Consider the following 72,089-nt stretch of genomic DNA (forward strand, 5'->3'; position numbering starts at 1 on the left):
TTGGAAGTCACAGTGTTTAATATGTTTAATCATGTTAATTTTTTTCATTCTAAATATCTATTTTTTTTCAATTTACTTTGTTGAATTCTATCCCATGAAACAAAAAAGGAATGGCAACAATTCTTTTGAACTTCAACTTAGTTACTATTCTATTGCTATGATCACACACCACAATCAAGGCAACTTATTTAGAAAAAAATTAGTTTGGCTTATGTAGTCTGAAGATTTCTCTGGTCCTCCAAGCCCCACAGTCCCATGGCCTGCTTATAGAATAATCAATCATTCAGAAGCTTATTATTATTTATAACAGCTTGGCTATTTGCTCAGGCTTATTACTGACTAGCTCTTACACTTGAATTAACCCACAATTCTTATCTATGTTTAGCCATGGGGCTTGGTACCTTTTCTCATTTTTGCCTTGTCGTCTTGCTTCCTCTGTGTCTGGCTGGTGACTCTTGACTCTGTTCTTCCTCTTCCCAGCATTCCTTGAGTCTACTTGCCCTGCCTATACTTCCTGCCTGACTACTAGCCAATCAGTGTTTTATTAAGCCAGTGTACAAAAGCATTATCCCACAGCAGGCTTATAGTTTTGAAGGATTAGATTCCATGATGACAGAGGGATGGATCTTTGATCCACAACCACAAGGCAGAGACAGCACTGAGAACCTCCAAAGCTTTTTGAAACTTCAAAACTTGTCCAATAAGGTCACAACTACTAACCCTTCTCACACAGTGCCAGCAACTGGGGACCAAGCATGCAAACATATGAATCTATGGAGGATGCCATCATTCATTTCACCACAAAGTCATTATTTAGACAACAATCTAAATCTCATCACGTGGTTGCCACAGATTAAGGAATGAGGTAGAGTTGGGGATGGGCACAGGGCGAGAAAGTTACCTGGTAAAAGGCAAAGATAAAAGAAGGGATGAATATTTTTGTTATATCCCATATGATAGGAGATGTAAAAACAAAGTAAATACTGCATCATAGCTAGAAATGTCTATCATAATTGTATATGAACATTTAAGACACAAATCAGTCTACATTTTAAAATTCTACTTAAGTTGCTTCATCTCCTCCTAAAATTTAATCGAACTTTCATATTACAGATGACAAGCCTTGGGCTGTTTAAGTTGTGCTTCTCTGAAACGACCAACTATGATAAGCTCGTTTGTATTTTCAGCTTGCTTGTAGTGCTCCACAGATGTGTCGGAATACATGTAATTTATCATGAAGCACAACAGTGTTTCTGATCAATGTGCTCATAATTCTGTGGCAATTTTAGATTGTGTCCCAACTATATGATTATGAAAAATTTACTTTTAAACTAAACATTTTTGTTTTATGCTTGGCCAGGGAAAGTATCTATCACATGTCTTGTAGTTACTTTAGTTTTCTTAGTTCTGTAGCTAGGATTTCAGGTGGTCTTCTTTGATCAAACCTGATTTTCCTTAACCTGGAATGAATCCATAGCCTCTTATTTCTTGTGGAAACAAAAGCATAACCTCTATCCCAAAGTAACATATCTTTGCACTTAAATGTTGAAGTCAAGATAATTTAAAAAATACATAGTTTGGTTTAATTTAATAGATCTCACAATCAAATGTCTTTCAGCAGTTATTATTCACCCATTAACAGTCAAAAAAATCTAAAGACAACACAATAAAATATAGAATCCACACTCTCTGTGTATTTCCCTTCTTTATGTGGCTTATCATGTATTTTTTACTACTCTATTCCATTTTTAAGGACTTTACTATTATTTTAAATCATTTTTTTAATCTATGACTGTTTCTACCCTTTCTCTTCTCTCTCCCAAGTTTATGCACATTTTTCAAACATACTATGACCCGTTTAGAGGCCTTTTTGTCTAAATCTGTCCTTACTGTGTATTTTTAACCCTTTTGTCTGTATGAGCTAAAACCCTAAATCCACCAGGCAGTGTGAAGCTGGAAGATGCCTCTCTGTACTGTGACCTCTGTGAGACTATGAGAATCTACCATGCTGAAGCTTGAGCCCCTGTAAAGGCATTAAAAGGACATGTCTCCACGTTGTTGGCCTCATGAGTGACATGAACTATGAAGCTGCTCCTGGTTCTGTTTTTGTGAGTCTAGAACCCCTTTTTAAGCTTTCTTAGGCATCATGTTAATATATGTGCCCCAAGTTTGGCTACCACATGTAAACAGCACTTTCTGTCCCAACTGCCCGGTCCCAAATAACCAACTCAGAGGCTGAATATAAATTATAAATGCATAGCTGATAACTCAGGTTTATTACTAACTAGCTCTTACATTTTAAGTTAACCCATACTACTTATTTACTACCATCAATGTGGAGATACCATTCTTAGCATAGCACATTCATCTTCTGCTCCATCTGTATCTGGCTGGTGATTCCTGACTCTGTCCTTCCTTTTCCCATCATCCTTAGTTTGGTTGCCCTGCCTATACTTTCTGCCTGGCTACTGGCCAATTGGAATTTTATTAAATCAATTCAAGTTGCAAACCTTTATAGTGTACAAGAGAACTGCTCCACAGAATGTGTAGAAGCAGATTGCTTATGTTTTATTTCAGGAATAGTCCTGCAAGCATATTCCCACAAACAGCTAATCGTGTCTCATATTTTTCAGTCTGAGCATTAGTATGCTTCCACAGAGAAGACACCTGTACAAAATGCATGCTGTGTCAAGCTGTACCCCTCAGAGTGCTTAGTCAGTTCTCTGGGTCTGCTCTGGATTATTTTTATGAACCCTTCTCCATATAACAGCTACAATATGCAGACAAATTCTGTCAGAACCTCCTCTGTTCTACACAGTCACTGTAGCCCAAAAGAATGCCTACCATCCCCTGGGAATCAGGTTACCTTGCTGCTTTCTAACCTTGGGTCCCAAAGAGCTAAAATGTAACATTGATCATCCTGAATTTTATCTTAGATGTGGATTAACATTTTGTTTCAGATTTAAGATCTTAAATTTTGGTAGTATTCTAATTATATATTGAATGATTCTTGATCTAATATTTTTGATTCTTCATAAATTTCTATGTTTTGTTTAATCAGAGTTCTAGTCTCTTTTACAGTTGTCACATTTTCATTCATAACTTATTCTGCTTGTCCATTTCCTCTGTGCTTTCTGCTTTGGAACTTGGATGACTCTTTCCTGTCAATTTTTTATACTGCTTCAATGTGCATTTTAAGAGTTTGGTTTTCATCCTTCAAGACAGCTGTCTTTTCAGTCCAGCACATTGTCTTTGAATCTCTCATGCTGTCTTTCCCTTGCATATTACTCTTCCTGTTTCCTACTCTTTTCTCACAGCTGCCTGATCTCCTTATAGCCCATTGTGGAGAATGAAGCTTTGCTAACATTTCCTAAGGCTTTGCTAGGTTGTTTCTTTCCAGGAAAAATAATTTTCTTTTGAACTCTAAGAGGATGTTTTTATTCTGTGTTGCATAACTTTTTCCTCCTGTGGTCATAGGCTTGTATATTTTTAAACTACTCTCTGCTTAGGGCTTACATTAGCACACATTTGCATGTGTATGATTCATAATTTTGCTTATAATTTTTTGATTTTAGTATATTTACCATATCATTGCAACCTTTACAAGGTGAGTGATATTTCATTTCTAGAACATCTTCTAGCATATATAATTTATGTAAACTAGAGTTGCTGTTAATAGGTGAAAGTAAATCTCTCCTGAGCATCCTTTCAAGTAAGTTTATTTAAACCAGTTGATTAAAAATCCCCCTTTTCTCTTTTCCCTTCCCTCCTCTCCCCTTCCCTCCACTCCCCTTTCCTCCTCCCTTCCCCCTTCCCTTCCTTCCTCTTCTCTCTGCTTCTCTGCCCTTCCTTCCCTTCTTTTATCTCCTCTCTCCTTTGCCTCCTCTTGCTGTTCCTTCTCTTTTTTCCCTTTACCTGTCCCCTTGCTTCCTTTTCTTTCTTTCCTATCACTTTCTTCTTTTCATTTATTTTTCTCTTCTTCACTTTCTTCTCCCATTTTCTTTTCCCATTTCTTTCTTTATTAGTCTCAGTTTTATAGTTTTACATCTTGGAAATTGCTGCTCAATAGGATTGTGATCTCTAATTTGCTGTGTAGTTTGACCGAGAATGACAATTTCCAAATGAATATAGAAAGGAGGACTCTGTTAATACTTAGAGAGGCGTCAGGAAGTATTCAGACCAACTCCAAAAGTGTGGGTGGGGAGGGATTCTGCTGTGCTACCTTTTGATCAAGAAGTTGGCTGTGGCCTGCTACCACTTCTTGCCTGCTGAACTTCAAGTAACTTTATCTTGTTTCACATGACAGACACAGAAAGCTGTCATAGTTCATTGAATTTGCCTAGGGAGCTGTGTAACGTTGACTCCTTTAATTTGCTCTAATTTCATCACTAAGTACAGCCCCTTGTGTTTAGCATTATCTAAAATTATTTTCTTCTCCTTGTGACTATCTAGAGGAACACAGAAATTTTACATTACTTAGATTACTGAGTACAAGTCACACTCCATTTCCACACTAGAATCCATATGTCAAGTTCTCAAAAAAGGCAAATATTATGTGGCCATCATATTAATGCTAAATCTGGTGTTTTTCAATAAAGTGAACAGCTGTGTGCCATAGATACAGCATAAAAGGTGTGTGGTACTTAATCATTAAACTGCATCTGTGCTTTAATCAATTGTTGTCATATATTTATTGAGTGTCTAGCAGGCAGTCTGAACAATCAAACCTCCATGATGGCATCATGCTATGAATTTAGAGTTTTCAAGTTTGATAGGCATTCATAAAGCAGCTGCATTTAAATTTGGCTTTCAGACTGTTACCTAGCTGGAGAAAATATAGCCTTTGTCAGTTTTAATCTATGCTAGGGAAGGACATCTAAATTAGAATCAAACAAAAAATGGTGTGCTCATTTCCTTTTCAATATTTCTTCCATTTAGCATATATTTCAGCACTCTAAGTCTGAAGGATACATAGCATGGCTCTGTGCTCTGTCTCTGTATTACCAATTCTGCATTGCTACAAACAGTCCAGTTTGCCCTCAGTTCTTTGGTGGCTGATTTTGGCACAAGGGCAACAACAGGTAAACAGGAATTTAGTGAAAACTGACAAACACAGTAGGTCTGAATCATAATGTGAAAGACCTTCGTAAGTATGGAGACTCTCCGAATGAACCAGATCTCTCAAAAGAAAGTCATCATACATTTTAGAGTTTGTTGAATTTCTAAAGCTAAAATGAGGATAACTCATAGCCATGAGCTGTTTGGCAGATATTTCATGGTCCGTATGTCAGGTTCTAGTATTTGTGAAACATTAAAACTTGCACTATCATACCTGAAAATTGATAGTCGCATTGTGCCCTTAGGTACTTTTGTTTTGTTTTTGTTTGCTTGTTTTGCTTTTGTGAGATAAACTCTCTCCATATAGTCATGGCTGTACTAGAACTCACTATGTAGACTAGGATGTCCTCAGTCTCACAGAGATCAATCTGTCTCTTCCTCTTGAGGGCCACGATTAAAGGTGTGGCATCATCATTCCCCGCCGACCTACACCCTAGGTCTCATGAACTTTCTCCCTTACTGTGCTGCCAATGCTATATAGACTACCATTTAGAATAGGTGGCTAGCAAACTAAGATCACAGCTAAAGTGTTAATATTTAGCTAGGAGATTTGAATTTATTAATACTAATTGGAAGTTAACAAAAAGGTAGAAGACTGAAAGCTGTTTTAATAAGGGTAGAAATTTGATAGATGATATTTGACTGGATATGTAAGTCTTTGAGATTTGTCAGAAAACATTCAAGAGTACTGTAAGTATTAGGTAATCTGGAGGTCCTGAGTGTTCAAATACTAAAATATAATAGCAAGATAATGATAATTTGCACAAAATACTTAAAGTTAAAAAGAAGACCATGATATACTGACATCTACATGATTAAATCTCAATGTAAAAGGTACAGTTTGATCTTCTTTCTTATTAATGGTCTTATTGAAGATAAAAAGCTGTGCAATTATTTTCTTAGGTAATCTGTTTAACACTGTTAAGACAATGGAGTCTATGTGCAACAGTCTGTTTGGCCAATGTACATATTAGCTATTTAAATCCTAAGTAAAAGAGCTCTTACTATTTGTAGCTTATAACATCTCAGGAAATCAAGGGTAGAATCTTATATTATGTATTATGTTCTCTAGGGAGAGTTTGCTTTCCATATGGAAACCAACAGTGTAAGCCTACTCCAGTGTTACAAAATTACTGATGTTTTCCCAAGAAACAACTTTCATACTCATTGTTTAAAATTTAATTTTTTGTTCAAAAGACAATGTGAAAGACACTTTAAAGAGACAGATAATGAGTGACCTACAGGCTAGACCAAGAAATAGAAGACAAATGCTTTTGCAACACTGAATTCATCATTATGATGGAAAGAATACACAATTTTAAGGTGTATTTGGACATATATCAGGATGGCTTGGTTGTGAACAATCAGCTTAAAATGTTTGGCTATTTTATTAGTGATTGGGTACAATAAAGCATTTGACAAAAAAAAGAATAACAGTAGTGTTACAGTTCTTAAAACTGACAGGGGCACATTTTCCTATAGGAAACAGAGCCTAAAGGCATCATATAACTCAGCTTTTGTTATATAACAGAGATCCACAGATATCAGTGGCTCACAACAATAAACATTTACAGCTACTCTTTCATAGTTTTATATGTCAGCTGAGGCAACTTGTCTTTAAACTAAAAATCTTCAGAGTTTGCTGTTGACTACCGATTGGGCCCTAATCTAACTATAAATCTTATTCACCGAGAACAGAATCTAGGAGGCACATTTTTCTCATGAGGATATACAAGCACACAAAAGACTCACCTGCTACTCCTCACAGCCTCACTTTAGTTCTTATGCTCACTTCTTCCTACATACCCTCCTTTGTCAAGGTTACCATCAATGGGATGAGGGGCTATCTTTTGCCATTCTAGTGGGACTGCAATGTGATACAGGAAAGGACATGATGTTATTGTGACTCAGGCAGGATTTAAGAGCTTGGAACATGGACCAATACTTCCATACAGAGACTGTGAGCCAACTGCAGCAAAACTAGACTTGACCAGACGATTGGCTAGTGTGATTACAGAAGAGACTTACCTTGACTTGAAGAGAAGAATGTAAGCTACATTCCCAATAAGAAAGGAGAAAGTTTTGCTGACTGACCTCATGTTAGGAACCTAGAGAATCTCTGTCTTAGATAGGGTTTCTGTTGCTGTAAAGAGACATAAAACAATGGCAACTCTTATAAAGGAAAAAAAATAATTGAGGTGGCTCACTTACAGTTTCAGAGGTTTAGTCCATTATCATCAAGGCAAGGAGGAGGCAGACATGGTGATGGCTACATCTTGATCAGAAGGCAACAGGAAGTGAACTCAGGCACAGGGCAGTAGTATCCAGAGCATATATTATATTGCAAAGCTGGCCTCCACAATGGCACACTTCCTTCAGCAAGACCACACCTCCCAGTAGTGCCACTCACTATGAGCTTTGGGAGCCAATTACATTCATACTACCAGATTCTTAAAGTCAGTGTAAAGCTCCAAGGGAGAGAAACTGAGTGTATGCTCAAGAGTAAGCAATGTGCCTTAAAGAAAAGAAATTAGAAATTGGAGTATATGACTCCAGAAATCAAATCTTATCAACTCTAAAATCCATACCCTCAATCATCTTATGACATTGCTAGGAGACATGCTATTGCCAAAAATAAACACGATGTGGGTTATAATATGATGGGGCCACTTTGTTATAACTCATCTTTGGATTCATTGATTCATTTTTTTCCCTATAATTCTATGAATTGACCATATCACACTAAAATTTAAGACCTAACTTATACAATGTTTTAACTAAATGATATTGTAAGACAAATGAGTTTATGAAAGTTCCCAAGCAAACTTAAGGTAACCCCCTCTTTTTAACATACTTTTATCGAAATCATTTAGAAATTAAAAAAAAAACACTTGTTTTCACATTTTCCTTACCTTATAATTGTTTGTATATCTCCTTTTTGTCTTGTTAGTTAATTTATAAGTTAAAAAAATAAAGAAGGTAGTAATATATGACAAGAAACTTTATTGGAAAAATTAATGCAAACATGACACTGACACATTTAGACATTTAAGGAATTGCTCAACATCCCTAATCATCAGGGAAATGCAAATCAAAACAACTCTGAGATACCACCTTACGCCTGTCAGAGTGGCTAAGATCAAAAACACTGAAGACACTTTATGCTGGAGAGGATGTGGAACTAGGGGAACTCTCCTCCACTGCTGGTGGGAGTGCAAGCTTGTACAACCACTTTGGAAATCAATATGGCGCTTTCTTAGAAAATTGGGAATCAATCTCCCCCAAGATCCAGATATACCACTCCTGGGCATATACCCAAGAAATGCTCAATCATACCACAAGAGCACTTGCTCAGCTATGTTCATATCAGCATTGTTTGTAATAGCCAAAACCTGGAAACAACCTAGATGCCCTTCAACTGAAGAATGGATAAATAAATTGTGGCACATATACACAACGGAATACTACTTGGCAGAGAAAAACAATGACATCATGAGGTTTGCAGGCAAGTGGATGGATCTAGAAAAAATCATCCTGAGTGAGGTAACCCAGACTCAGAAAGACAAATATGGTATGTATTCACTCATAGGAAGATGCTAGATGTGGAACAAGGATGACTGGACTGCTACTCACATCACCAGTGAGGCTACCTGGAAAACGGGACCCCAAAAAAAGACACGGAGAAATGGACGAGATCTACATGAACAGCCTGGTCATGAGTTGGAACAATGAAGGGCGACGGTCGAGGGAAAGAGAGTGGGAGATCCTAGCTGGATCAAGAAAAGAGAGGGAGAACAAGGAATAGGAAACCATGGTAAATGAAGACCACATGAGAAGGTGAGAAGGGGAGGAAGCAGAGAGCTAGGGAGGCCCACGGAGATCCAAAAAGATACCCCTGCAAAAGACTGCTGGCAATTGTCGTGAGACGGCAGGAACTGACCTACCCTGGTGATGGGATGGCCAGACACCCTGATAGTTGTGCCATAAACCCCATCCAAGGAAGGTCTGAGGAATCTGGATGCAGACATCCACGGCTGGGCCCCTGGTGGAGCACTGGGAGTCTAATTAGTGAGAAAGAAGAGGGTTTATATGAGCGAGAATTGTTGAAGCCAAGGTTGGATAAAGCACAGGGACAAATAACCAAATGAATGGAAGCACAGGATCTATGAACCAAAGGCTGAGGGGCCCCCAACTGGATCAGGCCCCCTGAATGCGTGAGACAGTCATTTGGCTTGATCTGTTTGGGAGGCAGCTGTGCATTGGTGCCGGGTCCTGGGCTCATTGCATGAGTTGGCTGTTTGAATCCTGGGACTTATGCAGGGACACTTGGCTTGGCCTGGGAGGGGGGGAATGGACCTGCCTGGACTGAGTCTACCAGGTCGACCCCGGTCCTCGGGGGAGACCTTGATCTGGAGGAGGTGGGAATGGGGGGTGGGCTTGGGAAAGGGGGGCGAGAGGGGGAGAACAGGGGAATCTGTGGCTATTATGTTGAACTGAATGGTGTTGTAAAATAAAAAAAAAAGAAAAAAGAAAAAAAAAGAAGGTAGTAATATATGACAAGAAAGTTTATTGGAAAAATTAATGCAAACACGACACTGACACATTTAGTTAAATTGAACTTATAATGGACTGTGATGTGTACATAAAACTAGCATATAAAAGTTAAAGAATGTTAATGAAACTTTCATTTTTACAAAATGGTTGGGAAGATTTTAAGAAAAATCAGTTTTGGCTTTTTGTACATTTGATCATAATTCCCAAAATAATCAATAATGTGTTGAACAAATTTATATCAGTCTTTATAAGATATGTTATACCTATGAAAAAGAAATGCAATTAAGATATATTGTATGGGAAAAGAATCTATTTTTAATAAAAGGGAAAAAAGCAATAAGATCATTTTGAAAGGCATGTCAAATTCTTTAATTGACATTCCATGAAGAAATCAACTTTTCTCAGATTTGTTTGTGAATTCTTATATTTGCTATTGTGCTCCTACAGCCTAGCACTGTGTAAAAAAAGATGTCTTGTTATTATTCTTTTATTTCTTTTCTCACTGAAGCTACCAACCAGCCATGGCTGTTTCCCAAGGATTAAAATATAATAGCACAGAGGAGGAGGCACATAGTAACAATTTCAAGATGATCACATTAATACAATAACTCTTTTCTACTTATTTTTTCTTTCCCATGTAAAATAAGGCATATTTGATAAGAAAAAAAATATTAAGAGTGAAAAGTAGAAAAAAAAGAAAAAAAATAGAAAACCACATGCCTTAGAAGTAAAATGTAATAAAATACATTCACTACCACATACAATATGTTGCCATTTACAAGAATGAGATGCAGAAATCAATGAATCTATACTTGACAACTTAATATTTTCAAGCATAGAGTCCCTAATTCCATGAAAAGTAAAAACACTAATACGTCAGAGCTATTTATGCTATATAAATTCTTATCTGGCTCAGAATTAAATGTTAGGTACAATCTAGAACATTTACATCCTCTTCCACTGATTAAAGATTAACATTTACATCCTTTTCCAGATTAAAGATTAACCCCTTTATATCTAATTATAAAGTTAAACATTTTAGAAGATTGAAAAAGATGAGTATTTTATTTACTATCAAGGTGTCAATAAGCATTGTATTGCAACATGATTAAACTCTAAAAGTTCTTGAAACTTATCTTCATTAGAACGTGAAGTTGTAGTTTGTAACTGTATTTGGTAACTGCAGTGGAAACAGTGTAGAATTTGAGTATGTTCAGAGGGGTATCTTTTAAAGTGGCTTTATTGAATTTATTAAAAATGTAGAAAACAGATGCTTTACTTTTGTGAGTTCTTTTTTGTTGTTGCTGTTTTTTCTGCAGCCAATCTATTCAGCAACACATCCTTTGTCTCTTTTGTATGGGGCATCATTAAGGTGAGTCTTATTTCAGAGCATCACATTTTTCTCCATCTGCAAATAATTTTTATAAGGTGTAAGATTATTTTTTCTCTTAAGAAAAGAAGAAATGCAGTCTCTTCAGCTATAAGCATTTAAAATTTACAGGAAATAATCAGTCTGTAAGAGGAGTCAACTTCTAATGCATCAATTGAAAGACAGGGAGAATTCATCATTTTAGGTTCAAACCATAGAGTAGTAAATACTTTAAATTTTTCATTTTTAACACTTATTCAGGTCAAATTTTTGGAAATTATTGAATACATGCATAGGTCTTAGGATATCCACTTTTGATAGGAAATTTTTTTCTTAAAAAAAAAAAAAAGATTAAAGGAGCACAATAGGATGAAACCAAGCTTTGCCTTTTAACAGCTATTCATTACATGATCATGGCATAGTTTCCAATCTTTTTGCTACAGTTTTATTATTTTACCCAAAAGTATTAAAATACTATTGCCCAAATGTGACCATAATTATAAATGAGGCTGCTGTGGATATTGCTGTATATAAATAAAACACTCATGGCCTGTGACCAGGCAGGAAGTAGGTTGCCAGACAGGAAGTAGGTGGGACAAGGAGAGAGGAGAATTCTGGGAAGCGGAAGGCTGAGGGGGGAGACACTGTAGCCACCACCAGGACAAGCAGCATGTAAAGACTCTGGTAAGCCACCAGCCACGTGGCAAGGTATAGATTTATAAAAATGGGTTAATTTAACATAAAAGAACAGTTAGCAAGAAGCCTGCAACGGCCATACAGTTTATAAGTGATATAAGCGTCTGAGTGATTATTTTATAAGTGGATTGTGGGACTGCGGGGCTTGGGGAACCTGGAGAGAAGCCCTCCAGCAACATGAGGCTTAAAGGAAATGGAGAATTAATTAATTTTCTTATCATCTGAGTAGGTTCTTTAGAAAAGGATGTTTGCCACCCATCACATTTTTTTTCTCATTCTTTTTCTTCCTTCCTTCTTTGGACTGCCTATGTACCATTCATATTGGTCTCAGATTTCCTAGTTTTTAGTACTATGAACCAGTGCCATCCTGTGGCTAATAAACTACCCTGTCTTGGGTATTACGTGACAGAAGCACAAAGTAGACTAGAGGACATTCATAGGCTAAATCTCTTACTTTCTATGTTTGACAAAATGAAAAAAACAATTAAATTGTCTGTATTTATCTCTTTGTAAGAGTAATTGCTAAACAATCATATTAATAAAAAAACCTGAAGCCAGATATTGGGGTGAAAACTGAGAGGTCAGAGGCATAGGACAAGCCATAGGCAACCTCAACTTACCAACTTCTCAACCTCCAGAGAGAGAGATACTTCTTGTATACCACATCTATGTACCTTTTTGTTCCTGTCCTCTTACTTCCTTTTTCTGTCCAGCTACATCACTTTCCTCTTTCTGCCCAGCTCTATGACTTCCTGTCTGTCTGTACAGACCTCCAGACCTCTAACTAGTTATCTAGTGCTGAGAATTAAAGGTGTGTGCCACCATGCCTGGCTCTGTTCCCAGTATGGCCTTGAACTAACAGAGATCTAGATGAATCTCTGCCTCCCACATGCCAGGATTAAGGGCATGTGCTACCACTGCCTGACCTCTATGTTAGTTTAATGTAGTGGTTGACTTTTTCCTCTGATCCTCACATAAACTTTATTGGTGTACACAAATAAAATATTAGCACATTTCCCCATTATTTTTGTCTAAAATAAAAAAGGGTAAAGCTAATATAAGAAAAACTATACAATTTAAGTACAATAACTATACATAATATATACAGGCAATAAAATACATCAACAATGTCTAGTCCATTTGCATTTGACAAATTCAGTGAAAATACTCCATTATTTGTCCTATTTTGGTGAGTCAAAAATGTACCTAGTTCACTTTCTATCCTAACTTGTATTACCAACCGAAAACTATTTTTTGATGCCTTTTAAACTCACACACTTTATACCTCTTAGTGAGTTTCTTTTCTCTTAACAAGGAAAACTATAACTATAACTATATAATCTTCAACTCCCTCAGAGACCCGAGAAGGAAATAATATTACCTACTAAAACAAGAAGTGCAAACAAGTGACTTCCAAAAAATGTGAGTTATGACAGAACCAGCTAGCTGCCTGGACAGTCACCCAAGGTTCCTCTACAATGTTGGGGCATCCATTCTTCAACCTATAGGCTTAGCATATCTGTAAAGTACACTCATCTGTGAAGCAGGAATTTATAAAGAGCTTTCCTACCTTGTCTTGGCAAGGATCAGCAGTCCTTTGTTTTGTGTCTCGCTTGTCCATTTTGGACAGCATACTGTCAGCAGTGAATGCAAAGGCATTTTCTTGCTTAGGGGCTAACTTTTGCCACAATGAAAGTAAATTCCATATGGAGTTTCTTCAATGCTCATCATGTTCTCTGAAGTAGATTGGTGCTGTCAGGTGCAGACATTTCTCATTGTCATTAAAAAAAAAAGAAAGAAAAAAACTATGTTATTAAAACATCTTAAAAGTCATATTCTGTAGATCTCTGAAGTGTTTGAAGATGACATGTCTTCCTAAAATATATCTCTGCTTGACCTTGGAAACATACCTAATATGACTACAGGTTTGTAAGGACTAATGACTAACTTTCATTTCTTTATATCCTAATTAGTTGATAATAGTAACTTTCAAGGACTAGCAAATTGCATTATATTGTTAAATGAACTGTATAGGCACAATACTTTGAACAAGATTAGAAATATATGTACAGTATTTTCTAACAAAATCAATCTCAAATTTGTATCAATATACAGAATTTATATACAATATACAAAAATCCAATCCAATGTTAAATATTTAAAACTAATAGTTGCTTTTTAAAGGAATTTCAATAATCTATCTTTCTATCTTATCATCCCTTTACTGCTGTGGATATTGCTCTCTATGCTGTGAATGTGTTGCTCTGATTGGTTAATAAATAAAGTACTGATTGGCTAGTAGCCAGGCAGGAAGTATAGGTGGGACAAAGAGAAGGGAGAATTCTGGGAACAGGAAGGCTGAGTCAGGAGTTGCCAGCCAGACACAAAGGAAACAAGATATGAAGGCCAAACTGGGAAAAGGTACCAAGCCACGTGGCTAAACATAAATAAGAATTATGGGTTAATTTAAGTGTAAGATCAAGCTAGCAAGAAGCTTGAGCCTTTAGGTCAAACAGTTTTAATTAATATAGCATCTGTGTGTTTATTTGGGTCTGAGCGGCTGGGGGCCCAGGCAGAACTGGGGAAATTTCCAGCTACACTTTACCTCTACCTTGACCTTACCTTCATTTTTCTATGCTCTAGAATGCTGCTTTTATCAGAGAGTAAGCTAAATAAATGTTTTCTGTTCTTATTGCTGCATTATACTGAAAAACAAAACAAAATTCTCATTATTTGAAGGTCATAGCATTTGTTTTGATATTTTATTGCAATTATTATCTACATAACTTATAAACTATTTAGATAACTTATTTAGGTTATATTTCTGTGATGCTATTTATAATCTGTTCTAATATCTCTGAGTTTTGTATCTGTGGATTAAAACTTCAAACTCTGGATCCATATATTTTACCACACAATTGAAATATCAACTTACTTACATATCTCTCATGTACAAGGTCAACACTAAAGTACAGATCAGCTACGTAAGTTTCCCTTTCTCTCAAAACATACACAGATATATGGATGTACATGTCTTATAGTCACAAACACACTTAAACAGCCAACTGTTTTAGTTTTTTGGGCTGAATATCAAAGCTCCCAAACTTCATGACTTGAATGTAGTGACGTATTTTCCTCATAAATCTGCAGTTTGATCAGGATTTGAAAATGATGGTTTTTCTCTATTGCCCTTATTGTCAGCTAGGATGACTACAAATGGAGAGGTCTGGAACCCTCTTAAAGCCTCTTGCTGTCACATCAAGTGGTTGATGCTGGCTTATTAGCCTGCACACCTACATTGTCCCTCCCTTGTAGTCTCAGCCTCCTAGAGTCTGATTACTTGCTTCCAGGTTGGAGCATCTGGTGAGTGAGACTGTCTTTGATGACAACCTCAGATGTTAGGCAGCATCCTTTTCATTGTATTCCATTGTTAGTGCAGTCACAACAACACAGTAGAGTGCGGAGGAAGAAAAGATGACGACATCTACATGAATGTGTGGAATAAAAATGTGAAATGTACTTGCTTTGAGGAAGTACAGTCTGCTGCAGCAAGCAATAAATAAGATCGAGTTTCTTTTCTAGTGATTACAGTTTCAGTAAATGCTACTATCACCCCCTTCTTGCTCAAACTACAAGCCAAGGGGGTCAGGCATTAGTTTATGCCTCCTTTCACTTAACACATCAGAAGTCAAGTTTCTCTTATCATTCATGTATCTTGAATCCCTTGCCTTCTCTCCATTTGCTTCATCCCTAATAAGCATAACTTGTTTTTTTTATTTTTCTTTTCTTCTAGATAGCACAACTGGCTAATTTTTTGAAATGTCTGTATAGTACATTCTCTAAATATATACCAGTTATGAAGAATGAACTAGCCTCACTTCTGCTTAAAACCTTCATACCTAGTAGGGAGGATTTGTCTAAATTTCCTTACATTAAGGCATGATTTGGAAAAAGAATACCTTTTATAATTGCAACAATGTCCCAAGTAATTATGATTGTTTTAAATGTCAGGAATTTATGTCCATTGTTTTGGGATTCTAAATGCTATGAATAAGAGGCAAGTTTTGATATGTATTTTTTACACTTAGAAATATATTTTTATTTATTGGCTTTTCTAAAAAGTTATACTATTACTTTTTCTGTGACTAATAATATGACCATAAGTTTTATTTTTTTTCTTCATTTCTCTAAGCATCATTTTGGATTGCACCCCAGAAGTCTATTTTAATCTACTGAATTCTTTCAGTATATAAGTTACATAAATATCTTTAAAGGGCACATACTACTTTCCCATTTCTTACCAATTCTACTGTGCTGCTTTGTAGATATAATAGTCTTATTAAATAAGAAACACAGAGCCAAATACAGAGTTAAAAGCCCAAGAGGTCAGAGCAGTAGCTAAGAACAGATGCTAAAAAAAAAAAACTTTTCTTACCCTTTGCTGCCACTTTCGTCCTTCCCCTGAGAAAGAGACCTACTTCTTGTGTATCTGTCTTTTTATTGACTTTCTGTTCTGCCTTCTCATTGGTTGTAAACCCAACAACATGACCTCCTCATCACTGCCTATCTATAGAAGGAGAAGACTCCAGGTCTTCTATGGTTGGTATTGAGATTAAAGGCATGTGTGTCCATGCTGGCTGTGTCCTTGAACACACAGAGATCTGCCTGTCGTGTGATCGGGATTAAAGGTGTGCGCCACCATCACCCAGCTTCTGCTATGGCTTGCTATTAGCTCTGATCCTCATGCAACTTTATTTATTAACATACAAATAAAATCACATTTCAGTACAAATAAAATATTACCATACTGCTTTATGTCCATACAAAAACAAATTCATTTTTATACCAGCTGAGGATAAAAATGGTAAAGTGTAAGTTAAAATATTACTATATTCTGCATTTTATTTTGTGATCAGTGTACACTTGCACAGTAAATCTAGCCTCTCCATATACTAGCCATAATCTGCAATACAAAGTTCATAATATACTTCAAATTTATGTTTATTTATACACACACTTCTTATACAAGAAATTTAACTTGTTACATTTTTTCTTTACCTTTTTCATATTTTATAAAACATTTGCATGAGGTACTAGGAAATATTATAATTTATTTTTTATAAAGGTTTTTTTTGCTAATGGCAGTCTTCCTTGTGATGGGTTTTATTTTTTTCTAGATTCTGAAGTACCATGCTCTCTCTATGCCTCTGGCATACACACATGTCTGCAAGTTATATGTGGGATTTCCTTGATCAAAGCCAGCACAGGAAAGCTAAATTGGCTCCGAAGACTATGTCCTTTCAACTCACATTTTTTCTAATAAAGCATTGGCTACTTTATAAATTTGTCTAGTACTTTGGTTTAATTGGGAAAAGTTTATTCTTAAGTTTTTGATAGATAATCTTTGAGGTGACCTCAAGATTTTTAAGACAACATAGGAAAAGAATAATTTTCATTTATATGAAATATGGTTCAATCAGTGTTTTTCCAAATTTCTTCCATAATTACTTTGATTAGGAATCATTATTTTTCTTATTGACTTGCATTTATAAATTATTTTAGTAAAATTTTGTATTTTGTAGAAACATTCTCTAAAAATTAAGAAAAATCAGAGAAGGCCCCCTTCATTGATTAAATAAGATGTTAGTTTACAGAACTCATTTACCTATGATGATATGCACGAAAACACTTCAAAGAAATTATTTAGATTTAGGTCATTTTATTAGCTCTCTGTTCAAATTATGGTGGGCTTAATTATTTGGAACAAAGCATTTTACTAGCTTACTTTCTGCTCCAGGAATCTAGTATAGACACAGCTGGGTCCTCTATTACAGAGGTTCTCTGAGGGCTGCAGTCTGGGTGTTTGCCCATGACTGTAATCTCACCTTAAGACTTGAGTCTTGTGTCTGCTTCTACTCTGAAGCCTTAACATTTTTTTTTAATTCCTTATAGTCTATTGCACTTTAGGTTATAATTACTAGCTGTCTTGACTGGGAAATATTCCCCCAGTGCATGCTATATAGACATTTCCAGCATGACCATTTATTCTGTCAAATGTGCAATGTCAAAATAGAGTAGACAATACTAGTTTGATGGAAATCACAATTTTACATTACTTTGAATTAAAAAAAAAAAACCCTTGTATTTTCTTTACATTTTGTGTGCAGGTACACAAGTGTGTGTGTGTGTATGTGTGCCCACGCACGCGCGCGCGCGCACACACACACACACACACACACACACACACACACGCACGCGCAGCTGTGAATGTGCCACGGTATACAAGTGGAAAATTGTATAAGTCCATCCTCTGCTTTGTCCATGTCAGTCCCAGAAACTGAACTCAATTGTCAGGCTTGGTGATAGATGCTTTTGCCTGCTGAAACAGATCATCAACTCAAAAGTGTGGGATTTCATTATTTTAAAAGCACAATGATATTTTCTGAATTAGTAACATGACTGTTATATTTAACAGTCATTAATAGTATTTGAAACCACATAGCCCAGTTATTGTCTTTACAGTTGTTAGGGTTATGTTAATTGTTATAAAAGGAAAAAAAAAGGCTATAGTCCACCCTATGAGAGGTAAGGAACTACATTGCTCTTCGTTTATGGCAGTAAGGAAACACCAAATATTCCTATTCCTTTTTTTTTTTCTGAAATAATATCCTTTTATTCTAGTCCCCTGTGGTATAAATAAAATCTCTCTGGGATGCAGGTCACTACTGCTGCAGAAATGTATGCGATCCTCCATGACCGAATCTCTTTTCTTCTTGAAATATAGGTCCTTAAAAAGATAGGTTTTGTAGTTTGCTGGTATATGCAGTATTTAGCTAACAGTCTGACTCTTTTTTGCTTTTTGTTTTTGAACTGATCAACCTGTGTGGTCAAGGCTAACCTCAAATTTATGGTGTTGCTCAGGCTGACCTCAATTTTGTGATTCTCCTACATGTGCCTCCTAAATGCTAAGATCATGCTATATAGTATTCTAAAGAGATTTTAAAAAGTTTATATTGATTTTAACAGAAACAATTAACCAGACAAATGCCAGTAATGCTCATCCTCATTTTTTTATGATATTACTATGTACTTGGGAAGTTTGATTGAAAAGTTAAGAAATCTAGGAAAGACTGAGTTTCCCAGAATAACATAAATAGTAAAATAATATTAAAGCTTACCTTCCCCATATTCTAATAGAAGTATTTTTTACTCAAAGAAAGGGCATGCATAGGAACACTAGATTCTGTTAGGATGTAGCTGTTAGCAATAAATGCATAGTTTAACTTCATTTTACGTAATAAAATTGTTTCAATCTGTTGGAAAAAGTCTTAGATTGTTTTAAAAACCTTAATTGTGAGTTCACATGACAATATATTTAGTTTTAATTAATTTGCTTTAAAAGTTGTCATTCACCAACTTTATGACATTAATAGGGCTGCTTTCATAAGTTAATGTTAATCTCCACCTACTGTAAATTTAACACTGAACTCTGATGAGGTGTTTATCCTCCTTATCCAATGTAAGCAATATAAAGAGTTTTAACTACATCTTACCCTCATGGAAACTAAACTTATGAAATATTTTCTTAGTCTTTCTATTGCTTTAGCATAATACAAGAAATTGGTTTATTTTGGCTCTCAGTTATGGAACTCAAAGCAGGGCACTGGAGCTGTCTCAGCTTTGAGTGAGACTCTAGGTTGCTACAACTCACAGGAGAAAGTCTAAGGATACCAAGTATGTGTAGACAGCAGGAATCAAGCTAATGTGACACTATACAACAGCTTGCATGCATAATAACAATCCATGTTTGCAGAAACAACATCAATTACTTTATGAAGATGCCCCTTTCATGATTCAGAGCCTCCCTACAGGAAACCATTTCTCAATGCTGTCATGTTAAGGAATTTAACTTCTAAAAGGTTGTGATGGGGAAAAACATATTCTAACTATAGCAGATAATTTTCTAATTATTTAAGGCTATTCTGTTATTTTAATAGGGCCAGGTGTTTTCCAATAATAGAATTATGATTACCTCTACTTATTATTATTTATTTTTAACATAAAAAGTTCAATAAGGAAAGTATATGGAAAAGAATAATTTCTCTAGTCCTTCCTTTCCTCTCTCTCACTGTCTCTCCATCAATCCCTTTTTTCATATTTTAACAATATTTTCCCTAATACATTAAATTTTAATCAATTTCAGTGAAAACATTGCTATTTCTATCCTTAATATTGATAGGTTTGTTTGTTAGTCCCCTTTCAGCATCCACTGAATGCTAGCAAATAACAGTTTCATTGTTGAAGTTTTAAAGTTTCACACTAAAGTATCAAAAGAGAAGCATAACCACGCATACATGGTTCAACATGGTAGACATACATTGTTCTAGAAATAGTTAATTTGACTCTGAAAGCCCACCCAAGAATTTTTTAAAATACAAAAATATCCAGCCATTAGTAGAAAGATCAGACAACCAAAAAGCAGCGATTATTTTAACCAGAAAACAAAAATTAAAAATAATAGGTACTTTCATTCCCAGCGTTCTTGTGGCCAAGGATTTGAAACCAGAGAACAGAGACTCCATTACCAAACTAAACTCCACATCAACAGAGTTTACTGTGAATTTTCTCTGAAGTGTGAAAAAGTAAATATGCGTATTTTGTTTTATGTTAGTCTATTCTAGTTTCATTTCTGTTGCTATAATAAAATAAACAGACCAAAAAGAAATAAAGAAGTGTTTCTTTGGCTTACAATTCTAGGTTATAGTTCATCAGTGAGAGAGAGTCAAGGTAGGAATATCCACAGCCAAGAACAAAGAGAAATGAAATAATCCATGCTTTTTGCTAACTTCTTTTCTATCTACACTTCATGACACCCTGCCTAGGAATTGATACCTGACATAAATGGGTTGGATCTTGTAAAGAAATTAATCAAGGTAATCTCCATAGACATGTCCACAGGCCAATCTTGAGAATTCCTCACCAAGCCTCTTTTTCCTGGTGATTCTATGTTCTGTCAAGCTGATGGTTAAAATTAACCAACCAATGCTGTAATAGGCAAAGAGGTAATTTCTTTCTATAGCAGACCAATTTTGCAGTCAGCATTTAATATGTTATGCTAGATCTTAATGTTTGTGCCTACCTAAATCTCCTTTGTCACACACTAACCTGCAAGTGATAACTGAAGAAGGAGGAACTGTGGAAGGTAACCAAGATGAATTGTCCTATAAAAGAGACCCTTGAGAGCTATCTCCCTGTTCCTTACGTGAGGACACTAGCAAAAAGGAGCATTTTTTTGATGCAGAACAAGGCTCCCCAGAAACAAAACCTGACTGGTAACTTTATATTTGACGCCCCATCTTCCAGAATTTTAAGTAATATATTTCTATTGTTTCTTAATTATCCAGTTGATTGTGTACTATTATAATAGTCTGAATTGAGATAGATGGGATGTTATTAATTTTGTGGAAGAATAGCTACCTAATTTATACTTGTAAAATTATTGTTAATATTTATTGAATTCAGAAGATTGACATTCATAATACCAATTTCATGTTTTCAGAAAATCCTGGGCAAGAAGAATGTCACTTTAGTAGTTTAGCTTTCTTACATGATAAATGAGGAACAGACTTCAAAATTTCTAAAATCAATTTACTTGCAATATTTATCGATATTCATTCCATTTGCCTTTTATGGTCAATATTTGTCAGGTTCACATTGTCCTTTTTTCTTTTCCTATGTTATTACTAGAATATTGTCATCCTGTCTTTCAAGGACATTTATATGGCAGTACAAAAGTGAAAATATCTTTTAAATATGATGGCAGGCATAATAGCTACAAAATGTATGCCATGTGGATTCAGTTTTTATGTAAGAAAATAAATACTATGACCTATATTGCATAATAAGTATATTAAAGTTATTTCATCCTATAAAGTAATTCAGGGTTGTTATAGTGATTGATCATATAGTGTTTTTCTTTATGGAAAAAGGAGAACTTTTTAAAAAAATCTTTTTTGTCTAGGTTTCCTTTGCTACATTTATCAGCAACCTGGTGTTTGAAACTCCATGAACATTTCATTATGTTCCTTCTCATTAATAATTGATTTATGTGTTAAATATCACCAACTTTGTTATATTCTCTTTTGAGGGCTATTTCTCTTTTACATAGCTGTTATGGTTTGGCTATAAAAGGTCCCTCCACAGGATTATAGCTTGAATACTTATACCCAAGATGTTTATGTATTAGGTATTAGTGAAGAACCTTCAAAAGTTTGGGTACAAGTAGCAGAAATGAGTCATTAGAGAAGGGGGTGGATTTTGTGAGAGTTTGAATAAGAATGGTCTCCATAGGCTCACATATTTGAAAGCTTAGTCATCAGGGAATGGCACAACTTGAGAATAATTAAGAGGTGTGGTCTTTTTGAATTAGGTTTGGCCTTGTTGTAGGAAGTGTGTCACTGGGTGTGGGTTTTTGAGATTTCAAAAGCCCAAGCCAGACCCAGTGTTTCTCTCTTCCTGCTGTCTGCAGATCTTGATGTAGAACTCTAAGCTATTTTTCCAGCAACATGTCTGTCTGTGTGGAGTCATGCTGTCAACCTTGATGATGATGGACTAAACTTCTGAAATTGTAAGCAAGCCTCAATTAAATGCTTTATTTTATAAGAGTTGGTGTGATGTCACTTCACAGTTGTAGAAACTGACTAAGACAGAAGTTGGTACCAGGGAGCAGGAATTTTGGATTACAAAAGCAGCTGAAAGCTTTAAGGAGGGCTTAGTGGGCTATACCAATTGGGGCATAGAAAACAGAGATGTTGAGAAAAGCGTAGATTATGACAACATGGCTCAAGAGGTTTCATAGGAAAACAATATGATTAAGTGACCTAGCAACCATCGTTGTGATATTTTGGTGAACAATATGGCTGCTTTATGCACTTGCCTAAAAATTCTGCCTGAAGCTAAATGGAAAAGTTTTGGATTATTGGCATCAGCAGAGGACATTTCAAAGCAGCCTCATATTTGCTGTGCTGTGTGGTGACTAGTGGTCATTCTCATGCTCATCTAAAATTAAAAGGAGAAAGTTAAGAAAGAAAAGATACAAAATGTAGAGGTTGAGAAAAGGAGCACCAGGAAGTGTAATGGAGCTGAGTCCAGTGCTCAAGGAGACAAAAAGTTTAAAGAGAAGCTTGATGCTAAAAGCAAGAAAGGGAGTGATGGCCAGAGTGCAAGACCCTACCCAGCTAAGCTTCCAACTTGTGGAAAGTAATTTTACAAAAGCTTCAATACTGAAGAAAACCACCAACAACAGAAAGCTGATGCAGATGTGTGCTGTGGACTATTAGTTTAGCTGGGCAAAGATCTGCATTTGTTTAATTATGTAAAGATGTGTTGCATTTGTTTCACCTTGCCAGCCTAAGGCTAATAAAAAGCTGACTGGCCAATAGCTAGGCAGGAGAAATAACAGGCGGGGCTTGCAGGGAGAGATAATAAATAGGAAGACATATCCAGGCTCCAGAGAGAGAAGGAGGAAAGAACAAGGGGCAAGCCTGGGAAAGAATCCAGACAGATGCCAGATAGTCAAACAAAGAAACAGTGAAAGTAAGATATACAGAAGAAATGTAATAAGCCCCAAGGCAAAATATGAAAAGAAACAGGTTAATTTAAGTTAAAAGAACTAGCCAGAAATGACCTTAAGCTAGGGCAAGCATTCAAAACTAATAATAAGTCTCTGTGTTATGATTTGGGATCTGGTTGGTAGCCCAAAAGAAAAAGCCTGATACAGATGTAATTGAATGAGAGAGCCATGATCCAGCCACAGCAAGTATCAGAACCTGGTAGCTTTGGCCATGTGGTTCTGGCTTTAAAGCCAAGGATTCAAAAATGGGATTATGAAATCTTTCTCTGTGGTTAAGAAAGGCTGCTGAGCTGGGCAGTGGTGGCGCATGTCTTTAATCCCAGCACTTGGGAGGCAGAGCCAGGTGGATCTCTATGAGTTCAAGGCCAGCCGGGTCTACAGAGCAAGATCCAGGACAGGCACCAACACAGAGAAACCCTGTATCAAACCCCCCCCCCAAAAAAAAAAAAGAAAGAAAGAAAGAAAGGAAGGAAGGAAGGAAGGAAGGAAGGAAGAAAGAAAGAAAGAAAGAAAGAAAGAAAGAAAGAAAGAAAGAAAGAAAGAAAGAAAGAAAGAAGGAAAGAAAGAAAGAAAGAAAGTCTACTGAGGCCTGGCATGTGTCAGGAGTGTCTCTTCATGGAGGCCCAAGGAGGCTATTACAAGCTGTGGCGGTAAAGCCTGCACTGTGTTGGAGACCACAAGATGTTTGAGATGCAGGAGCCATGGAATATCTGCCTAGGGAGATGAAGACTGAGTGTGGAATGAAACCAAGAAAGAGAAGTTTGTTGCAATGAACAAAGCTAAAAGGTATTGGAGATCTGAAGAAAGCTGTGACATTAGTCATGGGAATGTAGAATTTGGAGTTTGCTCTGTTGTTTTAGTCTTCTGTTTGGTTCAGTGTTTCTTAATTATGCTGTAATTAAAGTTGTCCTGTGTCCTGCCCAGTCTGCAGCTGCTCAGACACAAGTAAACACACAGAGACTTATATTAATTAAAATTGCTCAGCCATTAGCTCAAGCTTACTACTGACGAGCTCTTACACTTAAACTCAGCCCATTTCTGTTAATCTATATGTTGCCACATATTCCATGGCTTTACCTGGGTGCTGTTATATGCTGCTCCCTCCTCTTCCCAGAATTGTCCTTGTCTGCTTATCCCGCCTATACTTCCCGCCTGGTTACTGGCTAATCAGCATTTTATTAAACTAGTGTACAAAAGCATTATCCCACAGAATTTTCCCAACTAAAATACACACAGGTAAAGCCATGGAACATGTGGCGACATATAGATTAACAGAAATGGGCTGAGTTTGATTATAAGAGCTAGTCAGTAGTAAGCCTGAGATAATGGCTGAGCAGTTATAATTAATATTAAGCATCTGTGTGATTATTTTATAAAAGGCTTCTGGACTGTGGGTGAGAGATTTGTCCCAATCATGGGCCAGGTGGGACACAGAAAAACTTCTGGCTACAGTATGCTTCTATTTTGTTCTTTTGGATTGGTAATACATATTACATGTCATTGTATGTTGCAAGTATGTGATCTGTTACTTAATTTTGATTTTACACAGTTTTACAGTTAAGAGATTGCCCTGAGTCTCAGAAGAGACTTTGAATTTTGGACCTTTAAATAGAATTGAGACTGTGAGAGACTATGGGGACTTTAAAGTTGGACTGAATACATTTTGTATTAAGATATGACTGTAAGTTTACTGGAGGCAAGGCATTGAATGTGGTGTTTTGAATAAGAATGGTGGTCATAGTGTCTCTCCACAGCAATAGAATACTGACTAAGAGAGTTATTGAACATTATGTGCCTCCTCTGGAGTCCTCTGCTCCTCACTGCTGGCACTGTGAAAAGCAGTCACCATAAGCTCCCACAGCTAGGGTAACCAGCTGATTCCAACACAATACTTTTCTCATTATGGCAGATTGTACCATTCCAAGTGTCGAGAAGGAAAAATCCTTCCTCCTCTAAGTTGTTTCTGGTAGTAAATTTGATTAGAAAAGTTCTGAACAGCACTGCAAAAAGGCTTTGTTTAAAACTTGTATTTTATGTATGTGTTGTTCTTATATTCCTGCATCTTTAGACATATTTATAAAACAACATCTCTCACAAGTATATAATGAGCATTATTTCTGCTTTTGAGTACTCAGAAACATTTGTAAACATTCTAAGGTGACTAAAAATTAATTCTTTTCTAATTTTTAATTTTTTTCAGAACTTTATATAAGAGCACAGTGGCCAGGCAGGAAGTATAGGCGGGACTAACAGAGGAGAAAAGAAAGAACAGGAAGGCAAAAGGAGTCACTGCCAGCCGATGCCATGACAAGCAGCATGTGAAGATGCCGGTAAGCCATGACCACGTGGCAAGGTATAGATTTATGGAAATGGATTAATTTAAGCTATAAGAACAATTAGCAAGAAGCCTGCCATGGCCATACAGCTTGTAAGCAATATAAGTCTCTGTGTTTACCTTGTTGGGTCTGAGTGGCTATGGAACTGGCGGGTGATGGGGATTTGTCCTGACTGTGGGCAAGGCAGGAAAACTCTAGTTACAATCTCTTATTTGTGGCTTTTGTTTATAAATATGCATATATATTACATGAAAATTTTGGTAACCAAAAACTAAAATGATTCCCAATGTATTTTTCAAACATCTTTAGTGTTATTTATCCCTCTCTCTGCCTCTATCTAGCCATGCCTCTCTCCCCAGTTAAGGTCCTCCCTCTTTCATATCCCCCTTCATAGCACCTGTGTCCTGACATTCCCCAGTCTAGAGCTCCCACCTACCCCTAACCGTTTGGTTTTGTTTTACTTTCCTGGTTTCTGTGGTTACTTTAGGTTATATACTCATGTCTAAATATTTAGTTAGGAACCACAAATAAGAGATAATATAACATATTGTCATTTGGAGTTCAGGTTACCTCATTTAGTGTAATAATTTTAGTTCCATCATTAATCCCTGGAGGCAGAAAGCTGAGTAGCCTTCACATACCCTAAATATCACACCATGATGATACTCTCTGGCTCACACGTGTCTCAAATTGGACAAGTTACCTGTACTTCCACCGCACTACCCTCTTTTATTCTCTGTACTTTTTTTACTTCATTTTTTCCCAATACTCCTCTTTTCACTCCTGACCCATTCAGCCACAGCACCAAGCTAAGATTGAAATATAAATATGGCTATGCTATTTCTTTCATTAAAATTTTAAGTGGCTGTCATAATGCATTCAGGAATAAATGAAGAAATTTGAATGGGCCCTCATGGTGCTCTTCTTATATCTATCCATTCTTATTCTCTTTCACTTTTGACAGTCCACTTTTGCTGGCTTATTATCAGGACCTGGGCAGATTTTTTTTTCCTTCAATCTGCCACTGTTTGAAAAACACAACTATATTTTTCAGTTTCCTGTGCACATCCCACATTCTTTTGCCTAGATTATTCTCATCAGGGAAGTTTCAGTGTAGCATGAATCTTAAAAGTTCTTATTCATAAAATCAAACCCGAGGCAAGTTATTGGGGTCCATGCTGGTAGATCAGAGAGACAGAACAAGCCACAGCTATCTCACCTCGCCGGATCTTCAGCTGGTCTTGTCTTCTCAGACTGGAGGCCTCTGAGTCCTCATCCAGAATGGGTCTCAGCTGAATTACTGCTCAAAAGCCTGAATGCTTAACCAGCCCAAAGCTTCTAGTTTCTGGTCCTCATGCCTTATATATCTTCCTGCTTTCTATCACCACTCCCTGGGATTAAAGGCTGGCTTTCTGGGATTAAAGGCATGTGTCACCATGCTTGGCTATTTCCAATGTGGCCTTGAACTCACAGAGATCCAGAGGGATTTCTATCTCTGGAATGCTAGGATTAAAGGTGTGAGTGCCACCATTTTCTAGCCTTTGTATCTAGTGGCTGTCTGTTCTCTGACCCCAGATAAATTTATTAGAGTACACAATATTTTGGGGAACACAATACCACCACATTTCAGCTTATTCTAATGGAAAGAAATCCCTTTCTTCAGAGTACCACTCACCAAATTTCATACAATGTTTCAGTTTCTGAGTTTCTCCAATACTATGCTTTCCCCTTATTACTGGATAACACACAGTTAGTGTTATTTCTTTTACCTGCATTTTACTTAAAAGCCATTAGTACAGCAAATACTGCAAAATGAATGGTAAGCTTGTAGTAAAGTATCCTACACATGAGTTTTGTCTAAAAACTTTATGCAGCTTTGGGGATACCTATTTGAATAGCCCCTGTTGCCTTCTGTAGTCTTTTTAATTCCCTTTTTTTTTTCTTTCCCAATTTGTCTTACTAGGAAGTACAGGTTAGTACTACTTCAAAGAACTTTGACAACTTTGATGACCCCTTTGTCATAGTGTCTGCAATGGTCAAGTTTCAGTATTTATGGGTAATTTCTTAACGTCAATTTCTCCTGCTTTTATCATTTACTATAAATGCACATATGCACCCTTGTCTTTCTCTAACATTTCTTCAGAGACTAAACATTTTCATTGCCACGACTTCCTAATACATCTATTAATTATCTATTATTCTACAATAGTCAAAATGAAATAAACTTAACAATAGCCAAATAGTACACCTGTAACTTAAAATTTCCTCAGCACTTTTCTATTTCAGTTATTCATTCGATTGTATACAAAGAACATAGTTTCCCATTTTAAAAGTGAAGAAGGTCTTAGCCAAGCCTTTTTTTTTTCTTTTAAAAAACAAGAAGCAGGAGTGGCTGAGAAATCGTAACAACATTGTCAGGGGAGCTGGGCTACAGGAAGAATTTGTGTAGGAAGTTCATTCTACCAGACATGAATACAAAGCTTGAATTTCTCCTCCACAGTCAGAAAGAACAAAAGCAAAGCTCTCCTTTTGTTTGTGTTCCCTTTTAAACATCATTTCATTGAACTTCTTAAATGCGGGGCATACGTCAGATCTTTGTCTTCATATAATGTTGTCTCTACTGGGCAAAACATTAGAAATGCTGATAACTATGCAGTTGGGTGTTACAAGCAAGAAAGAGAAGATAGTTAAGTACAGTCGTAAATGAATGACTTGTGATCACATAACACAATTATTTGGCCAGTTTGTATTTGCTGTTTTTGATGATAGTTATTTGAAAACATCTCACATATATTGGAAATGGCAGATTCCCTAACACTTTAATCTTTTCCAGAGTTTTAGATAATGTGGTATCATACGACTTCATATGAGGGGGGAAATACTTTGGGGAAAAATTATACTTCATATAACCATATTTGTATCAGTATACATACATATTTCTTTTTTCATCCATTGTTTGCATAATGGTTATTTGATTTGTCTTAACAAAATCAGTCACATTCTTTAATGTTCCCCAAAGGACCTTAACATAAATGAGCAGTCTGTAATAGGATTTTATAAGAAGTACAATTTGTTCCTTTGGTTCATTTCCTTAAAAAATAAGCAACAAGCAGAAAAGGCTATCTAATCAGACATACATAAAATATTTTTAAAGACTATCTTTGAGAGTGACAATACTGTCAAATTCTCATTCATGGAAACATCAAATCAAATATCATTTTTGTACTGAGTTGTTTTTCTTGTTTCTATTCACGAATCTTCTTTCTACCCACAGGATTTCAGGAAAAGAGGGTAGAAGACTTCAAACTTCAAGTAAGAAACTTTGAACTTACTACAGGAACTTTCAGATTAAATTAGAGTCCTTAAATTAATGCATCATTATTTTTCTGTTTATGACTCCCTACTGAAAGCAGAACAAAGTCTCTAATTTCTTGTACTGCATAATAACAGCAACAGACATGCCTTAACTATTTTTTCTTTTATTCACAAAATACAGGATTCAGAGAAATAAGAAAGACTTGAGTCACTTCCTTAAAAGCAGACCATTAAAGTCTTAGTTCTAGTTTAACTTTTAACTTTACTTATATTTTTTATTGTTAAAAATGGCAACTATTTGTCAGAAATGTGTGCTTTTTACAGATATGATACATACTTAAACATTAAAAAATATTTAACATCTTGAACTCTACAATAAGAAAATAATAAATATTAAAAGCAAAGTCATGATGGTTATGAATGTCATTCACATACAAATTTCTAAAAAATGTTATTAAACATTAAATTACTATTCATTCAAAAATATACTATATTGTAGTTTATCCTCTAATTTTACTTAATTAGTGTTTTAAATTAGTTTTTAAAAATTAAACCAATTATTAATACCATCTGTAAGTCATGTTTTCAGTGAAAACTCATGTTAGAAGATGGTAGAATTTAAATGCTGATTGATATGAGAATGAAAAAGAGTTTTAATACTGAATTTCTGTAATCTCACTTTCACTAAGAAACACATGCTCAGTGTAAGAAACAAAAGCATCCTGTAGAACTTTGAGCATCTGAAAATACATGTTATAAAACAGTAAGTGAATAAAATGTGTAAGTTTAAGGAGAATACTGTTAGAATTTGAGGTAGTCAAATGACCTTCATTGATATTCCAGTTGTGTAACTTATGTGTAATTTGTGTCGCACTTGATTCTTACAGTGCACATGATTGTTTAATAACAAGACAAAATAGTGAAGGAAAAATGCAAAAGGCATACATAAAACAATAGAAGTAAACCATAAACCAAAGATAAAGGCTAGATTGTGGACAACTCATTTCTTATGAACACTGTTTATCCTATATGGACTTTGTACTGTTAAATATTCTGTGAACTGCAAATATTTCTCAAAGGACATTTATTCCACATCAAGGAATAATCTATTATCAAAACTCAAAAGGAAACAAAACAAAAAGAATAACTTCATGGTGTCCACATATTCTAGCACCATTGTGTTTCTTATGGTGGCTAAAGAAAGCACATAATATCAATATTAATCTAGGACCAATCCACCTGTAAAATGATTTAGATTAATTTTAGGTAATATTTCTCTTTCATATACTGTCTTAGTTTGCTTTTTATAGCTGGAAAGAAACACCTTGATTACAGAAACTCTTTTTTTTTTTTTATTTTATTTTACAATACCATTCAGTTCTACATAACAGCCACAGATTCCCTTGTTCTCCCCCTTCGTGCTCCCCTCCCCTTCCCCCCAGCCCTCTCCCCATTCCCACCTTCTCCAGGGCAAAGCCTCCCCCAAGGACTGAGATCGACCTGATAGACTCAGTCCAGGCAGGTCCAGTCCCCTCCTCCCAGATTGAGCCAAGTGTCCCTGCATAAATCCCAGGTTTCAAACAGCTAACTCATTCAATGAGCACAGGATCTGGTACTACTGCCTAGATGCCTCCCAACCAGATCAAGCCAATCAACTGTCTCACCTATTCAGAGGGTCTGATCTAGTTGGGGGCCCCTCAGCCTTTGGTTCATAGTTCATGTGTTTCCATTCATTTGGCTGTTTGTCCCTGTGCTTTATCCAACCTTGGTTTCAACAATTCTCGCTCATATAAACCCTCCTCTTTCTCACTAATTAGACTCCCGGCGCTCCACCTGGGGCCTAGCCGTGGATGTCTGCATCCAGATTCCTCAGTCCTTGGGGGGGTTTCTGGGACAACTATTAGGGTGTTTGGCCATCCCATCACCAGAGTAGGTCAGTCCCGGCTGTCTCTTGGCCATTGCCAGCAATCTTTTGTGGGAGTATCTTTGTGGATTTCTGTGGGCCTCTTTAGCACTTTGTTTCTTCCTTTTCTCATGTGGTCTTCATTTACCATGGTCTCCTATCCCTTGTTCTCCCTCTCTGTTCTTGATCCAGCTGGGATCTCCCTCTCTCTTTCCCTCGACCCTCGCCCTTCATTGCTCCCACTCATGTCCAGGTTGTTCATGTAGATCTCAGCCATTTCTCTGTAATTGGGCGATCCTCGTGTCTTTCTTGGGGTCCTGTTTTCCAGGTAGCCTCACTGGTGATGTGAATGTCCAGTCATCCTTGTTCCACCTCTAGTATCCTCCTATGAGTGAGTACATACCATATTTGTCTTTCTGAGTCTGGGTTACCTCACTCAGGATGATTTTTTCTAGATCCATCCATTTGCCTGCAAACCTCATGATGTCATTGTTTTTCTCTGCCCAGTAGTATTCCATTGTGTATATGTGCCACAATTTATTTATCCATTTTTCAGTTGAAGGGCATCTAGGTTGTTTCCAGGTTTTGGCTATTACAAACAATGCTGATATGAACATAGCTGAGCAAGTGCTCTTGTGGTATGATTGAGCATTTCTTGGGTATATGCCCAGGAGTGGTATATCAGAATCTTGGGGGAGATTGATTCCCAATTTTCTAAGAAAGCAACATATTGATTTCCAAAGTGGTTGTACAAGCTTGCATTCCTACCAGCAGTGAAGGAGAGTTCCCCTAGTTCCACATCCTCTCCAGCATAAAGTGTCTTCAGTGTTTTTGATCTTAGCCATTCTGACAGGCGTAAGGTGGTATCTCAGAGTTGTTTTGATTTGCATTTCCCTGATGATTAGGGATGTTAAGCAATTCCTTAAATGTCTTTCAGCCATTTGAGTTTCCTCTGTTGAGAATTCTCTGTTTAGTTCTATAGCCCATTTCTCAATTGGACTGTTGGTCGTTTTGATGTCTAATTTCTTGAGTTCCTTATATATTCTGGATATCAGTCCTCTGTCAGATGTGAGGTTGGTGAAGATCTTTTCCCAATTCTGTAGGCTGTCACTTTGCCTTGTTGACTGTATCATTTGCTCTTATTAAGAAAACATTGAATTGAAGTGGTGGTTTACAGTTTCAGAGGTTCAGTCTGTTATCATGATGGGGAGCGTGGTCGCATGCAGGCAGATGTGCTGCCGGAGCTGAGAGTGCTATATCTTGTAGGCAACAGGTAGTGAAATGACCGTCACACTGGGTGGTATACTAAGTATAGGAAGCCTCAAAACCCTCCCCAACAGTGACACACTTCTTCCAACAAGGATATACCCACTCCAACAATACCACAACAATGCCACTCCCTTGTGGGGTCATTCTCTTCCAAACCACCACATATACTATTATATTCATAGTATGGATTGGGGACATTAATTTAAATCATACCATTCCATAGTTCTATATATACATACCTCTGAAGAAGTGTATAATATTTATGAAGATCAATGAATATTTTCATCATATTGTTGCAAGAGCTAATGATATTCATTTAGCAAAGTATACAGTTCCAAAAAAACAGAAAGAAAAAAGGAATCTTGCAAAATGTGAGCTTTCTTACTTTGATCCTCTCATTTAAATTATATTCAATTTTAGATTGAAAATTTATGATGAAGCTTTATGATAATTGTTGGTACAGAATTCTAAAAAACAGGAAACTGCCTTATGTAGTGTTTATAAAAATGTTTACCTTCATATTTAAAATGACTTTTTTTATTGGTTATAGGATGGTAACATTCACTATATCACCACTAATAATGAATCTGATGACACATGATTCGACAGAAATCGTAAAGTAAGCCAATGAGACAGAAAGACATAGGAGAACTTATACTATTCTCTTCCATGAACAGACTTGAAAAAATGCAGTTGAGAAATTCAAAGAAGGCATGAAATATCAAGTACTTTAAAAAACAATGTATTATTAAGAAATTTTCCATTCATTTTACATACCAACCACGGGTCACCCTCTCTTCCTTCCTCCCACACCCCAGCCTTCCTCCCCAACATACCTCCCATTTCCACCTCCTTCAAGGCAAGGTCTCCCATGGGGAGTCAGCAGAGCCTGGTATATTTAGTTGAGGCAGGTCCAACCAAGCACCTCCTGCCTGCACCAAGGCTGCACAAGGTGTTCCACCATAGGCACTGGGCTCCAAATAGCTCGCTTATGCACCAGGGATAATCCTGATCCCGCTGCCTGGGGGCTCCCTAAACAGTTCAAGCTAAACACCTGTCTCACATTTCCAGAGGGCCTAGTCCAGTCCCATGGGGGCTCCACAGCTATTGGTCCACAGTTTATCAGTTTCCACTCGTTTGGCTGGCCGTCTCTGTACGTTTTCCCATCATGATCTCTATGTTGTTGCTCATAGAATCCCTCCTCTCTCTCATTGATTGGACTCCTGGAACTCATCCTGGTGCCTGGCCATGAATCTCTGCATCTGCTTCCATCAGTTATTGGATGAAGGCTCTATGATGATAGGGTATTTACTAATCTGATTACTAGAGTAGGCCAGTTTAGGTACTTGTGGATTCCTGGGAACTTTCCTAGCACCCTGTTTCTCCCTGTTCCCATGATGTCTTCATTTATCTTGGTATCTCTTTACTTGCTCTTCTACTCTGTCCATCTTCCAGGTTGAACCTTCTGTTCCCTTATGTTTTCATCCCCCATTCCTTGCCCTCCATTACCCCACATCACCCCCAGTTTGCTCATGTAGATTTCATCTGTCTCTCCTTTGCTGGGCGATCTATAGGTCCTTCTTAGGGTCCTTTTTGTTAGCTGCTTTCTCTGGAGCTATGAGTTGTAGCCTGATTATTCTTTGCTTTACATCTAGTATCTACTTGTGAGTGAGTACATACCAAGTTTGTCCTTCTGAGTCTGGGTTATCTTACTCAGGATTTTTTTTTTGGTAGTTCCAGCCATTTGAGATTATTCTGTTGAGAATTCTCTGTTTAGCTCTATAGCACATTTTTTTTAATTGGACTGTTAGGTACTTTGATGTCTAGTTTCTTGAATTCTTTATATATTTTGGAGATCAGCCCTCTGTCAGATGTGGGGGTGCTGAAGATATTTTCTCATTCTGTAGGCTGTCTTTTTGTTTTATTGACAGGGTCTTTTGCCTTAGAAAAGCTCAGTTTCAAGAGGTCCCATTTATTAATTGTTGTTCTCAGTGTCTGTGCTACTGGTGTTATAATTAGGAAATAGTCTCCTGTGTGAACACGATCAAGACTACTTCCTTCTTTCTTTTCTATCAAGTTCAGTGTTACTGCATTTATGTTGAGGTCTTTGATCCACTTGGACTTGAGTTTTGTGCATGGCGATAGATATGGATTTATTTGCAATGTTGACATCCAGATATCTCAGCACCATTTGCTGAGGATGCTTTCTTTTTTCCATTGTACAGTTTTGGTTTCTTTGTCAAAAATCAGGTGTTCATAGGTGTGCAAATTAATGTCAGGGTCTTCAATTTGAGTGTATTGGTCCACATTTTGGTTTTTATGTCAGTACCAAGCTGTTTTTATTACTATAGCTCTATAACAGAGATTGAGATCAGGAATTGTGATGCCTTCAGAGGTTGCTTTATTGTACAGGATTCTTTTAGCTATCCTGTTTTTTTCCCATATGAAGTTGAATATTGTTCCTTCTAAGTCTGTGAAGAATTGTGTTGGGATTTTGATGGGGATTGCATTGAATCTGTAGATTGCTTTTGGTTAGATTGCCATTTTTACTATATTAGTCCTGCCTATACATGAGCATGGGAGATCTTTCCATTTTCTGATATCTTCTTCACTTTCTTTCTTCAGATTTAAAGTTCTCATCATACAGGTCTTTCAGTTGCTTAGTTAGAGTTACCTCAAGTTATTTTATATTATTTGTGACTACTATAAAGGATGATATTTTTCTGATTTCTTTCTCAGCCCATTTATCATTTGTATATAGGAGGGCTGCTGATTTTTTTTAGTTTATCTTGTATCCTGTCACATTGCTGAAGGAGTTAATCAGCTGTAGGAGTTCCCTGGTAGAATTTTGGGGGTCAAAAATTATGTATACTATCATATCATCTGCAAATAGTGAAAGTTTGAATTCTTCCTTTCCAATTTCTATCCCCTTGATCTCTTTTTATTTTCTTATTGCTCTAGCTATAACTTCAAGTACTTGATTGAATAAAGATGGGGGGAGAGTAGACAGCCTTATCTTGTTCCTGATTTTAGTGGGTTCACTTTGAGTTTCTCTCCATTTAATTTGACGTTGGCTGTCGGCTTACTGTAAATTGCCTTTATTATGTTTCGGTATGTTCCTTGTATTCCTGATCTCTCTAGGACCTTTATCATGAAGCGGTGTTGGATTTTGTTAAAATCTTTTTCAGCATCTAATGAGATGATCATGCTGGTTTTGTTTTTCCTTTCAGTTTGTTTATATGGTGTATTACATTGACAGATTTTTGTATGTTGAACTATCCGTGTATCCCTGGGATGAAGCCTACTTGGTCATGGTGGATATTTTTTTGATGTGTTCTTGGATTTGGTTTGCAAATATTTTATTGAGTATTTTTTGCATCAATATTGATAAGGGAGATTGGTCTATAATGCTCTTTCTTGGTTGCATCATTATGTGGCTTGGGAATGAGAGTAACTCTAGCCTCATAAAAGGAGTGTAGTAACCTTCTTTCTGTTTTTATTGTGTGGAACATTTGAAGAGTATTGGTATTAGCTCTTCTTTGACAGTCTGGTAGAATTCTGCATTGAAACCATCTGTCCTGGGCTTTTTTTTTTTCCCCCCCTTGGGAGACTTTTAATGACTGTTTCTATTTCCTTAGGGGTTATTGGTCTATTTAAATAGTTTATCTGGTCTTGATTTAACTTTGGTATGTGGTGCCTTTCCAGAAAATTGTCCATTTCTTTCAGATTTTCCAATTTGGTGGAGTACAGGTTTTTGAATTATGACCTGATGATTTTCTGGATTTCTTCATTGTCTGTTGTTATATCTCCCTTTTTATTTCTGATTTTGTTAATTTGGATGCTCTTGCTCTGCCCTTTGGTTAATTTGGATAAGGGTTTGTCTATCTTGTTGATTTTTCTCAAAGAACCACTCTTTGTTTCATTAATTTTTGTATTGTTCTCTTTGTTTCTATTTTATTGATTTCAGCTCTCAATTTTATTATTTCCTAGCATCTATTCCTCCTGGGTGAGTTTGCTTCTTTTGTTCTAGAGCATTCATATGTGCTATTAAGTCACTAGTGTGAGATTTCTCCATCTTCTATATGTGGGCATTTAGTGCTATGAATTTTCCTCTTAGCACTGCTTTCATAGTGTCCCATAAGTTTGGGTATATTGTACATTTATTTTCATTGAATTCTAGGCAATCTTTAATTTCTTTCTTTATTTCTTCCTTGACCCAGTGGTGATTCATTTGGGCATTATTCAGTTTCCATGAGATTGTAGGCTTTCTGTAATTTTTGTTGTTGATGATATCTAACTTTAAGTCATGGTGCTCCAATAAAATACGGGAGGTTATTCCAATTTTTTTGTGTCTGTTGAGATTTGCTTCATGATGGAGCATGTAGTCAATTTTAGAGAAGGGTCCATGGCATGTGGAGAAGGTATATTCTTTTGTGTTAGGGTGGAATGTTTTGTAGCTATCTACTAAGTCCATTTGTGTCATAATGTCGGTTAGTTCCCTTATTTCTCTATTAAGTTTCTGTCTGGCAGACCTGTTCATTGGTGAGAGTGGGGTGTTGAAGCTTCCCAGTATTCATGTGTGGGGTTTGATGTACGATCTAAGCTAAGTAACATTTCTTTTACATATGTGGGTGCCTTTGTATTTGGGGCATAAATGTTCAGAATTGAGACTTCATCTTGGTAGACTTTTCCTGTGATGAATATGTAATGTATTTCCCGCTCTCTTTTGACTGATATTTGTTTGAAGTCTATTTTGTTAGATATTAGGATAGTATACCAGCTTGCTTCTTAAGGCCATTTGATTGGTAAGTCTTTTCCAAGCATTTTACACTGAGGTAGTGTCTGTCTTTGAAGTTGAGGTATGTATGTGCAGCAGAAGGATGGATCTTGATTTTGTATCCACTCTGTTAGCCTGTGTCTCTTTGTTGGTGAATTGAGTCTATTGATATTAAGGGACATTAATGACCAGTGATTGTTAATTCCTGTTTTTCTTTGGTGGTAGTTTTGTGTATTTCCCTTCTTTGGGATTTGCTGCTGTGGGATTATCTATTGCCTGTTTTTGTGGGTGTATCTGACTTTTTTAGGTTGGAGTTTTCCTCCTAATGCTTTCTGTAGGGCTGGATTTATGGATAGGTATTGTTTAAATCTGGTTTTGTTTTGGAATGCCTTGTTCACCCTGTCTGTGGTTACTGGAAGTTTTGTTGGGTATAGTAGTCTGGGTGGCATATATGATCTCTTAGTCTCTGCATTACATCTGCCCAGGACCTTCTGGGATAGTAGACATCTGTAATGTAACAGTATTTGATGGACACAAGAGATTAGTAGTGGATGTGAACTCACCAGCTCTGTCCACTTCTAAAAAGCCTTCACAAAATCATACCTGATAATTCTGAAATTTTCATGACAATTTTCCCTAGAAATTTATAAACATCATTGTTTTATCTTAAATCTGAGGTTATATGTTATAGGCGTTGTTTCTCTTTTGCTACAGTGAGTCATCACATACTGAGGAGGAGGGCTTAATGGAGAAAGATTGCCACAACAGCTTCATCATATGGGGCATTTTGTGAAAAAAAAAAAAAACTTAAAAACTTGGAAACACATCAATATAGACTTTAACTGTGAAAGAATATTCCTCAGATTTATGACCTATGTTGGGGAGTAATCTCTGTAAAGAAGTCATAGGGTGATGCTTCCAAAGGAGATAAGTGGAGTTTTTAAGTAACTGAATCTTATTACTGGGGAATTCAGTCAATTTTATCAGACATTTGTAAAAGATTTACTGACACCACCGTTAAAAAAAGTATATTATATATGGTGTTCATTGAAGAAAATGAACGTATATACATTTCTTTTATTTTTTAATTGTAATATAGTTATATATTTTTCCTCTTTTACTCTCCTCCCTTCAAATCTTCATAAATATTCTCCCTTGTTCTCTTTCAAATGTGTGGTCTATTCTTTCTTTAATTGTTTTACATATGCCTTTTAAAGCAAGCAGTACAATTTTGGCCATGTGCTGTGAAAGGTAAAAATACTTCTTATGTATAACTCTGATCAATTCTCTTCCTCCAACACTTGAGCTTAATTTTCATTACAGGGGTATTGTCAAGTAAAGTACAACAATTCACAGTTTGGTTTACAGTTGTTGAATGTGAATGTTCACCCTTGAAAGATAGCTGCTAAATAATCCAAATTTGTGAGCAACCTGTTATATAAACAATGAATTCTTTCACTTTATCTTAATGTTTGCCCTTTTGAGGATATAATTATTTGCACTTTAAGCACATACTTTGACCCGCACATTGTGTAGACTGAGTGGAGAATTGTCTCTGCATTTCTGTAAAAAAATATTTCTGCTATAATAAATATGATAAAAATATTTGTTACTAAATTGACCATTTTAGGATCAAGTTGAAAATGTCAGAAAACTACCCTGCAGGTAATTTTAAACTTAGGAATCTTAGTGAAAGACATCTTCTTGATGTTGAATTCAAGGTATAAAATAGGTACATTTTGTACTCCAGTCATAAATTTGTACTGGTTAAAATTTTAACACGGATAGGAATAGATATAATTTTCCCTATTGAAAACACACATGTGTGTGCACACACAAGATGCTTTAAAGTCTTTGTCAGCTATCTCTCTATTATACATGATGCTTTGAAGATGTAAGGGACAAGAAACATCAGCCAAACATTCAAATTGCTAATTAGTTTATTTATGGGATTCTGACACTGCAGTCTTTGCCAACTTGAGTTCCTTATTATAATTTAAAATATATTCTTAATTTACAGATCCTGCAACAATCTAACTACTTTTATTTTCTTTTTGTTTTTTTTTTTTGTTTTTGTTTTTTTTAGTTTTTTAAACTTATTTTTATTAAGAAATTTTTTATTCATTTTACATACCAACCACAGATCCCCCTCTCATTCCTCCTCCAGCTCCCTCAAGCCTTACCCCCGGCCCACCCCTCACCCCCTCCTCCAAAAAGGTAAAGCCTCCCATGGGGAGTCAGCAGAGCCTGGTACATTCAGTTGAGGCAGGTCCAGGCCCCTCCCCCTGCATCAAGGCTGTGCAAGGTGTCCCACAATAGGTAATGAGCTGCAAAAAGCCAGTTCCTGTGCCAGGGATAGATCCTATTCCCACTGCCAGGGGCCCCTTAATTAGACCAAGCTACAAAACTGTTGCTAATGCAGAGGGCCTAGTCCAGTCCTATGCAGGCTCCACAGCTGTTGGTCTAAAGTTCATGAGTTCCCATCAGCTTGGTTCGGTTGTCTCTGTACGTTTCCCATTCATGATCTTGATGCCGCTTGCTCATAGAATCCCTCTTCTCTGTCTTCACTGGACTCCTGTTTATTTTCTTAATTGTATTTATGTATATCTAAACAAACTTTTCTTATCTCAGGGAGAAATTTAGTTTCCTGACATAGATGTGTAGTGAAACTTATTTTTCTGCAATGTTGTTTGTTATCTACTTGAAAATTACTCTATAAAACTGTAAATATATACTCTCAGTTGCCTGGTGTCTTCCCTGTCTTCCTTTAAAAACTACCTTGAGGTTCCATAATCTCAAATATTCTAAGAAATCAGACAAAAAGAATCTATTTGAAAGTCCTGCATTTAATCTTTCATCATTATCTTCTATTCATTCATTGCCTTGTTCATTTTTTCAGTGGCTTTACAATGTGCCAATACATTTATAAGTGATTCTCACATTTTGTGGCTAGCCAGACTACTCATAGGTAGAGAGCAGTTCTTCATTTGTTTCCTGATGGGCCATGCTTGGGGAACTGTTCAAGCCCTATTAATTTTCCACCTGTCTAGAAATTCTATGCAATTGTTTTGGTTTGGGGTGTATTTGAGTTACATGTACGTCGTTCTGATGCTGCTATGCACTAAGGACTTACAAAGCTCTCTCGCACTTAGGCTTTATTTGCATAAGAGATCTCATCTACCCTTCCCTGGAGACTCCCTACCTTGGTGAGGTAGTCTTAGAAAATGGAATTCACCTTTATCAGAGTCTCAGTTGCCCCAAATGTGCGAGAAAGAATGGCTTACATAAAAATAACAAAATGTAAGACACAAAGTAAATTGAACTGACAGATTTACTTACTTCTCCATGCACGTTTTTCTCCCCTTTTCTTACTTTAATATGAAGACACTTCCATGTGCCATTTGTAACCTCTTTATTTCCTGGGTCTTGAACCTTCATCTTTTGCTTTTAGGGCAATTGTTAATGCTTTCACCACTTTCATTTCTTGATTCATTCTAATGATGATGAGGATGATCAGGTAAAGTTGGGAAGAAAGAATCCATGCCAGGTAGTCAGTAGAAGAGTATATAGAAATAAAGCCAGGCAAGTAAGAGAAAACAATGAAGGACCAAAATTAAGACATCCTGGGGGCGGGGGGGGGGGGGGTTGGGGATTTAGCTCAGTGGTAGAGCACTTGCCTAGCAAGGTCAAGACCCTGGGTTTGAGCCTCAGCTCCAGAATAAAAAAAAAAAAAAATCCTAGGACTAGCAATGGCTAAAATTGGTACTGCCACACCAGCACCAGAGATCTGGAGAGGAAAATGAGACAAGCTGGTATTTACTGAATTCAAATCCCAAGGTTCCTCAGTGGGAGCTAGAACCAGAGAAGAAAGATGCTCTGTGGAAATAAAGCATACATTCAGGTACTTTTCTAAGTATTTATTGTAAAGAAACTATTGGAATTTTATGTTTTTCTGTGGTAGTTTCATTGGGGGTTTTTAGTGAGACTGCTTCTTAAAAAGTACATTATTAGAATTTTTAGAGTTGTATTCTACCTGCTAGATTACAGAAATTAAGAAATCATTCAGCAATGCTAACAATATATCTTGTGAACTAACCAGGTGCTTCATAAGAGATAAGAAAGAGATGGACTAAAAAAGTTTGTGGGAATCAGAATAAGATTATAAACCATTGAAGTGGGCCAAGTGTTGTCTTAGAGAGACTTTGTTTGCATATTTAAGTTCAAAAGAGAAATTTGAATTTAAAATAAGAAATATATTATTTATTTTTTCTTAAGATGTGATGATTTATTGAACTATATTATGATTTTCAATTTTATATTCAATGCAAGAAGAAAGAAATATTTCTATGATGGCACACACATGGATGGATATCTGATAAAAGACAGTGAAGAGAGGTCAAAGTTTCACTGGGCAATATAAGAACTGAAGTGAAAATGTGTCCTTTTCTGCCTCTGCCATCCATTGCAGCTGGATGGCTTGCCTCTGCAAGGCAGGCTCTGGTTGTTGAAAGGAAGATTGACATCTAACATGTACATCAAACTCCTCATTTTGAAATGTTGCTTTGGTGTTTCAGAACATAATGCACACCAATCATATCATATTAAATGACTAAATTGGAACTCACCCACATCCACACTTTGCTATACATTCAGTATTTGTTGAAAAACTGAGTAAAAATAACTCATTTATCTTATTTATTTAAAGCAGAATTTAGTCCAAATCAAGAAAGTGTTTATTATAAACTTATATATTTTTATTTGGACATTGAATTGTTTCAACTTATTAGAAATAACATGCTGCTCCAATCAAAAGCATGGTTTTGTAGAGAGTTAAACAAGTTCAAGATTAATGCCAGTGCTTTTTCTTTAGACACACACACACACACACACACACACACACACACACACACACACACACACACACGACAGATATAGATGTATCTACCCATCTATTTCTATAAATACATATATATGTATATACACATATACATCCATGTGTATATACCTACCTTATTATCATTGCTGGAATCCTTCCATAAAGAAATCAAAGAAACTCTGGTATTTTCGGTAAACTTCCTTGAAGTTACAAAAGGAAGTGAGGAAGTTGGGTGTGGTGGTATAAACCCGTAATCCTTGAGGCCAGAAAACTGAGTTTGGGGGACTGAATGTTAAATGCCTGTCTGTGTTCATGTCTCAAAAACAGGCAGGGAACTGAAAACCCAGGTTAGAGTATGGTCTCACACTATTAATAAATTAGAACCTCTCCTGAGTGTATGAACAAGTGGGTCTCTCTTTCTTGTGCCTTCCCTTGAACTCTTTTCCATCTACTGTTTGTTTTGTCCAATTCTCATGTCTTAGTTTTTGTTTTACCTTCTTATATTTTATTTTATTTTTAAATTAAAAAACAAGAAATACGAAACTAATTTGCAGATATGACTCTAGTACTCTAGAAAGCTAAGCTAAAAATCTCAGTAATGAGTGATCTGATTTGATCAGTAAATGTGAGCCTCTCTGAATTTGCTTCTGCTCCCAATTGAACAGCAACCAGAAAAAGCCAAATAGCTCTGCCTTGCCAGTCACACAGGATGCTCTGCTTGTAGTCAGCCTGCCTATAGGTACCTCATGCCAACACCATCTAGACAGAGCCTTCTCTTTCATCACTACGAAGCTTTCACACTTCCCAGCCTGCCTTTGAGTCCCTGCCAAATGTGAGCTATGTTGCAGAAGCCCTTGCTTCATAGTGAACTTCAAATAAACCGCCTTTGCTTGTTTTCATCTGAGTAGTCTTCAGTTATTTTAACATGGCATGTATTCCTGTCCATTTGTGTCATAAAGGAGAGATAAATCATTCTTTATAATCTTTTTTTAATATTCTTTCTTATTTAAAACAGAGTATTTTCATATAATATATTCTGATGACAGTTTCCCCTCCCTCATCCCCCAGACCATTTCTACACCCCCCACACACATCCAACTCCAATCTGTTAGTTTCTTTCCTCCATTGTGTGCTTCTAGACAATGGTTCTGTTGCCAAGAGCAATGTTACAGATTTACTGTTTTGACTCATTTTTTTTAATTTATTCATTTTCTGATAATAATGCCTTTCTCCTTTCTGGTTTCATCAATTACTACTCTCCCCTTTTCTTCTTTATGACCTATTATTTCATTGATACTCCTTACATATTCAATTTTCTCGAATTTATGTCCTATTTTTCTTTTGAGTAAATTATTCCCAACTACACAACCAAGTTAATTAGGCCTTTGTTCTTTATAAATTTTATGCTAACCAGTAAATTGAAGCTTTCAAATTGAGTTTTTCAGGGATACCTCATGTTATATAACATATGGCTGATTTTAATGTGAGTAATATAGCAGATATTATACCAGGAAGTACATTTTAATGTGTGAAAGATACTGTGTAACTCTTAAATGTCACGTTGCATATAACCCTAGCATCATAAAATGAAAACTTTATAGAAAAACAACAAATTGTAGTTTAAGGAAAATCAATCAATCAATCAATCAATCAATCAATCAATAATGGCTATGCCTAAGAATGGCATCCAAAAGGGATCATGTGTAAGGGGATGATGAAGGATTGTACTGCACTATAGGCCCAAAGATTTGGAACTCACCAATAACACTGAGCATGATGGGGCATCAGAAGAGTGTAACAGCAGAATATAAATGGTATCTCCTTTTTGATATGCCTCCTTTGAATTTTCAAAAGTCAGTTCCTATGATGGAAGACACAGAACCATGAATATATCTTTACCTAAACTGTTTCTCATGAGAACATAAATCTCCACTATGTTTATCTTAATGCACTCATTTAAAGTGAATGTGTTTCATTTTTATACTGTACTGACATTCATGTTAAATATTCATTACAATCAGATACTGTTTGCTCAGATGTTTGCAACATTAAATAATTAAGCTATAAATTCATTATAACATGAGTAAATTCTATTCGGAATATCTATTTGGAAGTAAAAATAACAAAGGACCCAGAGGAATCTACAAAGTTCCAGGGTTGGGTAGAGCCAAAATAAATACAGACTTCCCCAGGATAAGTAATTTTATCCTTCTGATTTAAAACTCTGAAACTTTAGTGATTTGAAAAATAATAAAGTATTTGCACTCAAATTAATTAGATTTCATTACTGTTTTGGTTCACACTTTAAGATTTAGTCATAGATCTCTTAAAAACTTACAAAAACTGTGTTGCTCATTTGGGGAATAGATTCAGAGAATTATAGGGGTAGAAGAAATTTTTTCAAAATTGTAACTCAATAATACGTCAATATTTTATTGTTCCAAAATTTAAGGAAAGCAGAAATAAATTTTATATGATCTGTTTCTGTAAATATTCTTCATGCATAAGATATTTTTATATATGAAAAGATCTAGTTTTGTAACATTAGATTATTGTTTTGTTAACAATTTTAGTGTTAATGAGAAGTAACATATGAGCTAATCATTGATTAACACCTTATGTAGAAAGGCAGCTGAGAAGTATAACTTTTAAAATAGTTTAAAAGTTAAAAATAATGGCTTTTGTAAAACTAATTATGACATGAATAAATCAATGATTTTTTAAAATGTGGCTACTTTGAAAATGAGACTGAAAAACTAAAGATAATAAATGGATTTTTTTGATATTAACCAACAATAATTATGTGAAAATTCTTAAAATGATAATATTAATTTTAAGAACAATACAAATATATTGAAAAATTAAAGCCTAAACAAGTAGTAGTGTCTTGTCTCAGACACTACTCATATACATACATATATACTTTATTTCAGAAATACCATATACTTAATTTTATTCTAATTATTAATGATGTATATGATGTATGAGAAAAGAGGCAGATAATTATCAGTTTCAACAACATCAAAATATAAATTGTAGTTTATATAAATTAATTTAATGTCATTTTTTTCACTTTGAGTTTTATTTTTCCTTGAGATAAGAAATTGTAATAGATGGTTCCTCAGTGACGTGTATGTAGATATTAAGAACAAGGCTCAAAGCTAGTGCATGAATCGGAATTGGAAGATTAATAACTCTTTTAAGAGTTTTGTTCTTAAGCCAATGGTGTTGTACCGGTTTGGAACTTGGTGTGGGGATCTTTCTTCTGCTGTTCCTTACTTAGCTATTCTCTTCCTTTTTCTTCCTAACTAGGATCATCCCCTGGTCTGCACACTGTGGCTTATTATGCCATTATGTTGCTAGATTATGTCATCATCCTCTCCAACACATCGGTGTGTGAGTGCCAGTTTAAACCACCCAGCAGTGCTTTTATGGTGAGATCCTTCATAATGCTAGGCACACTGATCATTGAACACATGGCAAAATGGCCCCTTTGTGTTGCTTGCTGGAAGGCTCATTAATATCATATACATGTGTATATATTAATACATATATATGTATATATATATATATACTTATATATGCCATTCTCAATCTATATGAGTCACTAGGCAATCTATAGATATCCTGATTTGTTTGCTTTTGCTTTTAGTTGAAGCAATCATACAGTTTGGGGAAAGAATATTTATTTCCCCCATATTCCTATAATAGCTCACAGAACTAAGTTAATATCAATAGAAAGAAACTGTTGACAGCTGGAAAGGTGAAGTAGAGGTAAAATCAAAACAGGAAAAAAAGTATCTTTCTTATATTGCTTGTGTAGAAAATGCTTAGTTTTTTTCTTTCCAGTCTTTTCCAAAACATGTATTTCACAACAGTTCTATCCTTGCCTCCACCAAAGTAAATTCCAGAATATAGAACAATACTTCTGTCATCTGGGTGAGGGCCAGCTCCCTCATGCATATAAAAAAAAAAAAAGAAGTTTTCTTTCTCTTACTGATCACTAGGTTAGTGTCTCAGGACCCAGAAGTAAAACACAAACTGAAGAAAGAAAGTCATAGATTTTTACACAGTGTGGGTTTTAGGAGTTGTAGAGGCATTCATAATGCAGAGACCCCAGGCTGCAGTGGGAGTGCTGTAGAACTCTGCCTGACACGTTTCACCATGGTTTGTATGTCCATCCATATGTCTGTCCTTTCTTCCGGCCCTGACTGCCCCTAGTCAGGGTTCTGGGGCTGAAGCTGTGTATTTTTCCTCATTGCTTACTAGCAGAGATTGCTTAACCTGATCCTACATTTATATTTTATAACATCAGGGATCTATTTTTGAAGAGTCATCACAATTTTATGTCTCCTGAAGGCTCCAGCACTTTAATTCTGGGGACAAGAGTTTCACCCTGTGAAGTTTGGAGGAGACACATTCAAATCAGAGCACCATGCGACATACAAATGCACACACACACACACACACACACACACACACACACCTTTATGGATGTCTACTTCCTATGTATCCCATGATATAAATAGTGTATTGCAAAGTCATTTATTCCTAAACAAACTTTTAAAAAGTAACTACATACAATTTTCATAAGACAAATGATTATTACATTTGTATTGAATATCACTGATTATAATTTTCTTATGATGGGAGAGAAAAGTTGTTAACTTACCAAGGACTGATGGTTATGCTCTTAGTGGTATGGAAACCTCAATTCTTCTCTATAATGTTTTCACGGTTCACCCTCCTCCTGTTTACAATACAATAAAATAAAATAGTTATAGTTGCATCTGTTTTCCTTGATTATGTATAAAGGCCTAGTGATGCAAATGTACATCTCTAACTTCATTAACTTACCATACATCTCTTCTACTTAATAAACATGATGGCTTTCTCTTCTCTAGTGTACTTATCTTCTTGCCAGTGCTGCTCATTCAGTACTTCCTTATGTGCTGCTATCCAAAGATCAATAGAAACTTTGATCCAGGGTCCTTATCTCAGGCTAATGAAGGGATCTGTAAATAACAGAATGAAAATTTGTCTTTCTCTATCTTAATATTTAGGAGAAATTAGGCACGGTTGGGTGTTGAGTAGCCAATATTGTAATTCTTGAATCATCTATTTCAGCAATGAAAACTGGCTGCTTTTTTGCATTTTCTAAATAGATGCTCATTATCAGCAATAATAAAGTCCAACTAATAGGCAAAAACACTAAGCTAGCCTTTCTAAGAAACAAATGAATCGTCTCTGTCCAAATGACTTTATTCCACATAACCATAAGTAGAATTTTCATAAAAATGTAAATTGCCTATATTGACTGCTGGTTTTTTTTAATATAATTTTCCAACCTAAGAACATCAAAAATTATTGTTAGTTGGGAGAAACACTTAAAATACTCATTTTCCTCTTTGAAGTCCAGCAAGTTTTTATTAAAATTATTATTAGAAGATCACTTTGGGGAGAAAATTTCTATACTTTATCCAAAATGTTAAAAATATTTACTTGAGAGGTCATCAATCCGGTTAGCTCTAGTGCATTAAATTCCTATGTAAGCAAACCGAAATCCAACACAACCAGAAAATTAAACCAAAGACGTTACCAATTAGAAAGTGCCAACCAATGGGTAAGGATTTTCCACTCTGATTAAATGTATTTTCTTTGCCTTTCTTCCACATTTAGCCTGTAAAAAACAAGTCTCCAGCCCCTACGCCTGCATTCCTGTGGTCGTGCAAGCTGCCTGATTCATGAACATTATCTCTTCAAATACAGTCCCTGAAATGTCTTTTTTCTAATGTTCTTCTCTAAATTAATAGAATAGTTTCAGACACCATTGGATAAGCATAGTAAGAAAGGAAAGGCTTTTCCAGAAGATGATATATTCAAAAAAATCTCTCTAGACAGCCTAAATCCCTCAAGGACGATGCTCATGTGTTAGTATTAAGTAAAACAATGGCAAGTGCTGTATCTTTGCTGAGATGCTAACGACCTACAGTTAAACCGTGAACTACTGCTATCTGAAGCAGCATCATGCTGATAAAATGTGATATTCTCATTCTGAACACCTCTAGAGTACATTTTGTAGTTTGAGATTTTATTTCAGAAATGTAGTATCTTACCTCAGTTTCCCTTGCACCAGGTTTCTACCTGACACTGAAATTCATCTGTTTCCATTCGTCTCTTTTGGTTCTCTCCCCTCCTTCTAACCCTCAATCCCTCATGTTCTCATTTCCACCCATTCCCAGTCTGAATACAAAATTGTAAACAGTCTTAGTAAATAAGAAACACAGAGCCAAATAGAGAGGTAAATAGCCTAAGAGATCAGAGGGTCACAACTACCTTATCTTACCAGCCTCACCACTGTCCTTCCCCAGAGAGAGAGCTTCCAATGTTTGACTTGTCTTTTTATTACCTTTCTGTTCTGCCTTCTCATTGGCTATAAACCCAACCACATGACTTCATTGTCACTGCCTGTCTATACAGACCTCCAGGTCTCTAGGGTTGGTACTGGGACCACACAGAGACTCAGCCTGCCATGTGATCAGATTAAGGGTGTGTGCTACCACTGTTGGACTGCTTAATGGCTTGCTTTTACCTCTGATCTCCAGGCAACTTCATTTATTAACATACAATAAAATCACATTTCAGCATAAATAAAATATCACCATACCAGTCCACCCATGGGATCCCTTCTATTTTCCCCTCCCTAAGATACACATCCTCCCTTAGGCCCTCCTTGTTACCTCTCCTTTCTGGGTCTATGGATTGTAACATTTCTATCCTTTACTTTGCAGCTAATATCCACTTATAGGTGAGTACATACCATATTTGTATTTCTGGGTCTGGGTTATCTCACTCAGGATGATATTTTCTAGTTCCATCCATTTGCCTGGAAATTTCATGATGTCATTGATTTTAACAGCTAAGTAATACTCTGTTGTGTAAATGTACCATATTTTCTTTATCTATTCTTTGATTGAGGGGCATCTAGGTTGTTTCCAGGTTCATGCTATTAAGAGTAAAGCTGCTATGAACATAGTTGGTATGATTGAGTATCCTTTGGGTATATGCCCAAGAGAGGTATAGCTGGGTCTTGAGGTAGAGTGGTTCCCAGTTTTCTGAGAAAGCTGCCCTATTGCTTTCCAAAGTGACTGTACAAGTCCTCACTCCCACCAGCAATGGAGGAGCGTCCTTCTTGCACCACATTCCTTCCATCATGAGCTGTTATTTGTGTTTTTGATCTTAGCCATTCTGACAGGTATAAGATGGAATCTCAGAGTCATTTTGATTTGCATTTCCCTGATGGCTAAGGATGTTTAACATTTCTTTAACTGTATATCTGTCATGTGAGATTCTCCTGTTGAGAATTCTGTTTAGATCTGTACCCCATTTTAAAATTGGATTATTTGGTGTTTTGATGTCTAGTTTCTTGAGTTCTTTATTTATTTTGGAGATCAGTCCTCTGCAGTTTGTATGGTTGGTAAAGATCTTTTCCCATTCTGTAGGCTGACATTTTGTTCTATTGACAGCATCCTTTGCCTTACAGAAGCTTTTCAGTTTCTTGAGGTCCCATTTATTAATTGTTGATTCCAGTGTCTGTGCTACTGATGTTCTATTCAGGAAGTTGTCTCCTGTGCCAGTGTATAAGACTCCTAGCAATAGTGGATATGTAGACTGAACTGGCCATCTCCTGTGACCAGTCAAGAATTCCAGTGGAGGGATTGGAATATTAACCTAGCCACACTACCTTTGACCTATAGTCTGTTCTGCCAATGGGATATGTGTGAGTGGGTGGTTAAGGGTGATTCAGAGGTTATGGAAATGGCTAACCAATAACTCATCCAGCCTCAGACCCATACCATGAAAATGAGCCCACCCTTGACACTGCCTGGAGTTCAAGGATCCAGAGGCTGGATGGCCCAGAGACCTAGGACAGAACCAAACACTATTGGAGAAAAAACGTCAACATAATAATGTCTAAAAATATTCTGTTATACTCATAGATTTGTGACTACCCCAATTGTCACTAGAGAGCCTTCATCCAGTAACTGATGGAAACGGATGCAGATACCCACAGCCAAGCACTGGGCTGAGTGCAGGGAATCCTGCTGAAGAGGGAGAGAAAGGATTTCATGAACCAGAGGGGTCAAAGACACCACAAGAAAACCCACAGAAAAAACAAAACTGGCATCATGGGAGCTCACAGAGTCTGAACCTACAACCAGGGAGCCTGCATGGGACTATCCTAAGTTCTCAACATATATGTGACAGTTGCGTAGCTTCTTCTACTTGTGGGACTCCTAATAGTGGGAGCAGGGTCTGTCCATAGGGCTTTGACTGACTTTTGGGACCCTATTCCTCATTCTGAGTTGCTTTGCCCAGCTTAGTTCTACATCAACTTGATAGGTCATTGCTCTGTTGATACCCATGGGAGGTCTGCCTTTATTTGAACAGAAACAGAAGAGGACTGGATTGGGGGAGGAGGGAAGGGATAGTGGCATATTAGGGAGGGGAAACTACTGTCAGCATGTAAAATAAATTTAATTAATAAAAAAAGAAAAGAAATAAGATCAAGAATATTTTCGTGATGCAAAATAATCACCACAGGAAAAATGCTTTAAATCATTCAGAATCAGTAGGACTCTGTTTCAATTCTGAAATTTAATTTTTGTGTCAATTATTCTATTACCATCAATATTTATATTTTTTACCTGTAAATTATATATTCACATAAATAAATGCAGTTTAGAAAGGAATTATCTGAGTCTCCAAATATTGTCAATAGTTTAGGATATTTTATCACTAAGTTAAAAATTTAAATATTGCTACTGTTGAAATATTTTTTTCAGACAATATATTCTAATCACACTTTTCCCTCCCCCAGATCTTTCTCATCTGCCCAACTCCATAAACTCTCTTTTGAAAAACAAGCAAAGAGTAACCAAAAAAATTCACAAAGTAAATAGAGGATACAAGTGAATGATACACATGTTCATATGTGACATTGAAGACAGACACAGCACATGTAAACCTTGAACATATCATAAGAATCTGAAGTAAGCCTTACACATTAATGACATGTGAAGCCTTGAATATTACCAGTGAACAGCTTACTTCTATAAGGAAGGATGTGTGTGTGTGTGTGTGTGTGTGTGTGTGTGTGTGTGTGTGTGTATTGTGTCCCATTAATTTATCATAGTTACCTCATAACTCTTCCTTTTATGTGTCTGCTCTTTATAAGCATACATCAAAACCTACTCTTTTCCTTTATTTATTATTAAGAAATTTTCTATTCACTTTACATACAACCACAGATCCCCCTTCCCTTTTTCCACCCCCAGCATTCCCCCAGGATCCACCCCCATCCCCACATTTCCCAGGTTAAGGTCTCCCATGGGGAGTCAGCAGAGCCTGGCACACACAGCTGAGGTGGGTTCAAGGCCCTCCCCCCTGCACCAAGGCTGCACAAGGTGTCACACCCTAGGCATTGAGCTCCAGAATGCCTGCTCATGCACCAGGGATGGATCCCGATACCCCTGCCTGCCCCCACCCCCAACAGTTCAAGCTAAACGACTGTCTCCCTTATCCAAAAGGCCTAGTCCAGTCCTATGGGGGCTCCACAGCTGTTGGACCATCACTCAGTTTTGCCCTTTGTGAGTGCTAACTCCTGGAGAGAATAAGATCATCTATTTAAAACCTTAGTAATATCATGTCTTGGCTTTTGGCTTATGTGTCCTTAAGAGTTTAATTTCTGATATGTCCTCTATTAGAGAACAGTAGGAGGATGGAATTGAAGTTTATCCAGTCCATGGATTGCATCAAACAGGTATTATAGTAATATATCTCATTTCCTTAGGACACTTAATGTGTCCACTACCTGTGATGAGAAATAAATATCACTTAGAGGCTATAAAAGTTTAATGAGCTTAGAGAAATCAGTAAAATAAATCATAGTTGGGAAAATTTTTAGGAATTTGTATGACTTGATCAATCCTTAAAGAAGTAAGAAGATATCTGTAAACCGAGAGGAGGTTAAAAGAACGAAGTGGGAGGAGCCTTTTGGGGACAACAAACACTAAGAGATGTATGGTGAATACCTGAGTTTGCCTTGAGCAGCTGATTTTCAAAGAGGACCAGTCAATGAGAAGATGGGAGGGTAGGCTGTAGCCATGAGCAAATCTGTAGTCTTTCACCGCTATGGTGGCTGATGGGAACTTGCCTTGCTGCCCTATACCTTGAATAGTATCATGCAGGGATGTGTGACATTTTATTATTGTTGTTGTCAATAATATTGTTTTAAAATTAATTGACTTGGATTTAAAGTTTACGGTGAAACTTTTTCTATACTTTCCTTTCCTAGAAAGATTTGTGTGTGGGGCCTTATTTCCGTAAAGTGCTTCTAAACAGTTTGGACCATGAGTGCTTCTTATAACATGGACCTGGAAAAAAATTGAGGTTCCTTTCAGTTTTCTGTCCTTCAGTGTGGTCCATGTAAGAAAGCAATTCTTATACCTTTTTCAGAAGATAAAATATTTCCCTGTTCCTGAGGGTCTAAAATGTTTCCATGACAACTAACTTCTCACCTTCCAAGACCCCTCACAATGGCACACCATAAAGACCCCTGGAGGTCTCAGAAGTACCGCTGTCTTCTCCAGCATTTCTAATAGAACAAATAGCTTTGGTCTGTGGCCGATAGGATTAAATGGTCATAAAGTTTATTGAAATATTATCTGAGACCGAGAAGGATCTTCAACTTCAGAGCCATTGATTCTTTGCTAAATATCATAGGGACCTTCTAGCTAGATAGACGACAGTTTGAAAACACCCTCACAGGGTTTGTGAATTTGCCCTGGATGTGCTGCAAAATCAGATAGGGTATTTTATAACCAGTGGATTGTTAGGTAAGAGAATGTCATCAGAATGCCTTCTTAAAGATAAAGTGTGTTAGATAGATCAATTCCTAGGGTTAACAGCTACACAGGGAACAGAACAGATGGGGCAGTGGAAGAAAAAAGAAGTGGTGAGCCAGGATAGAGACAGCCAAAAAAGTTTAGCAACATGGGAAGGAAAAGGAGACTCCTCACCCCCAAATCATACTTAACAGCATATTTAATTAAGGTCTCATCCTTTCACCAGACATGTTTCAGGAACTCTCAAGACCATTGGCTTGCCTTAAATATTCTACCTTCTAGACTCTGGGTACAACTATGTTAAAGAAGCTCACAGTCATGTTTTGGGGCGTATTTTATTGTTTTTTTTTTCCCCAAGTGTCATCAGCCCTTAGCCCCATGTAAAATTTTTTTACTAAAAAAGGCTTTTAATATGGTATGTCTTAGAGAAGTCCACATATATGTTCTAAACTGTATTTTTTTTCCTGAGTGTCCACCATACACAGTTAAAATCCAAGTAAAATTTCTTCACTTAACTCTATCTAATACACAATGCCACATAAGTACTAAAGGTGTGTCTTGCTTTCTCTCTAAATGCCCCTTTCCTTCTGTTAATACTGAAGCTTCTGTCTTTCCTAATCCCCAACTCTTTGTCATACTAACGTGCCCTGATATTCCTTTCTGTCTCAAAACTATACAACTAGGTATGGCCGGAAACAAGATCCCTAAGATGTGAGAACTCCTCAGCCTTCTGTGGGAAACAGTGGAGCTTGCCTCTTTTTCTGCATCCTAGATGCTGAGACATCTCAACTAGGGGAGATTTCAAGGATAAGGAAGGGAGCAAGCAAAGCCACAGAAAAGTAAGAGAGAATGAAGATGGAAAATATTGCTGCTGCTTTGTCAGTCAGTCACTGGTGATATCCCTCCAAAGCAATGTCGATGGGGGTGTTAGTGAGCAAGGAGATCTGACAATGAATAGAGGGGTGAATATATTACACTCAAAATAAGACATGTGTGTTTAAGAGCCTTGGTAGTGAAGTGAAAATAGAAATGTGGAGCAGGGCATTAGTCATGCATGTCTATAAGCACAAACTTGGAAGTCGAGGCAAAGTTATCACCAATTCAAGGCCAGTTTTTTGTTATCTAAAGAAAACCTGTCTCAAAACAAACAAACAAATAAAACAGAGAAAATTTGTTTTTCTGTATAGAATCGTCTTGGTGTCTTGAATTTGCAAACAGCAGCCGATAGAGTAAGAAGGAGCCAACACACAGTAAAGAAAATGGTTAATCAAAATCATGTAATAGGGAAATAGGAAGGACTTGGCCCTATTCCCAGTAGAAACAAGGCCCTCAAATAGGTATTTTAGCTTTTCCAGAAATGGAGATAAAGAAACAAAAGCTGGATGAAGGTAGAGTGGTGGTCGTAAAGAGAAAACAAGGAAACATGTTTGCCTTCTAAAGTGAATGTGAGGTCAAGATTCACAAATACAGTTTGCTTTCACATGAGAACCTGCAGCATGTGTGAGGGGACAATGGCCATGCTCCACATCAGAATGCTGAGTCACTAGGTAATGTCTGTCATTGTAACTCATGCTTGTTGTAGATCAGCTTAATGACACTATTCTTCTCAATAGAGTACATTAACTGTACTGCTGAGAGTGAGAAAAAAGCTCTTTTCTTAGATAAGAGAAGTTCAGCCTCCAAATCCCTCGTGTAACCAGTACTACTAAAGAAAAACAGGCGCGTGCCACAAAGGATTTAAATAACTCAAATGAAATTCCTATACTTCGGAGCATCCTCAGAAATCAGTGAGACAACAGAGGATCCAATTATATAATTCTTTGTAATGCAGAAAAGAGGTTTAAGTCTTTAAGATGGAAAACCACTGAGTTCATAGGAGTTATTCACTGAAAGTAATATTTTTTAAATGGTTATTATCACAGTGTGCAGAAACAAGGATAAGGATAAAAGAAAAACTATGCATCTACTGCTGTAGTTCTGGGAAAGATAAATTTAGGCTGGACTAGAGGTATAGAGATGAGAGATGTATAAGAAGAAATTGGTTGAGCAGCCTGCTACAAAGTAATTCCGATCATGTGTTGATTCAGATGATTTTAGAGGAATAGATGCACTAGAATTGGCTCTAACATAATTTTTCTAGTTACTATAAGAAATTCTAAAGACAACACCTGTAGAGACTTCTGAGTTTGTCTTGGGACATGCTAAGCTTGAAGTCTTTAACCAACATCTGAATGAAATTTTGTGTAAGAAATATGAGACTTGAGTTTGATGGGCACTCAGTGTGGAGATGTATCTTTAGGTCTAGTCACCATTCTAGTCCATGAAAACTTAGATGATTGAGTGATATAATGGATGGAAGAAGTGGAGGTAAAGAAATTGAGTCTAAAATTAATATTTTGCTATGCAAGGGGTTTCTAATTCATAAATCAGTAAAGGGGAGTAGCAAAAGGTAAACCGTGATGCAACAAGAACAACTAGAAAAGGTATAAGGGCTGAAAGCATCAAAAGTATGACCAGATATCAGTAATAAGCAAGTCAGATTAGGGCTGATCCATTAGAAAAAGATTAAGAACTTTCCATTGGCCTGACAGTTTGGTGGAGGGGGTGGGTCATTGTTTACATGGAAGATGAATCTAAATGTGGAGTAACCAAGAGCAATCCAATAGGGCTTGAGAAAGAAAAGGAAAATAGATGGATTACCTGATGGCTATAGATGCTGCTTTTACAGAACTTTATTATAAAATGAAGATAGAGTGATATGTTATTAAGTGCTGCATGTTAGTTAATTAAGCAAAATATGCTTCTGAGTGGAGGTAGGTCAATTTGAAGTGAAATCTACTAACATGTATTTGGAACTGAAGTATTTGTTTCAGGTTGAGGGTGATGTGGAGGGTGAGAATTCTGAGTGGTTTATCCTTGAATTCATGAAAGAGGAAAGAGTTCATGGAAAGTTTACAGAGCCAGGTCAGCTGGCAGATGGGGATATGACATGACAGATGGGGAGTTTGTGATCTTTTCACTTGGCTGCAATTTACTTTTTTTTTCTCCTTGGAGAAATATGAATGCAGATATTAGCAGAAATCATAGTGGAGGTTTGGGGTTTTCAACCAAGGCATCAGTTTCTACTACTTCATACAACAGTACATTTTTCAATATCAATAAAATCTTCATTCCAATGATTCTGTAATTTTCCACTCCATCTATCAGCCCCTTATTTTCTATATTTCCTTTCTGCATCCATAATATGGTGTTCTAATCACTTAACTGGCAAGTGTTCTCAATGTCCTAGACTTCTTATGCTCTGTCCCATGTGCTGGTAGCAAACAAACAGTTTAACCCAAGTATCTCCTTCATGTGTAGTTTCATTCTGCTGCTAAACACTGTGACAATACAATTGCCTCAGGTTACATAATTTTACTTTAAATTCATAAATGTAAACTCTAACTGGTAACATAATACATAGAAGAAACCTAATTATTTGGGCTTCCCATAAAGCTTTTGTGAATTGTGGAAAATGAGTGATTGTTCAGTCTTCACTCATAAATGGGTTACCACTTTCATCCCCTCCAAGACCCAGAGAACATCACAGTAAAAGTTTCAGAAAGGTTGTTAGATTTAAAGGATGAGGAGAAGTCCTATAAAGTGCTGTCTTGCTGTCTTCTGGATATGAAATAGTTGATGAAATAATTAACAGAGAATAGCTATGGCTGCCCACACAAGACCTACACACACACACACACACACACACACACACACACACACACACACACACACCATAAATTAGGAAGGGGAGTATTTAGAAGGAAGGGGGTGTATAGTAATTGGAATGAGAAAAGTGGAGATAATGGAATGAATATGTTTACAATACATTGCATACATATATGAAATTGTCAGAACAAAACAAGGAAAAAGAAAATTTGCTTTCTTACTTTCTCAGTATATCATTTTCCTCTTTTTTAATGTACTCACATTTTCTTTTTTATTTATTTATTTTAAAAGTTTTTTTTCCATTTTACATACCAACCACAGTTCCCCCTCCTTCCCCTCTTCCTGCTCACCCCTCTCCTTCCCTCCACCTACCCTCATCCTCTCCTTAGAGAGGGTAAGGTCTCCTATTGGGAGCCAACAAAGTCTGGCATATCAAGTTGAGGCAGGACCAAGCCTCTCCCCCCTGTATCGAGACTGATCAAGGTATCCCTTCTTAGAGAATGGACTCCAAAAAGCCAGTTCATGCACTAGGGATAAATCCTGGTCCCACTGTCAGTGGCCCCACAAACTGCTCAAGCCTTACCCACATTCAGAGGGCCTAGTAGGGTCTCAGGCAGGTTCCCCAGCTGTCAGTCTAGAGTCAATGAGCTCCATCTAGCTTGGGTCAGCTGTCTCTGGGGGTTTCCCCATCATGGTCTTGACCCCTTTGCTCATAGAATGCCTCCTCCCTCTCTTCAACTGGACTCTGGGAGCTCCACCCATCGCTTAGATGTGGATCTCTGCATCTGTTTCCATCAGTTACTGAATGAAGGTTCTATGTTGACAATTAGTGTAGTCATTGATCTGATTATAGGGGAAGGGCAATTCAGGGAACCTCTTCACCCTTGCTTGGAGTCTTAGCTGGGTTCATCCTTATGGGTTCCTGGGAATTTCTGTAGCACCAGGTTTCTCTCGAAAACCCATAATGGCTCCCTCTATCAAGATATCTCTTTCCTTACTCTCCCTCTCTGTCCCTTCCCCAACTCAACCACCCCATTCCCTCATGTTCGCTTGTCATTCCCCCTTACTTCCCCTCCACAAGCTCCCAAATTACTCAGGAGATCTTATCTATTTTCCCTTCCTAGGGGGATTCATGCATGCCTCTCTTGGGGTCCTCTTTGTTACCTAGCTCCTCTGGGGTTGTAGATTATAGCCTGGTTATCCTTTGTTTACATCTAATATCCACATTTGAGTGTGCACTCACATTTTCTATTCTATCTTTATTTAAGATAATGCTGTCACATCACACTTCACTAATGACTAAATCATGTTTTGACCTATAAAAAGACACATTCATTCATCCTCCCATCAACAAAGTTGTATATTCATGGGTATATTCCACTGCTATATTTTATTTCTTTGTTTTGTTAAAATGGAGAAAGTGTCTCATTTCTTTGAATCTAACTCCCCCCCCCCACATGCAAGTTTTTTTTCTAGTCTTTCTAAGTTATCTTCTTTACTATTCATCTGCTGCATCTTGTGTTTTCTTGTTTCTATTCTTTACGAATATACTATCCATTGTTTTGAAAGTAATTCTGCCTTAGTAATTTTTCCTTTCGCTGTGTAAAATACCCTGACAAAAGCAACCTAAGGGAGTAAGGGTATTGTGTATTATGGTTGAAAGATAGTCTATCATGGTGATGTCAAGCAGGCAAGAGCTTGAAGCAGCTGCTCATATCATGTCCACAATCAAAAAGAAGACCTGTGAATACATGGTCAGTCTAGCTCCCATTCTTCATGTATGTGGTCCAGGATTTCAGCCAGAGAATGATGTCACTAATACTGGAATGGTCTTTTCCCGCTTGATTATGGAAATACATGTACTTCCTCACAGGCATGCCCGGAGGCCTGTCTCCCAAATGTTTTGGGATTCAGTTAAGTTGGCAATTAATACTAACCATCACAAGTTCTTGTATTTAAATTCACATCCCATTTTGAATAAAAATTTTGATATAGTTACTCCTTTCAAATGCTTCAAAGGACTAGGGAAACAAAACAAGTATACTATCTGCAGTATATCTCAAAGTTTCCAAACTTACCAATATGCAATACACAATTTTGACACAACTTATTGTCTCCATAAACTTTCCTCAATTCCCTTGCAATATTTCAAGTCTTCTTGCTCATGAAAGAATACTTAGGTCATTCAACCAATGAAACTTGGGTTGGCATTCTGTGCCTGCTCCTTGATTGCTGTCTACAGCAGTGAAACAGAAAAGCCTACACAGTTGGAAAGTGTACATTCTCACTACTACACCTGATTTACCAAATATCTTATGACACTAAAAGCATTATCAGATCTTCAAAGCCAAAAGTTTTATATCACTAATATTCATAGCACACCTGGGATGATAATTCTTTGAAAATTTTTATTGTGGCAGCATAATATTGATAATTTTTTAATTGTATTTAAATTATGTGTGTAATATTTTTTTTTTAGAATCAGGATTTCAGACAAATGAGTAAAAATAATTTTTTCATGTGAGTTTAATAGAATATGGTGCTCCAGAGTACTTCAGGGACTTGTATAACAGGGGATATATAGACCCAAGCTAGTAGGTGACTAGGTTGTTATTACTATAATTTCCAAATCTCAGAACCGAGAAAGCAAGAAAGAGAAAGTAGATGATAATATACACTAGTCTGAAGGATCTCATCTGGAGTGTGTTTGAATTATTCTGACTCTCATTGTACCTAGATTACTCCAAGAGGAAGTATGGTTAGACCTCCAGCCATGTATCCAGTTGTCCTGATACAAACCACTGGAGTAATTGTAATATTAAAGTATTAAGAGGAAATGTAAGAGAGTTTATGGTGATATTTTATTTGTGCTGAAATATGATTTTATTTGTATGTTAATAAATAAAGTTGCCTGGGGATCAGAGTTAAAAGGAAGCCATTTAGCAGAAGTCCGGTGGTGGCTCACGCCCTTAATCAGATCACATGGCAGGCAGAGTCTCTGTGTGTTCAAGAACACAGCCAGGCAGTGACCTGAACCTTTAATATCAGTACGAACCATAGAGACCTGGAGGTCTGTATAGACAGGCAGTGACGAGGAAATCATGTGGTTGGGTTTAGAGCCAATGAGAAGGTAGAACAGAAAGACAATAAAAAGACAGGACACACAGGAGAAGGTCTCTCTCTCAGGGGAAGGATGGCAGCGAGTGGTAAGCTAAAGGCTATTCGCTAGTGCTCGAATCTCTTGGGCTTTTAAATCTGTATTTGGCTTTGTGTTTCTTATTTAATAAGACCAGTTAGAATTTCATCTACAAGGGTTGATAGTCCTGATGCATTTACTACATGTGTGCTTTTCTGTATTCTTCATGTTTTCTAGATACAAGTTATGGTTGAATCGAGACATAGATCTCCTTGTAATTAGTCCTTAAATCAATTTCTTCATTTGATGCCTCTAAGAGATTGAAGTAGCTGAAACATGTTTTCTTGCATGTCAATAGCTGGCTAAAGTCTATTTTGTAGTTCTATCCTAGCCTTATAGGGTACACCCTGTCTTCTCACAAAACAGGAACACAGGGAAGCACATGTGAGCTTAAGACTAGCAGTAGTTCAGGTTTACTGGGATTAGATATCTATTACTGCCATGAATACAAAATTCAGCAGAGAGGTGAAGGGTGACATTCATCACTTTCTTCTGTTTGTTTTGAGTAGTGTCTTTACCCACCAGTAGCACTTATGTTTTACTGGTGATATTCCTCTCTAGATCACAGATTCCTTTCATTGCCCTTCTCTCCTGTACACTTTAAGCCTTTACTTTATTGAAACCCTTAGTAGTTTCTCACAGCTATTCACACTTCTGTAGCTGTAGTCTTCTTTTTATACAATTTCATATTTCACTGATTCTTCTGCCGTCCACTTGATCCTTCTTCTTCTTTGTTTCTTTATTTATTGGAATTGTATATACTACAGGCTCTGTGGCCTTGGTTCTCAAGTGTTTTTGAGAACCTCTGAAGATAAGCCTTTGTTAGCAGGCATGTGCATTTATTGTCTGCATTTCTACAAAACCTCCTAAAACAACATTAAACTATTGTGGTCTATTTGGTTTATATTGTACAAATTGATCTGAACAGATCTGAAAGATTCTGAATCTGAGCAGGGGCACAAATACAGCAGTGTATTAGCAGTAGTGTATACAGGAGTGATTTAGCATAGTTACATTGTTCCTTTCTCCTACTATGAGAGTTATCACAGCCTGCACTGATGTTGTCTCTTCATGCTAGCCTTTGGAATTAAAAGGAAACGTATATGTCTCCATAGACTAGAGAACTGGAAAAGCCAGGCTATACAATAAAGGAATATAGAGTTAGAAATTAAGCTTATCCATTGAGGTTTAGGGTTTCTTGTCACAACATCAGATGGGAAAACCTGACTAAAACAAAATAGGAAATGGCATATTGTAATCCTCAAGTACACACACACACACACACACACACACACACACACACACATACACACACAAATAGATGTAACATGTAACATTGAAAAGCAAAGACAAAAAATTCCTCTTATTACAGGTAAGAAAAATTATTGTCTATATTTTGTAGCTGAGAGAAAAAAATTAAAATCATCAAATCTAGTAATTTGGAAGGTATAAAATTTATGTAATGAAATTCTGGCTATGAAAAATCAGATTTAGACATAAAATTTTTTTTATGAAGGTTAGTTGGCAAACTGGGTTGTTTAAAATGCTATGATGTGTTTAGAAAAAAATTGTTTCTGTTTTCAAGAAAGAATAAAAAGGTAATTATAATTTTGTGGGTCTTGTACTTACATGTCAGAAAATATAGTAGAGTATCACATCTAAACAGAAAAGATAAACTGAAATGTATTTTGAAAGAAAAACTTCAAAAGATTCGTTATTAGTTCAAAGACCAAATCATAGGCACAGTTATTAAAACAGACTTTGAAAGAAAAAGTACTAACTCTAAATCATACCAGACTGCCCTCTGTCAATAGTTTTGAACAGATGATTGCATGAAGTCTACTTGTTATATGGCTTCTGGCAAGTCTCTTTACTTGATCAGAATCACCTGGGAAAAAATAATGTATGGAACAGCACCACTGAAGTCAGACATAATAAAATTGCAGGTAATCTAAGGAGAAAAACCATGCCTTAAAAAAATTTTATGAAGAGTTTAACATACTGAGTTAACTAGTGTTAAATCTGTGAAAACAATCCAACATTTTCCAACAGGTTTGTATTTTTCAAATGATTGCTACTCTTTATTTAAAGACATGTGGTTATTCAATATGTAAAAGAGCTCCTGGATCCAAGTGTTTCTATTAGAAAGAAAGAGTAAGAAAATTCTCTTTAAATGATGCCAATAAAACTAGTTAAAAGAAGTCTTGTCAGAAGGCACGGGTCTTAGTCTGCTGCTGCCTTAATGAGTACCCACAATCCCACAGGAATGTCCCATTCCTCTAACTCTTGCAATCTTATGGAACTCACATCTGCAATGATTCCTGAATCTTAGGTGCAGGAGTGATGCTGTTGATGTGTCAATTGAGGAAGGGCTCCATAACTCCATCCGTTTTGATGGATTGTGTCTTTCTGTAAAAGTATCCAACTGCTTCAAAGAGAAGTTTCTCTTTTTTGTTTTTGTTTTTTGTTTTGCTTTTTTCAAGACAGAGTTTCTTTGTAGATTTGTGCCTTTCCTGGAACTCTCTTTGTAGACCAGGCTGGCCTCGTTTGATAAGGAGTGAGGGCTCTGTTTATTTTTGGACACAAGGATACATATTTAGAATGTAGATAAGAGGTATGGTGGTTCAGTAGAATGGCCGTTGTACATTCTCTTTCAAGATCTGTAGCTTCACTTGGCCCAGAGTAGGTGGATCAGTTTCTACTACCAGACACGGTTTCATGCTTGTTTATCCAGTCTTGAAGTCAGTAAGAGAGCAGCTGATCACCACCAGTGCATGCATGTAATCACTACTCCTTGGGATATTGCATCATAATAGTTGTTACTGTTCCCACAGGCCTTGTAGCTAGGTAGGACTAGTTTGTATTTTAGGAATCTCCTGACTAACAACTCATAAGAGCTTTTGTGGGGTACATTGTCAGCCCAGATGAGAAATTTTTTTTTTTTTTTTTTTTTTTTTGTTTTTTTTTCGAGACAGGGTTTCTCTGCATAGTTTTGCGCCTTTCCTGGAGCTCACTTGGTAGCCCAGGCTGGCCTTGAACTCACAGCGATCCGCCTGGCTCTGCCTCCCGTGTGCTGGGATTAAAGGCGTGCGCCACCACTGCCCGGCAAGAAAATTGTATTTAAACTATACATGTATATTTATATACTAACTTATGTTTACTGTACAAATTTTAAGTAGATAGTTGATGTCATGATTTTTTATGACTTTTAAAAAATCCTTAATATTGATTTATCCTCCTCGCTGCTGCTTCTGTATTTACCCCGCTCCTCCACGCACACTACTTACAGTCCCCTTTATTTCTCCCTGACACCTTTACAATGGTCCCACCTTATTTTCCTGGGTTCCTGAAGTTACTTCAGGATATGTAATTACAGCTGATTTGAATCTAGGAGCTCTAATGAGAGAACATCCAACATTTGTTTTTCTAGGTTTGGGTTAACTCACTCAGTATGATCTTTTCTAGTTCTGTCCATTTATCGTGTAGGGTTCATAATTTAATTTTTCTTTACAACAAAGTAATATTTCTTAGTGCTAATGTACTAGATGTTCATTAACCACTTATCAATTAAAGGGCATTTTGATTGTTGCCATTTCTTGGCTTTTGTAACTAGAGCATCAGTGAATAAGGCTGAGCAAGTACCTGTGTAACAGGACTGCAAGTCCTTTAGGGATTCGAGGGAGTAGTATTATTGGGGGCTGTGGTGGTATTCTAATTGTATTGAAATGTGATTTTGATTGTATGTTAATTAATAAAGTTGCCCGGGGGTCAGAGCTATTAGAGCCATAGACAGAGTGTGGTGGTGGTGGTGGTGGTGGTGGTGGTGGTGGTGGTGGTGGTGGTGGCGGCGGCGGCGGCGGCGGCGGCACAGGCACACGCCTTTAACCCCATAGATCTCTGTGTGTTCAGGGATACAGCCAGCATTGGAGACATATGCCTTTAATACCTGGGGGGCTGTACATACAGACAGTGATGAGGCAGTCACGTGTTTGGGTTTACAACCAATGAGAAGACAGAATGACTATGAAATAACTTACACACTGGGAAATAGCTCTCTTTCGGGAAGCTGGGACCACGGCAGGAGGCAGGGTGAGATTTTAGCTCTGAGCTCTGACCTCTTGGCTTTCTCTTTTACATTGGTTCTGTGTTCCTTATTTAATAAGACGGTTGGTTACATCTACAGGGGGCATATGGTAGATTTGTTTTTAGCCTTTTGAGGGTTCTGGACACTGATTTCCAAAGCGGCTGAACCAGTTTGTAATCCCACTGACAGTGAAGGAGGGCTCCATCTTCCCCACACTACCTCCCGCGGTTTGTTGTTGACTGTGTGTTCAGCCCTGCCATTCTTCCTGGGGCAAGATAAAAGCATCAAGTTATTTTTCTGCCCTTTCTGATTCGTTTAGTCTTTAATGTTTATTTTTATGTATGGGAGTGTTTTGCCTATATTTATATCTGTGCACCATGTATATGCAGTGCTTGCAGGGACCAGAAGAGGCCATCAGATCCCTTGTGACTGGCATTACAGACAGTTGGGATCCGTCATGTGGGTACTATAGACAGACCTCAGGGTCTCTGGAAGGGCAACCGTTGCTCTAACCACTGAGAAATCTCACCAGCTCTGCTTTCTTATTTTTAATGTTGATATTTAGAGCTATAAATACCTCCCTCACGCCTCACCTAGAGGTGTAGCAGAAATTTTAACAGTTCTTATTAATAAAATCAAACCTGAGGCCAGTTATTGTGGTGAATACTAGAAGATCAGAGAGACAAAACAAGCCACAGCTAACCTCACCTGGCCAACTTCTCAGCTGATCTTGTTTCCTCAGACTGGAAGCCTCTAAGTCCTCATATCAGAATGGCTCTCAGCTGAACTGTGCTGCTCAAAACCTAAAAGCTTAACCAGCCAAATGCTTAACCAGCCAAATGCTTCTAGTTTCTGGTCCACATGCCTTATATACCTTTCTGCTTTCTACCACCACTTCCTGGGGTTAAAGGCTTGCTTTCTGGGATTAAAGGCGTTAGTCACCATGCTTGTCTATATCCTTGAACAAATGGGTTTCTGCCTCTGGAATGCTAGGATTAAAGGTATGTGCTACCACTGCCTATCCTCATATTAATATTGTGGCTGTTCTGTCTCTGACCCCAAATAAGTTTATTAGGGTACACAATATTTTGGGGAACACAATACCACCACACAGAGGGACTGCTTTCAAGGAGTTCCTGAGGTTTATTATTATGTTACATTTTCATTTTTCTCCAGGATATTTTTTATTTCTTAATATCCTTTTAAACCAGTTTATAATTCACTGTTTAATCTCCATGTGTTTATGTATTTACTAGAGATTTGTTTGCTATTTATTTTGTCTCATTACATTATGATCAGATATTATACTCAAAATGATTTCAGTATTTCTGAATTTTAAAGATTTGTGTATGGATTTGTTCAGAATGTTGGTATTCTAGATCATATGATAGAAGCTTCTATATGCTTCTGAGTAGAATCTGTATTTTTTGGTGTTTCATTAGAATATTCTGTAGTATATTTTAAGTATATTTAATGTATGGTTTTGTTTAATTTTCTATTTCCTGATGTCCTGCATTTTGAGAGGGTGGGCCATAGAAATTTTATATTATTAACAAGTGTTATTAATCTGTATCATTAGACCCAGTGTGTACTTTTTATAAAATTAAATGTACCACAGTTTGGTCCATATATGATTAGGATAGTAATGTCTTCTTCATAAATTGATTTCTGGATTAGAATGAGTTATCTTTCTTTAACACTTATGATTAGTTTTAGTTTGAAGTCAATTTTGTCAAATATTTGGATGGTAATATGTGCTTTCTTCCTAGTCCTCCGTGATGGGAGCATTTTTGTCTACTTGGTCTACAAGGCTATACCCATTTAAGCATAGGATATATTTCTTGTAGAAGACAAGTAGATGGATTTTGTTTCTTGATCCATTTATCCAGTCTGTGTCCTTTTATTAGAGAATTGAAAATGTTAATATTTACATTATTTTTGAAATGTGGTATTGTGTTGTTGATTTTTGGTATTGTTTTGGGTTATCTGGTGTGCTTTGTGTTTTAATAATCATGACTTCATATTTTTTAACTCTCTTGTCTATACTTATTACTCTCTTCAGACTGAAATATTGATACCTGTATTTTATTTAGGCTTGGTTTGTTGAATATAAATATTTTAATTTTTTTTTTACCGTGGAAAGTTTTTCTTTCTCTTCAACTATGACAGGTAGGTAGTTGTGCTAGTTTTATTAGTCTATGTTGGTCATCATGTTCTTTTAGGACTTGGGATCCATTGCTCGAAGTTCTTCTGGCTCTCAAAGTTTCCACTGAGAAACTATTTGTTTTTGAAGTGGGTTTTCCTTTATACATGACTTAAAACTTTTTTTTCTCTCTTTCAGTACACTTCCTTTATTCTGTACACTTGCCGTTTTAACTATGCTATTCTATGAGATTTTCTTTTCTGGTCTTGTCTCTTTGGTGTTCTTTGTGTTTCTTCAATCTGTGTATGTATGTCTTTGCTAAGCTTGGGTGTGTGTTCCATGCTCTTGTTAAAATTCTGGTCTATCCCATTGATCCCAACTTCACTGGGATTCTTCTCCCTCATCTCTTCCTATAATTCAAAGATTTGGTCTTTTTATGGTGTTCCACTCATTCTGTATGTTACTTTTATGTGTCTTAAGGTTTTTTTTTTCTTCATATTTTGTAACTGGAGTTTTCCTGCCTTGCCCACAGTCAGGACAAATCTCTGTCACCCGCCAGTCCCACAGCCGCTCAGACCCGACGAGACCAAGTAAACACAGAGACTTATATTGCTTACAAACTGTATGGCCATGGCAGGCTTCTTGCTTACTGTTCTTACAGCTTAAATGAATCCATTTCCATAAATCTATACATTGCCACATGGCTTGTGGTTTACCAGTGTCTTCACATGCTTCTTGTCATGGCAGTGGCCGGCAGTGTCTCCTTCTGCCTTCCTGTTCTTTCTTTTCTCCTCTCTGTTAGTCCTGCCTATACTTCCTGCCTAGACACTGGCCAATCAGTGTTTTATTTATTGACCAATCAGAGTAATTTGACATACAGACCATCCCACAGCACTATTTTTCCCTTATATTCCTAGATCTTCTACTTCGTCTCTAAGTCTTGATGTTTTAGCTTCTGTTTTAATTAATTCTACTTTTAAAACTTTCCTTTGAGATTTCTAGTTAGGTTATTGGTTTGTTTGTTGTTGTTGTTGTTGTTGTTTTTTTCCATTCCACCTTCATTTTAGATTCAGTCTTCTTCAATGATTCTATTTCCTTATTGAATTCCATTTTCAAATTGTAGAATGGTTTTAGCAGTTCCATCAGCATTTATTCTCTTCGAGTTCACTGAGCTGTTTCCCTTTGTTGTCTTTAAACTCCTTAAATTCACTGAAGACATTTGTAATTGTTCTTTTAAATTATGTGTCGTGGTGTTAATCTTGGTAAACATTTCCAAAGGACTGGTGTGGGTCATTTTTTGGGGGGAGAGCAGGAAGTGTGCATTGATACTTTATATTGTTTGCATTTTTGCAGTGATAGTGTGGGCATGTGGACTTCTTTGGTTAGTTCTGTTCCTAATATGGACAGAACAGCTCAGAGCATTAGGCTGAGCCAGCAGGTTAGATACGATATAGGTGTAATGATCCAGGTGGTCCTGATCCATACCATGAGTATTGGGGGAGATCTGGGTGTAGGTATGGGTGTATTTATGACTCACCTGTCTAGACCCTGGAGAGTGATATGTGTGATCTGGATTGGTGAAGAGGTTGGATATGGCATGAGGAGCCTGTGTGTCAGGACAGGAACTGAGAGGTTGATTGTGGCACAGGCAAGGGTCTCTGGATATAGGAACCGGGCTAGATCTGGGATTTCTGGAGGATTCATGCAGGGGAAGATCAAAGGGCACACATGGGTAGACTATGGAGAAGAGTGTTAGTATTAGAAAAAAAAATAATGCTTATTGTTAGGCATTCTGCCTTTTTATGATGTTTAAAGCCACAGAAGAAACAATGTCTGATTTAAAGAATGTCACAAAATGATGGATTTACAAAATAGTGCCATTTTGGTTAAGACACTTAGGATACCTTCTTTAAAGTATGATTTTGTAAAAAAGGAAAAATAAATACTTGTTCCTGAGGCAATAGGGTTGTTAATATATTATTCCCACATATTAACTACCTCTTATTCTTTCAAACTCTAATTTACCACTTTTAATTTGGCATTAGACTTATTTTGAATACAAAAGTAAGTACTCATGATAGTTAGCAAAATGAAACATTACATGAAAGTGCATGGAAAAATTTAGCTTTTTCATTTGGCTTTTACTATATGAAAAATCATGATTAATATAAAAGTTGATCTTTCAGTTGGGTTCCATAACTACTCTACTAAACTGAGTCCCAGAGATTCTGTCTGTTTATTCAACATAAGCAAAAAAAAATTGACTTTAAAAAATAAGTTTCTGAGATTTACAGGTCCCTTCTTTCACAGAAAAAAAAAATAGTGTCTATCAGCCAAGTACATTTGTTGTATATGGGAAATTATTCACAACTTTAGTTTCTCCATTCCAAGGTGTAACTATTTTGTTTGGATTCTGCACAGCAATAGCTAAACTTGTAAGGTATTCTTTTCATGCTATCTACCAATAACTTCTACTAATGGACAAACTATATAGGCATCTACTAAGCCTTTATGATATTTCAAACTTTACAAGTTTTTGCATGTGCTCAAAATTACCAAGCCATATACATTTAATAAATACAGTTTTACATATAAACTATTGCTCGATAAAGGTATTTTTTAAAATAGCCTACATTCATTTCTGACATAGAATAATGGCCAGGGACAAAAAATTAGTATCTTTAATAAATATTTTTTTTATTAAAAACTCCATTTATAAAAGGAAATTCAAAAATATGTTGTGGAGGATACTTTAGATTTTTAATCTTGAAAAGGTATAAAATCTATAGGGTACCTTCATTTGGATATGAATTAGATTCCAGTAGTAAGACATAACAGTGAGAGTTCTGGGAGATGACTATGAAGGAGAAACTTTCTTGGGAGCCTGTTCTTTGGAGCAAAGTTTGAAGCAGTCCATCAGATGTCGGGTATAGGCCCTTTTTGCTTTTTCATTGTCTTTTCTCGGTTGCTAAGGAACTATGACTATGCTGCATGCTTGAGGAAACATTTGAGTTCACAAACTGCAGCTTTTAGTGTCTGTTCCCTTGCCTTTTGTGTTAAATGGGGCAGTGGTAATGGGGACAGAAGATTTTATGTTTCTTAAGTATCTGTCATGGCCACCTCAGCAGTGACTATTTCTGTGATAATAAAACAATCATAATAAATATACATGAGAAACCAGTTACATATTAAGTGTGCACGGTGATCTTTTGTGTAATAAGGACTTTAGTATGTGTAAATATGAAAGACAACAGACACTTTTTCCAATATGGGAACATATAAACAATCAGAGAACTGCTTTGAGAATTAAATTAAAATTGGGACCTGTAGTATATTATATATTGTTTGCTTCTTCATCTGTGTCTAGAATATATCATTATTTGAAAGTTTATTACATGGTTACATGATTATATTTTATTTTAGAATAATTTGTATTTACTTCTTTATTTACATATACTTATATTTGATCATAACAGATAAGCTAATATTTTCTTTACGACACTGTTTATTGTGGTTGTTTTATCAGATAATATTTTGAAGATTAGTGCATGAAGAACTGACTGCCCAATCCAATTTTACAGGTGATTAAACCGAGGTTGAAAGTTTAAATGGATCCATTTATTTACTGTCAAATTGAGAGCTATAAGCTCTGACCAGAGGAGCATAGCTCAATATTCTTTACACTGCCCCACACAGCTAAAGACAAGGAGAAAATTAAAGAGGAAAAAATAAAACAGAAAATGATATTACAGAAAGTGGTATTAATTTAAGGATGCATGCAGGATCATTCACATAATTATACCACATGAACCTGTGTGTGTCTCTGTGCATGTGTGTGTTTATTTATGTATATAATCTGATGCATCCAGAACAACTGGATTTGAACTTTTGAATTTTGCGATGTCAAGTTGCCATAGCTAAATGTGAGCACCAGAGCATTTGGGGGATGACGAAGGATATTGTGGTAAAATTCAGTCTGAGATTGACTCCACTCTTAGACCTCTTTTGTCATTGCATGTAATCAAAATGAAGAAAATCTTTTCTTTGGCCTGCAGAGATATCCCAGCAGCTAAGAAAGCTTTCTGTTCTTTCTGAGGACCCAAGTTTGTTTCCCACCTGCTCACAGTCTGCTCACAATCACCCGTAACTCCACTTCTAGGGATTCTGATTCTTTCTTCCCTCCACAAGCATCTACACTCACATGCACGTAGCTACTCTCTCTCTCTCTCTCTCTCTCTCTCTCTCTCTCTCTCTCTCTCTCTCTCTCTCTCTCATGCAAGCATGCACACACACATGCACACGCACACACATACACATAATTAAAAATAAATCTTGAAAAAAGGAAGTATTGCCTTCTTTGTTTTCTCAAAGTTTTTCTGTTTTCTCTTTTTTCTGGAAAGTCATGCTTTACCTGTGTAACCAGTGTCTAATTGGGTACTTTTAAATATTCTATAATGCCTAGAATGATTTCCAAAAACAAACACTCTCCTGTCCAAAGTGTCAACACTGCTGATGTTGAGGTGCCTTGCATTAAATGTGTTCATGCTCAGGACTATTTTTAACTTGTGCAGTATAAGTGAAAAGGAGAAGTACCTATGTATGAAGTAACCATCAAATCATACTCATGTCTAGTTAATAGAGTAATAAAAGCAATTGTTTTGGACACTGCAAAGCACATTTGCAGACAGGAATGACTTTTCATTCATCTTCATTCCATAGTCTTTAGAATAGTAGGCACAGAAAAAAGTATTTGCTTGACTTTTATTATAATGTGAAAATATAGAAAGAATATAGAGTTCCTTTATTGAAATGGCTAAGATACTACTAAATTAATTAATCCAGATGGAAAATAAAGAAACAAATGTCCACTCCACATTTTTCACATTATTCATCAGGTACAAGCAATTCCCTGACATTATCAGGTTTATAAATTTATTTTCATTGTATGATAAGCTCATATCATATAGAATACTCTAGAAGTGTAAACTGTGACATATACCCTTTTCCTATCCTCATGTAGATGAAATTGGTGTAAAATGATTTTGGTGCAAGCTACTTTGAACACAGTGTCCTCCTGCCTTGGGTTCCCAGCTTTTTCAAGAGGAGAGAGACAGAAGGCCTTGTTGTTTTGATAGATGTTATTTTGGCTTTATACATCATCATTGAATTTGAATTCACTTGACAATTGACTTGAATTCAATGGAGCTGTTTATCACATCCCACAGTAAGAAGATAGACTTTTTTTTCCCTATTGAAATGTATTCTATTTCAATTTCATAATGCTTAACATAGAATGAGAAAGAAAAGATGAGTGAGAAGAAATTACATTTCTAACAATCTCAGGAATTCCTACTAGCTAATGTTTTTGTCTAACTAGACTAAGTCCATTTTTTGATAAGTAAGAGACAACAAAACAACATGATGAAAATTGTGTCTTGTGTAAAATACATATTATTTCTGCAACAATATATTGAGTGACTTCATATAAAATGAGATAATGCTTGGAACCTTCTGAAATTTAAAAAGGTCTTGTTTCATGCTTACCTAATTATGTTGACATGAGTCTATCTGATGTGTTCTGCTCCATGCAAATGAGTTTGTGGCAAACAAGATGAGTGTCATCTCCATAAACACTCCATAACTAATTCTTAGCTTCACAGAGAGATTAAGTTAGCAATTAGAATTCAGTGACAATGTTTTCCTCTGCAATCGATTAGTGAGTCGAGTGTTCCTCTTGTAGACAGGTTATAAACAGTTCCACCAATTATGTTTTTTTAGAACCTCTGTTTATCATGTCTTTTTTGGTATGCATGTCTGTACTTTTGTATCTTAAATATCTCCCCTTTTTGATAATTTTCCTAGTTATATCACCAAGTTTATTTTTCAGATTGACCCTAAAGATATGATCCCCATTTTTTTCCCTCCTGCTCCAGTGTTTGTTTAAAACTATTCACTGAGGTTAGTGCCAGAGATTGAGTACCTGGCTTTAATTTCTATAAGATTTCTCCTAATGGAATTAATCTCCTTTTGCTAAATTTTGGCACTGAGATGAGGGCTGAACTACTTTAACCCAGGTATCTGTCACCTGTTCTCAAACACATTCCCAATTCATCCTTTTATATCCAAACTTCACAGTTTTCTATTTTCAACAAAATACATCATTCTCCTATGTATTTTTTCTTAAAATGGAGATGTTACCACTGAAC

Source organism: Peromyscus leucopus, chromosome 10 (genome assembly GCF_004664715.2).
Source record: "Peromyscus leucopus breed LL Stock chromosome 10, UCI_PerLeu_2.1, whole genome shotgun sequence".
Lineage (NCBI taxonomy): Eukaryota > Metazoa > Chordata > Mammalia > Rodentia > Cricetidae > Peromyscus > Peromyscus leucopus.